The sequence below is a fragment of the Glycine soja genome, chromosome 7, assembly GCF_004193775.1.
Source record: "Glycine soja cultivar W05 chromosome 7, ASM419377v2, whole genome shotgun sequence".
Classification (NCBI taxonomy): Eukaryota; Viridiplantae; Streptophyta; class Magnoliopsida; order Fabales; family Fabaceae; genus Glycine; species Glycine soja.
Window position 1 is genome coordinate 29,860,699 of NC_041008.1, and position 72,089 is coordinate 29,932,787.

At 36.6% G+C, this 72,089-nt stretch overlaps 1 protein-coding gene and 1 long non-coding RNA gene across 6 annotated transcripts; both read left to right on the forward strand.

Annotated features, from left to right (window-relative positions):
* The first annotated feature begins 25,467 nt into the window (after positions 1–25,467).
* LOC114419262 (nudix hydrolase 17, mitochondrial-like) lies at positions 25,468–28,481 on the forward strand. Of its 2 annotated transcripts, XM_028384899.1 has the most exons (6): positions 25,468–25,727; positions 26,318–26,422; positions 26,562–26,667; positions 27,164–27,247; positions 27,373–27,501; positions 28,065–28,481. In XM_028384899.1, exons 1-6 carry the CDS (start codon positions 25,654–25,656, stop codon positions 28,167–28,169), a joined length of 603 nt encoding a protein of 200 aa, XP_028240700.1. In that variant the 5' UTR covers positions 25,468–25,653; the 3' UTR covers positions 28,170–28,481. The 2 variants fall into 2 exon arrangements, with proteins under 2 accessions (XP_028240700.1, XP_028240701.1); XM_028384900.1 differs by lacking the exon at positions 26,318–26,422 and having other exon boundaries at positions 25,478–25,727; positions 28,065–28,366.
* Positions 28,482–31,783: 3,302 nt separating this feature from the next.
* Positions 31,784–38,600, forward strand: LOC114419264. Of its 4 annotated transcripts, XR_003668222.1 has the most exons (5): positions 31,784–31,942; positions 32,055–32,374; positions 33,210–33,424; positions 34,045–34,145; positions 38,241–38,600. It is a non-coding gene; the product is annotated as an uncharacterized LOC114419264 (long non-coding RNA). The 4 variants fall into 4 exon arrangements; XR_003668221.1 differs by lacking the exon at positions 38,241–38,600 and having other exon boundaries at positions 34,045–34,650; XR_003668223.1 differs by lacking the exons at positions 34,045–34,145; positions 38,241–38,600 and adding an exon at positions 33,543–33,630.
* Positions 38,601–72,089: the final 33,489 nt, after the last annotated feature.

The following is a 72,089-nucleotide window of genomic DNA, read 5'->3' on the forward strand; positions in this document are numbered from 1 at the left end:
TTGCATAGAGGGTGTTTTTCCTAAGGACTGAAAGAACTTGTCTGAGATGTCCTAAGTGAAAATCTAGGCTCCTACTATACACTAAAATATCATCAAAATAAACAACTACAAATCTACCTATGAAATCCCTTAAGACATGATGCATAAGCCTCATAAAGGTGCTTGGTGCATTAGTGAGCCCAAAAGGCATCACTAGCCATTCATACAAACCAAACTTGGTCTTGAAAGCAGTTTTCCACTCATCACCCTTTTTCATCCTGATTTGGTGATAACCACTTTTAAGATCAATTTTTGAAAAGATATTGGCACCATGCAACTCATCAAGCAGATCATCAAGTCTAGGAATGGGGTGCCTATACTTTACAGTGATGTTGTTGATGGCCCTGCAATCTGTACACATTCTCCACGTACCATCCTTTTTGGGCACCAACAACACTGGCACAGCACATGGGCTTAGGCTCTCTTGGACCCAGCCCTTCTCCAACAATTCTTTAACCTGAGACTCTATCTCCTTAGTCTCCTGAGGGTTAGTCCTATAGGCTGGCCTATTAGGAAGGCTTGCTCCTGGGACTAAATCTATTTGGTGTTCTATTCCCCTTAAAGGAGGTAGCCCAGGGGGTATCTCTTTGGGAAATATATCACCAAATTCATGTAAGAGTTCTTGGACCTTTGGGGGTAAGGTCTCAAATGTAGGAATTGTGGCAGTGCTAAGGGATGTTTCCCTTGATAGGAGAAGGTAGAAAGATTGTTTAAGAAGGAGTGCTCTTTTAATATCACCTTTTGTTGCAAAATGATTTTCCTTCTTAACAATCTTCTTGGAGGAATCCTTTCCCTCTTTTTCCTTCCCCCTGGCCTTTGAAGACAAGACCTTACTATCCTTCTTTTTCTTTTGTTTTTCTAATTTTTCTTCCTCATCCCTCTTATCTTTCATAGTTAGTTGATCTTTGGCCACCTGTGAAGGTGTTTGAGGATGCAACACAAATTTAGTGCCAAGATGGGTGAGGCTAATCTCATTAGTTAGGCCATTATAAATGATCTTCCTATCAAATTGCCACGGCCTTCCTAAAAGAATATGTCCTGCCTCCATGGGAACTATATCACAATTAACTTCATCCTTATATGTCCCAATGGAGAAAGGTACCTTCACTTGTTGGTTAACTATCATTTCCCCTTGCTCATTGAGCCATTGAAGTTTATAAGGTTTTGGGTGGGGAATGATAGTGAGGTTCAACTTGGAAACTAATCTTGTGCTACAACAATTGCAACAAGATCCACTATCCACAATGAGAGAACAAGTTTTATCTAAAATTTTGCATCTTGTATGAAAGATGTTCTCTCTTTGGGATTGAGATAAATCACAAGATTGACCTCCAAGGAGCCTTCTAACCATTAAGAGGTCACCTTCTTCATGAGGGTAGACTTCCTCACTAGACTCTTCACCCCTTACTTCATCTTCACCTCCACTAGAGGAAGGGCAAGAAGTAGTCTCCTCTTGACTACTATAAATGTCTTGACCCCTCATGATCATGGTTTTCTTTGTGGGGCATTGAGAGGCAATGTGACCTCTCCCAAGACATTTGAAGCATTTAATGTTGCTAGTCCTTTCTTGGGAACTAGTCTTAGGGGTGCATTTCTCTATGGTCTTACCCTTATCTTCCTTGGGTTTTGAAGGTGCAGCCCCTAAAATTCCATGGGCTTGGTCCTTCCTTGGATAAGAGTGAGAGCCATAAGATTTTGAAGAAGGCTTTCTTTTAAGTTGTTGCTCCACTCTTATACAAAGTTGGACTAGCTCATCTAGGTCCCTATATGGAAGGAGTTCAACCTTGTCCCTCACTTCCATATTGAGCCCACTAAGGAACCTAGCTATGCTTGTTCTTTCCTCCTCCCTAAGTCCAGCTCTTAAAAGGAGTAGTTCCATTTGTTGTCTATATTCTTCAACACTCATACTCCCTTGTCTAAGCCTTTGGAGCTTGTCCATAAGCTCCCTTTCATAGTAGGAGGGAATGTGCCTCTTCCTAAGGGCACTCTTAAGATCATTCCAATACTCTACTGGAGGATCCTCATGAATCCTTCGTTCTTTAACAAGGGAAGTCCACCAATAGAGGGCATACCCTTGAAAGCTAAGGGTAGCCAATGGAACTTTTCTCTCTTCGCTAATATGATGGCAAGCAAAGAGTTGTTCAACCTTCATTTCCCAATCTAAGTAGGCCTCAACATTATCTTTTCCGTGGAAATATGGGAGGCTAATGTTAACCTCTTGAGGCCTTCTATCCTTTTCTCTTCTTTGGGAGTGATGTTTAGTATGTGAACTATGACGCCCTCTATAATAGTCGCTAAGTTCTTCACTTAAACTCTTGCAAGAGTCATGACTACTATAGGAGGCATGTTTTTCTCTTTTCATTTCTTTCATTATTTTTCTTCTTTCTTCCTCTCTTATTTTCTCTCTTTCATCTTGACTTATTTCTTCCACTCTTTTTTTACCTTTTTCTTTTCTCTCTTGTTTTTCTTTCCACAACTTAAGGGATCTCAACTCATCTAATATCTTATACAAGGGGTCCTTAGGAGTAGAACCCTCACCATTAACACTAGATGAAGAATGAAGACTCATGTTGGTTCCTAAGTTATGGTTCTTTCTTGTTGGGGGTTTGAAAAAAAGGTAAAAGAAACTATGGTTGAAACTAGCCAAAATAAACACTAAAAAAGGTGTGAAAGATAAGGTAAAAACTAATTGGTAAAAAGGAAAGCTATCTAGGCGGTTTGACAATGGAGGGTAAAGGAAATAAGCTATGAAAGTAAGCAAGAAATTAAAGTGCAAGAAATGCAAACTAGGCGGATCCTAAGAGTGTTTGGATGACCTCATTTAAGGTTCCCAACAAAACACTCACTATCCTAAGGGAAAATTGCCTAAAATTATTACACACAAATGGAAGTAGGGTGACCTAGCGGAGGCTCCCAACTTACTTCCAATGAAAGGCCTTTTTGTTACAAAATTTGAAAGCAAAGCAAATTGCCAATTACAAAATTACAAAGAAAAAAGTCCTCAATTGTGGTGGCTATTCTCTCTTTAGTGTTTCACTCAATTTGGAGTGCTTCTTAGTCCAATAGCTCTTAAGGTGGTTGGCCCCTTGCTTCTTGACTCAAATTCTTCAAGATATGGCACCAATCCTCCTTTCCAATTCCCTATATGGCAACTCACAAGCAAGGAAACAAAGAGACAAGCAATAACCAAAGACAAAAAAAAAAAAAAAATGAAATGAAAGCTAAACCAATAGAGTTTTAACAAGACAAATTTCCAAGGATTATTCAACAATTAAAGCAATGGAAAGCACAAAAAAGCAAGCTAGGACTCAAAGAGAAACCTAGAATGGCTCTAGAGTAGAGTAGAAAAACTAAAAAAAAAAAAAAAAGACTCAAGAAACCTCTAGTTTTGGCACTTGTTTTCACAATAATTTTCAATTGAAATTTCAGAACTAGGATTGGTATAAAATATGCACCAATTATAGAACAAATTTTGAGCCAAAACAACAAGCACACTTTCCTTTCACTTTTCTTTTTTTTTCCTGGACACTGATTTTTCTGCCAACTTGTGAGATTTTTCTTATTTTTTCCTTTAATCCAAATCGCTTGGTTCTTTTTTTATAATTTTGGTCCAGATGTCTAGAAAATTCGGTAAAAGTTTCAGCTCAAAAATCGTAGTGACCAATTCCCAGTAATTTATACACTTTTGTATGTTCAAGCTGCCTGCACCAGCGATTTCAACCTAGAAATCAAGAGTAGTGTTTATGTTGCTTAAGGCTTGGATAGTTACAATTTGTGTTTGCTTATGCTCAATTATCTTGAATAACACAATTCAAGAGAGCTTAAGACTTATTTGATTCACAAATCCAGCCACAACTCAGCACCACATCTCAACTTCATCATAGGCATCATGTAGGAATCTTAGAAAACAAAAAAAAGAGTTCAACAACAAGACTACTTCTAGGAATTGATTTAGAACATGTTATGAACTAAATAACATGCATGAATTAGACTCAAAATTGAAAAGATAGGCTAAGAATGACAAGAATACATGAACAAATGTATCTAGAATTCAAAAAGCAAAATAAAAATTCAACACAAACTTAGAGCATAATGTGACAATTACTATGACTAAACATGACTCTAAGACAACATGGATTAAGTGATTTACACTTAGATTTTTGTGTTTTTTTTTTCTAATCAATATTTTGGAACAAAATTTAGATCTAAAGGTTCAGCACAAGAATATTATGAATGAAAATTGATAGAACCTAAAATCAACACAAAAACAAGATTCAAGAGTAGATCTACAAAATTTGAACCATAGAAATGCAAGAACAAGTGTAGATCTAAGATTTAATCGGTTTATTTTTTTTTGAATCTACTCTAAACAGCACCAAACCACAAGACAATGGAGGATATACATGGAGAATAAGATGAAGAACAAGGAATTAAAGAGAATTCACCGAACAAAAAGATAGAGGAAGCAAAAGAACATCACCTAGATGAAGATGCTCTGATACCACATGATGCAAGCTCCATTGGAGCTTGTAGGCCTAGGATCTTCTTCATCAATGGATTCCTTTGCTTCTTGGAAGATAAATGGCAGCGGAATGGAGAAGGAAGAGAGAGAGGAGACGCCACTTCAAGGAGAAGATGAGTCTAGAAGAAGCTCACCACCATAGGAGGCCATGGATAAGAGCTTGGAGGAAGAAGGAGATGAATGAAGGGAGAGGGAGAGAAGAGCACGAAATTTTGTGCTCAAAAGGAGCTCTGAAATCTGAAGTTAATATTCAAATGATCAAAGTTGAAAAAAATACACACACATGACCTCTATTTATAGCCTAAGTGTCACACAAAATTGGAGGGAAATTCAAATTTCACTTGAATTTGAAATTGAATTTGTGGAGCCAAACTTTGGAGCCAAAATTTCACTAATTATGATTAGTGAATTTTAGTTATGGTTCAGCCCACTAATCCAAGATCAATTACAAGATTCTCCACTAAGTGTGCTTAGGTGTCATGAGGCATGAAAAGCATGAAGGACATGCACAAAGTGTGACTATATGATGTGGCAATGGGGTGTAGTAAGCAAATGCTCACCTCCCCCTCTAAGATTTAATTGGATTGGGCTTCTACCAATTCAATTAAATTTATTTCCAACCACACACATCAAATATCCACTTAGTGCATGTGAAATTACAAAACTACCCCTAATACAAAAACTAGTCTAGGTGCCCAAAAATACAAGGGCTGAAAAATCCTATATTTCTAGGGTACCCTACCTACAATATGGAGCCCTATATACAAGGACCAAATATAATGACATCCTAGTCTAATATGTACAAAGATAATTGGACCCAACCTTGGCCCATGGGCTCAGAAATCTACCCTAAGGTTCATGAGAACCCTAAGGCCTTCTTCAGCAGCTCTAGCCCAATCTTCTTGGAGCCTCTTGCTTATGGTTCTAGTGATTGGTCCCTTCCTAGGGAGGATTGCATCACGTTGGACCTTTGAAAATGGTTTTTTTAGGCGATGACAAAAAGTTTGGTTTATGAATTGATTTTAGCCTTAGTTTCACTTTGGTTATTAGTCGATTCGATTAAGAAAGAGAAATCCCAAAGAAAAACGTCCGATTGATTTTTTTTATTTATTTTAATAAAAGATATTTTTTATTATATTATTATTATTTTACCTCTTTGGTTTCCAACGTAGTTACGGCACGACCGAACGGTCGGGTTTCATTTTAACAAAAACTAACGGATATTACAATTCAAATGATCGGTGGAAATTTATTTTATTTTTTTGATTAGGCAAGAGAATGACTTAAGAAAATGAATAAAGCACGTCAAAAGGGGGTACAGAAAGTAAATGAAATGAAGATAAAAGCACGTGAAAACAAATGAGGACCACTAAGGGAACATAGAGTGAATTGAAAAGTTTGATTTCGGGTACTTACCGGTTAAAGACCGAAGAATGATGAAGAACGAACGAAGAACGTTGAGGAACGGTTGAAAATCTTCGCGAAATCACCCACGGAAACATTACGGAAGCGCCTCGGCTTGGATTTTCTTCACGGAAACAATTTTTTTCACTAATTTCAAGTGATTCTCGAATTACCAGGAGGGCTGAACATTTTTTCCCTTCACCTCTCCCCCTATTTATAGGAAAATGGGGGAGAAGCTTGCCACCCAACTCGCCCAGGCGAGCTAGGTTGCTTCCTCCAGAAGCAACCGCCTTCTGGAGGAATTTTCTGGAAGGCCCAAGTGGGCCTGGTTGCTATTTGCACCCCCATTTTTACTAAATACTCCCCCTTGCTCTTTTTTGGTGATTCTTTTTCCGTAACGTTACGAAACTTAACGAATTTTGTAATGATGCTTGTTTTCTTTCCGTAATGTTACAAAATCTTATGGATTACGTAATCATCCCCTGTTTTGCCTTCCGGAACGTTATGGAACTTCACGGATTGCACACTAACACTTCCTTTTAATTTACGACATGTCACGGAACTTCACGGATTGTGCTACAATGCTTTCCTTTGACTTCCGGTATATCACGAAACTTCACGAATTGCCTAACGATGGGTGTCAAGTACCTCGAAGTGGTCAAACGAGGGTCGCATCCTAACAATGGATGGTCCCCAGACGAAATTAGGGTATGACAGTTGCCCCTCTTTACTTGTCTTTTATTGGAGATAAAAGGGAAGTAAAGATAAGACACTAATTTCGTTCGAGCGAAACACCATTCCGCCAGTGAACCTCCTTGCCAGCGGAACCTGCAAAAATTTGAAAATGATTAGTACCGACACATCATCCTGATACTGTCGATACAAGACGCAGAATGGCCATAATTTGTCTCTACGTTTTGTTGGAAACGATCGAGCCTGGGCGGCAAGATACAGAATGACCATAATTTGTCTCTACATGCCACCGAACACGATCGCCCGTTTTTTGAATAACAAAGGGTGCAGAATTTGTCTCTGCGCGTTCATCACCCGCTTCGCTGCTCCTGAATGATAAAGGGCGCAGAATCTGTCTCTACGCGTTTACCCACTCAGCTTGTCATTCCTGAGTGATAAAGGGCGCAGAATCTGTCTCTATGCGTTTACCCACTCAGCTTGTCATTCCTGAATGATAAAGGGCACAGAATCTGTCTCTGCGCATTTATCCACTCAGCTTGTTGTTCCTGAATGATAAAGGGCGCAAAATCTGTCTCTACGCGTTTACCCACTCAGCTTGTCATTCCTGAATGATAAAGGGCACAGAATTTGTCTCTGTGCGTTTACCCACTCAGCATGTCATTCCTGAATGATAAAGGGCGCAGAATCTGTCTCTACGCATTTATCCACTCAGCTTGTTGTTCCTGAATGATAAAGGGCATAGAATCTGTCTCTGCACGTTTACCCACTCAGCTTGTTGTTCCTGAATGATAAAGGGCACAGAATCGGTCTCTGCGCGTTTACCCACTCAGCTTGCTATCATGCTTTGAGCCTTATAGATAGCAAAGGAAAGTTTTAAAACGGATAATCACTCGAGTATCTCCGCGTGTCAAGTGACTCCAGTGTCAGTATGACAGAATTTGTCTGCGCAGAAGATGACGTAAATCTCTGCGTGTCAACGAGCTTGTTGGCTGCGATTTGACAAAGGGTGTAGAAGACGACGTTAGTCTCTGCGTGCTATCATGCTTTGAGTCTTAGAGATAGCACAAGAAAGTTTAAACGGATAACCACTCGGGTATCTCCGCATGTCAAGTGACTCCAGTGTCAGTATGACAGAAATTATGGGGGCGGCCGATAAAAGCGAGGCTCTTGCTTCTACGTATCCTCAATGAGGAACTCAGACCTATGTAGTTCTGGATAACTTGTGAGACTAAAAATAGTCTCGGTGTTTTCTTCAATAAAAATGCGAACATGCTTTAATAAAGAGAGAAAACTTCCAACTTATCAGAGCAACATATGCTTCTCGGACGAAAAACAATGTGTCTACCGGGGAAGGGGAGTATGCTGATGAAATCTTCTCATAACCACAAATGAGATTTTGGATGTTTAGCATTTCGCTTCTAAATGACCATTTAGAGGAAACACTGGGTTCAACAAAAATAGTAGAAACTCACTCAAAGTGTATCAATCTCACACATGTAAGTGTTTCATCCTAATTCCGAACCATAGATATGCCATGACTTGATTTTGCAAATCATTTCCTATCAAATCAAAGATTACGCGCGTGATCATGGATCAGTAGGACTTTTCCTTGGGAATGGGGTTTTTCTTGGTGGGAAATTTGGCTTTGAGTGTTTTTGGCCTTTTTCTTTTCTGTTTTTGTTTGGCGCGAGGCGAACAAGCCACTGACGCACAGGGTTTTTTGGTTGGCAATGTTTTCTTGGTGACAATTCTGTATTGTTCATATATTTTTTGGTCCAAAGACACTTCTGTATATTTCTTATGTTTTCATGCGATCTTTGATCGGAGATTTCCTTTCTTCTTCCTCTCTTTTTTTTCGCTTTCTCTCCCTTTTTTAATTGGGAATTTTCTTTCCTTTTTTGCTTTCTCCCTTTCTTTCATTGGGGATTTTCCTTCTTTTTGTGTTTTCTCCCGAGAGCAAGGATTGATATTCTCACCCTGGTTCAAGGTTTATGGCAAGTTGGGATTTTGGCTCGAAGCTTGTAGCATGGCTAGATATGATATATGTCAGGGTTTGGTTTAGTTAAAGGATAAAAGGGGATGTCCCACATTATTTCCATGACACAAATGTAACAATGATGATTTGGAACTTTTATGCAAAACTAGTCATGCCTGCACCTATGTGGACACTCAAGTGTCAAACTTTTATGGTCATGTGATGCTAGGGCTCAGGATTCGTTTCCTCTATTTTAGTCAACTCAGTGTTTCCAAAATATGTTCTTTTATCAATTTGTGCATTCATCCGAGCCTATTTTGGGTGTTCGAAAAAACTTTCACAGCATTTACCCTTCAGATGTATACACATTTTTCAAAAACTAGTTATGATCAGTGAATTCTTTCAAAGAAAAGTTGGAAGTCATCTCTTTTCATAAGCATGTTGTTTTTTTAGCCAGACAACCTTTTTTATTTGTATTATTTTCTTTTTTTTTCTTCCTTCTTTTTCTTTTCTACTTGCTCTCTTTTCCTTTTCCTTTTTTCCCTTTTTAAGTTATTTATCATTTGTTCATTTCCTCTCTCTTCTTTCCTCTTTTTTTTCTTTTTCTCTCTGAAAAGGTCGTGCGAACGAGGGTGCATACTACCTACTTATGTCTAACCACAAGGTGAACGAAAAACGCACAAAAAATGGTAAGTCGCAAAAATGGTGACGAAATAACTGAGAGCCATAACGCCAAAAATTTTCTAACAGAAACAAACAATAATGATAGAAACGTTAGTAACCATATGAACAAAAGAGGAAATAGTAATGTCAACAACAATATGGGCAATAACAGAAAACGTTAATAGCAAACTAAACAAAACAAAAACAGATATGTAAAAAAAAAATGTGGTGACCTCGGTCACGTGGCTCCGCTTCCTCCCAAGAAATCGAGCAAATCCGCCATCTCCTCATCCATGCGGGCCTCCTCTCCATCGTCGGGAGCCTCTGCAGGCGCCTCCCCTACCTGGGCCTCAGGCCAATCTCTGGGCCATGCGACCTCTGCCCTGAACTGATCTGGAGTAGGGCACGGAAAAGGAGCATAACCCTGGCTCTGCAGGCTGAGGCTGAGCTGGTAGAGGCACTCATAGGTCTGCACGTGCCCCTTGTGGTTGGCCGCCTACTGGCGAAGCAAATGCCGTAAATACCGCTCCGTGTCAAATGACCCAGCTGGATCAGCCTGATGAGGTGGCAGCGGTGCGTTTGGGGCCTGTGGTGCACCATCCTGCGCCTGTTTAGGCGTGCAATATTTCTCTATGAAGGCTCGGGTGATCGGCGGTCGAATCCCCTTACTAGGTGTGACGGGAACCCTGAACGACTGGCAGAGACCCACGATCAATGCTGGAAAACCCAGGGCCCTGGTAGACTTATCTGGGTCTAAAGGGTTCCTGGTAGGCGGCATACCTGCAAATAAATAAATGGCATCAGCGATCAACTGAGCCACATGGACACTCATCCGTGTCAGGATGGCGTAAACCAGCTGACACTTCGGCAGAGGGAGGTCGGAGTTATGATCGCTGGGCAGGATGTTGCTGAGCAGCAACGTCATCCATGTTTGGGTCAAGGTAGTCATGCTAGTGTGCATGATCCACACCTGTCTCCCGACAGCGGTCCGGGCAAAATCCTGACCCGGTATGCATAACAGCTGAGCGATGGCCTCCTCGTTAAACCCATCGGCCCGGTTCCTTCTCTGACTATACTCGCATTCCTGGCCCTCCTCTAACACTAGTGGGTCTCCCAGGAACTGGCTGAGGGCGTCTGCATCAAAAGGGATCCACTAGCCCCTTACCCGTGACCGCATGTCCCGCACGCCCTCCTCCATGGGCCAAGCATTGGCATAAAACTCTAGGACTACATCTGGGTCAAACTTGGCCATGGGAGTGACTAGCGACGTCCAACGCCGGCGAGCTATCTCCTCCTGGAAATTTGTGTACTCATCGTCCCTGAGCTGGACGCGTCTTTCTCGGTGCAATGACCATCCCTTGATGGCCTCGAAACGCTGTTGGTGCTCAGCTGTCCTGAAACGATGGTTGTCGTACTCGGGAGGGGCACTGGTCCCTTCAGCCGCGGCGTCCTTCCTGGATCTCTTTGCGGAAAGCTTTCTCGGAGCCATTTCCTGCGAAGACAAACATTTGGAAAGTTAGTTTACAAGAAAACGCTTATTTTAAAGCAAAAACGGCATGTTAATCTTTCCGATTTAGAACAAACTCGTGCACACATTTCCTTAATGTAAAACATTTATGAACGTGCATATGCGTAAAATATCCTACTATTTACATCAACATACAAGGATATTTAAAATATCCTAGTTACCACACACATATATTTTTTCGAAAAGAATACATATACACATGCTCAAAATATTGTGTCCAAATTACACACGTTCATATCCCTAGCATTTTGCTACCACAAACTACCTACGCACATTTGAAGTATTAACATACAAATTTTTGTTGTTTCATTCACATTATTTATACATATATGCACATTGGGGAGCCAATCTCACGTCATGCACACACTTGCATTTGAAAAGGAACTTTCATGCCATCTATATACACTTGAGGGGCAATTTCACATCATATATTCATTTGGGAAGCATCCTCGTACCATTTTTGACATGGGTACATTTTTTTAAAAGGCTCCTTATGCTACCTATCCACAAATAAACATATTTTGAAAGGCATTTTTTGCTATTCATTCACACTTTGCAAGGTATTTTTATGCCACATATATTCACATATATACATACTGTTGAAAGGTATTTTCCATGCTACCTAGGTGCAAGATATTCCTCATAGGGCAGCCAAATTTAAATTCTAATAAAAACCTCTCAAACATGTCCTAATATTATGCCTTTTTATATTCAAAACCAAAATTTAGATTCCTAGGCATAAATCATGCTTCCTTGCATTGAAATTAAAAGCTTGGGTTTCTAGGCCTAGAATGGCATTCGGGCACTCATTTTAAATCCTTCATGCTGTGCCTATATATATAAAACAGTCCCACAATCCCAAGCTTACAAAACCATGCTCATATGTCATTGAGGCATTTCACCGAGCACTTGGTGGGCGCATGTTTAGGCATGAATAGCAAGAGAGTGGGGGAAATGTGGCATGCCCCATTGCTTCAGAACGCAACATAAGCCTAGGGCCATCCCATACAAACCTCTAACTCACATCAATCAAGCATGAAAGCAAACCAAAATTGCCCCACAAATTTGAGCACATTTCCACAATTTAGAGCACCAAAAGAAGACCAAAATACACCAATGGAAAGCTAGAAAGCTCAAGGATGAGATACTTACTTGTTGGAGTGAGTAGGAGTACCAAAAATGAAAGCAAAATGCAACCAAAGGTGGCTTGGGGGAGCAAAAACCGTGAGTCCCGTAAGCTTTCTCCTTTTGAATGAGGGGGGGGGGGGAGTTTTTGAGTGCAAAAAACATTCCCCTCCCTCGATTTTTTATATTCTAGTGCAAGGGTTGCTCGCCCAGGCGAGCTAACCTGCCATTTTTTTTAGGGGGACATAAGCATGGCCCTCGGCGTTCGCTTACTCAAACCCACTCAAGGTAGATTAGGCATCCATTATTTATTTTAAACAAACAACAATAATAATTACTGTGAATTTAAAGGATACTAGGCTATCTTGCAGCGGCATTTTTCGCTTGTCCCGAGCTGGGAAGGGATGACGATCAGTCGATCGTGACCCTAGCGGTTTCTAAGTGACAATACAAGTTCCCTAGCGGTTTCTAATTATATGGGCCATTAAATCTATCATATGCTGACAATAGTCGAGAAGTCCGTGGATCTCCTCGGGGGCGGAGTAGGTGTCTGCCATTGCTTTGGCCTTGGCTAGCAATCGGGGAAGTTCTTGACTCCCATTCAAGGTAAGAGCAAATCGGTCCATCCATATGGTTGCCTCTTGGTGTAACGAGTCGATCACCCTTCCTCTAGCCTCCTTTTCCGCGTACACTTGGGCAAACTCGTCCGCCACCCTATGCCCGTGTGTCGTGGCTAGACTTAGTTCATCTTGGTACTTGGTGATGATAGCTAACATGTTGGTCTCTGTCTCACATAAACGCTGAGACAAGTTTCTTTAGGACCTTGAGTAAACGGCTAACTCTTCTTTTAAAACCATGCTATGTGCTCGTGATCGGTCTCTCTCTTCCCTTCGAAGCTTGAGCTCACTATTGCTGCCTCACAATGCTCCACGGAATTTGTCGCGGCCATGCTCTTCCTTGCGAGTCCTCTTGGTTTCTTGTTCAAGGGCTTTTGTGGTAGCTATATTTTCTTCTCGTAACCCGACACACTCTTTCCGGACGTCTGTAGCGACCAACTTGAATTTTTCTTTGGCAAGTCTCGCTTTTCCTAGTTTGGTTTTCAGAGCTCGGACTTCTTCATCTTCTTCCGGAGCTTCGAAGTTCTCTTCGTTGATAATCTTTAACTTGGCGAGCCAATCTAAACCTCGCATACGAACTTTCAGCCATTCATGATAACCACCAATGATGCCATTACGAATGCCCCTAAGCTCTTTATCTTTCCTTAACGGGCTTTCCCACGCCTTATGGACTCTTTGTATAACGGGCTTTCCCATGCCTTAACAAGGAAATGAAACAGGCTTTCTTCTGTCGGTGCTCCCCTCATGGGGTACCCTAACTGTCTTATAGCAAGTACGGGTTTTCCTAGTTCGGTTTCACACTACTCTTTTCGCACCTTCGGTCAAATGTGTCAAATAAGTCCGCCAAGATAGCTACCATCGGGCTCTCTTTGCTATGGTGATATGCAAGGAAAGCATCAATTGCGGCTAGGTCCACCAACCCATCCACGTTTGGAAAGAGGAGAACCCCAAAGATTAGCAATGCTAATACATCCATAAATGGAACTCACTCCTCTTGATTTGCCATATCCCTCGCCTTGCCTTCTAAGTACTTCCGTGGTAGGCCCACTATGCCATTTTGAGTTTGCTTTACGCGGTCCAATTCTCTCGTTGAATCCCTGACCATAATTGCAATTTTGCTCAAGGAGGGAAGAAACCCGAAGAAAAGATACGGTTTCCTTCCCCCAAGAGGACATCCTAGAATCTCCTCAAATTCTTCAACGTTCGGTACTAATTCGAAGTCTCCAAATGTGAAGCATCTCAAGGGCTGGTCGTAGTATTGGGTGAGTGATGCAATGGCTTCTATGGATATCTCTGCTATGGTCAAATCTAAGATCTTTCCGTACGCCTTGCGGAAGGCTTGCATTTGGAGAGGTCCCATCAACCGCCCCAACTCCTTAATGCTGGTGATATCTAGGCCCTTAATCTTGACTTGATAAAACCTTTTGCCAGTTTGATTTGTCCCCATGTTTACTAAAGTGAAACAAAAACCCAGTGCGAATCAAAACTCCGACATCTATCATGGGTGAAATTGATGAATGCATGAAGAAATGCACATGACACAAATGCCATTTATGAATATGGGAACCCGGGAAATTGTCTCCTTCTTAGATACAACGTCTTGGGGTAGCACAGTGCTCAACGTATGTATTTAAGAAGGTGACACGGACCCCTCGTTGGTTTGCAAAAGAGAGGGGACCAAGACAGAACCCGTGCGTGATGCATATGCGAAAGGCGCAACACGGGAGTGTACAGTATGACAATATTCACAAAATATAAGCAAAAGGGTACATGACACTTATGCATGGCAGTGTGAAAAAAATGGCACGCAGCGTGTTTGCTCCGTGCCCCTATTTAAGGGACCTACATGGGAGAGAGCTAAAAAGGTTTTTAGTGATAATCCCCGAGGTGGTCGTATCTCTCTTGATGGTCTCTAGAGGTATCATCCTCTCCGAAGAACATACTGCAGCAGTAGGGGCTACTAGAAACAATATGTTTTCGAAGAGAAAAACTCTAGATGAGGGTTCACTGTAATCAAGCAAGTCGGAGACCTAGCATGATCACAAATTCACCTCCACTCCTTATGTTTCCACGAACCCGGGTATAGGGCCCTTTTTCAACTCACCGTGTGTGCAAATAGTGTTAGTGTTTGTGTGCATCAAATGAATAAATATTTACCTCATGCATTCATATTAAAACACACTGAAAGCATCAAAGAGTTATATACACAAGAACATAAGAAAAATAAAGGGAAACCAACAAAGGAGGATGTCATGATAAAACATTGCACAAGATTAAATGGCCTAACTCTCAAAAAATTGTCCTCAGTGGAGTCGCCAACTGTCGCAACCTACCCTTCGGCGGGAGGGCGACGCGTGACTCGCGGGTGCATCTTCCAAGAAAGGAATACGCGCGGAGTCGCCACCAACATTTATTTGAGGAAAACATCGGAAAAACCGGAAAAAGACGTTATCTACGAACTTTAAGTGAAAGGTTCGGGAGTTGTATTTACGCACGGGGAAGGCATTAGCACCCCACGCGTTCGTCACAAGAGACGGCAGCCTTTAATCAAATGTGCAAACATGACTTCAATTTTATGTTCCTTTTTACGTTTTTATTCCTTTCTATATTTTTTATCTTTTTGCGGTCGACAAGGGTGTTTCCCTTGCTCCTACGTATTCCTTAATTGCGATAAGGAAATCAGACCTACGTAGTTCTTTGTGAACAAAGTGTTTGTTTAAGTTGATTTTATCTTTTTTGCAAGATATGTTTTTATTGAATGAAAGGTCATTTAAGGCGTTGGACCATTAAACAATCTTTCAATTCCTTTGAAAAAAAGAGAAGACATTAAGGCATTGGACCATTAATGATCTCTTTATTTTTGAAAGAGGTGATAAAGTTACATGTTGATTTTAGGTCTTTAGAAAATCTACACTTAACCAATAAAAGCGGAAAAGACCATTTAAAGGCGTTGGACCTTTGAAAATGGCTTTTTTAGGCGATGACAAAAAGTTTGGTTTATGAATTGATTTAGCCTTAGTTTCACTTTGGTTATTAGTCAATTCGATTAAGAAAGAGAAATCCCAAAGAAAAACGTCCGATTGATTTTTTTTATTTATTTTACTAAAAGATATTTTTTATTATTATGTTATTATTTTACCTCTTTATGGTTTCCAACGTAGTTACGGCACGACCGAACGGTCGGATTCCATTTTAACAGAAACTAACGGATATTACAATTCAAATGATCGGTGGAAATTTATTTTATTTTTATGATTAGGCAAGAGAATGACTTAAGAAAATGACTAAAGCACGCCAAAAGGGGTACGACAAGTAAATGAAATGAAGATAAAAGCATGTGAAAACAAATGAGGACCACTAAGGGTACATAGAATGAATTGAAAAGTTCGATTTCGGGTACTTACCGGTTGAAGACCGAAGAATGATGAAGAACGAACGAAGAACGTTGAGGAACGGTTGAAAATCTTCGCGAAATCACCCACGGAAATGTTACGGAAGTGCCTCGGCTTGGATTTTCTTCACGGAAACAATTTTTTTCACTAATTTCAAGTGATTTTCAAATTACCAGGAGGGCTGAACATTTTTTCCCTTCACCTCTCCCCCTATTTATAGGAAAATGGGGGAGAAGCTTGCCACCCAGCTCGCCCAGGCGAGCTAGGTTGCTTCCTCCAGAAGCAACCGCCTTCTGGAGGAATTTTCTGGAAGGCCCAAGTGGGTCTGGTTGCTATTTGCACCCCTATTTTTACTAAATACACCCCCTTGCTCTCTTTTGGTGATTCTTTTTCCGTAACATTATGAAACTTTACGAATTTCGTAACGATGCTTGTTTTCTTTCCGTAATGTTACAAAACCTTATGGATTATGTAATCATCCCCCTTGTTGCCTTCCGAAATGTTACGGAACTTCACGGATTGCGCACTAACACTTCCTTTTAATTTTCGGCATGTCACAGAACTTCACGGATTGTGCTACAATGCTTTCCTTTGACTTCCGGCATATCACGGAACTTCACGAATTGCCTAACGATGGGTGCCAAGTACCTCGAAGTGGTCAAACGAGGGTCACATCCTAACAACGGATGGTCCCCGGATGAAATTAGGGTATGACAAGTGCCTACAATTATATGCCCAAAAACAAGGCATAGCCAAGAATGAGATACATAAAAACTGTTAAACAGTCTCTGCATTGGTAATATATGCCTTTTATTTTTATTTTCTAATTTCTTTTTTGATCTGTAGATCCAATCCCTGAGAACTTGAAGTATGACAGGTTTGACAGTTGAGAAATAAAATGGCTAGGGTGCTCTAGGATATAAAGGTTTTAAGCAATTTCAATGTAATTAGTTACTTTTCAAGCATGACAAAATATTCATTAAATAAACAACCTCATTCTATTTTCTATGTTGCCCAGTATTTGATACAAATAAATGGCAGGATATCTCATTGATGACTCAACTGTGAGAGTTGGAGTCTTATCAACTTATATAGTTTGTAGAAATTGTCCTATGAATTGCATAGAGATTTTCTATCTAACCTACTCCTATACCACTTTTCCTTCATTACTACTTTTATGAATTTGGTACCAAGTTGGATGCAGTTCCTGCAGTAAACCCTACAACTCCAGCCAAGACAAATTTATTTCCTACACTAAACCCAACAACAACTCCTCAAGCACCTGGCTCAACAGGACAAACCACACCCACAACCCCATACATGAACCCTATAAACCCTTACACAAACCCCACAACACCAAAAAGTAGTTTTTTTATATAAACTGGAAATAAGAAGGTGGATTTTTCTGAGCTAGGGAATTGCAGGACTAGTTTTTTAGGCCAACTGAGTGTGTTAGTCTTGGTATGGAATAATGGTTTTCATTTTTCGGATAGAGAGTATCAGGTGAGAAGAGTAAACCTTGACAGCACAATCATATAAGTATAGTTAAGATTGTTTTCATTAGTTTCAATCTGAATCATTCATTCACAAAATTTGGTTAAGATTCGTTTTTCTTAAAATCTCATTTCTCCCTAGATATGCTTTCATACACTAGTGTGACTTCAAAGTAGGTTCAGGGGCATGCAGATACATATCCAAACCCACCCTCACTTCTGCAAATTGGTAAAACCCAAACTCACTCAGTCAAAGCATACTTCATCAAAATTAGGGCATTGGATATGAGTAGCCATGGTTTAAAGATTTAATAGCCATACCTAGAGAAAACACTCTAATTGTAAACTTCTGGTGACTCAGAAAGAGTATCACTGATTCATCTAAGGTAATTAAATGGAAGAGTTCTCTCATGATAAAGACTTCTTAATTTAATCCAGAATAAACCATTGTAAGACATACAATGCATAAAACAGGAACAATATTGATTAATATATATTAACAACGATGTAAAGCATGCATATGCTAGGGAAGGCGGTCTAGCTCAGTTGATTGAGCATGGCATGCGAGTGTTGCCAACTTTTTGGTACCGTGTTCAATTCCTATGGATAAAAATAAAATGCATATGCTTGTGATATTCTTTTTAGAGAAGAATGTATTAGGGCACATTAACATTAGGTATGCAGTTTGCTGCTCATACAATTATTCACAAATCCAAGTCTCATGCACAATAATCTGGAATTCTCAACAGAAAGAAGTGGATTTAAACTCAGTCAGATACATACCTGGCAGCCAGTTCTACCATTTTGTGAAGAAACTAATTTGGACTACTAGGTCCTTACTAGATCTTTGCCTAATCGCACCCGCACGATCAACTATCCAATGCCTTACGGGGTGCACCTCTTATACAAGAACACACTAAAGGCAAGGGATATTATGTTAAATATTAGATACCCTAGGCATGTTTACTTCACTAAGTGTGCGATAGATGAATGCAATCAAATATTTATACAGGATTAGACGAAACATACCTAGGTAAGGTGGCGAAGGAGAAGAGGAAGAGAGTTCTGATGATGCTCGAGCTTAGACGAAACAATGCTCAGATGTGAGAATAGAGAGCTTCAAGGTAGACGGAGAACAGACAGCTTAGATGGAGAAGAAGAGAGCGTGAGAGCTTAAATGGAGAAGAAAAGAGCGCGAGCAAAATAGGACTCACGATATTTTTTAAAATCTAAGTTCCACATCGGTTTTTTTAAAAAAAAACCGATGTTAACAAAATGATGTTAACGTTAACATCGGTTTTCTCAAAACCCGATGTTAACAAACTTATGTTAACATTGGTTTTCTGCAAACCCGATGTTAACAAAGTAATGTTAACATCGGTTCTTGGAAAAATCGATGTTAACTAATTAATGTTAACATCGGTTTTCCAAGAACTGATGTTAACAGATAGACTGTATTTACAATTATGCCACCACATTTACGTTAACATCAGTTTTGTTAAAAATTGATGTTAAGTTGTCGATGTTAAATCTGCTTTTTGTAGTAGTGATTGATTTGGAACATGTTATGAACTAAATAAAATGCATGAATTAGACTCAAAATTCAAAAGATAGGCTAAGAATGACAAGAATACATGAGCAAATGTATATATAATTCAATCAACAAAACAAAAAATCAACACAAACTTAGAACATAATGTGACAATTATTATGACTAAACATGACTCTAAGACAACATGGAATAAGTGATTTACACTTAGAATTTTGTGTTTTTTTCTAATAAATATTTTGGAACAAAATTTAGATTTAAAGGTTCGGCACAAGAAGATTATGATTGAAAAATGATAGAACCTAAAATCAACACAAAAACATGATTCAAGAGTAGATCTATAAAATTTGAACCATAGAAATGCAAGAACAAGTGTAGATTTAAGATTTAATCGGTTTATTTTTTTGAATCTACTCTAAACAGCACCAAACCACAAGACAATGGAGGATATACTTGAAGAATAAGATGAAGAACAAAGAATTAAAGTGAATTGATCGAACAAAAAGATAGAGGAAGCAAAAGAACATAACCTAGATGAAGATGTTCTGATATCACATGATGTAGCTCCTTGTGGAGCTTGTAGGCCTTGGATCTTCTTCATCAATGGAGTCCTTTGCTTCTTGAAGTTCAATGGTAGCGGAATGGAGAAGGAAGAAAGATGATTGTGTAGACAAAAGATCAAGCTGAATGTTTTGATGATGCCAAAGTTTCACATGCGTCTCAAAGCTTTATTCAAGACAAAGAAATTAAAGATATTCAAGATGGATGATCAAGACAAGTCTCTAGTCTTAGAAAGGGTATATTAAATAGGAGGGGAATTCCAATTGAAGTAGCAAAAGGTTTGGCCAAGTAATGCATGTTAAAAAGTGTTCTTCAAGAGATTTACTCTCTGGTAATCGATTACCAGAGGATGTAATCGATTACCAGTGGCCAAAAATGATTTACAACAGCTATTAAAATTTGAATTCAAAATTTGCACTGTGTAATCGATTACACATATATGGTAATCGATTACCAGCAGTTTCTGAACGTTTTAATTCAAATTTTAAAGCTTGTAATCGATTACACACATACTGTAATCGATTACCAGAGGAGTTTTTCAGAAAACATTCTCAACAGTTACATCTTTTTGTGTGGTTCTTGAATGGCTATCATAGGCCTATATATATGTGACTTGAGACACGAATTTGATAAGAGTTTTTCAAAACAAAATGGTCTTATCCTCTTAAAAAGCAAAATCGTTTTATCCTCTTACAAATTCCTTGGCCAAATTACTTGTGATTCAATAAGGAATTATTTGAGTGCTCAAATTGTTCAATCTATCTCTTTCAAGAGAGATTTCTTCTTCTCTTCTTCTTCATTCTGAAAAGGGATTAAGAGACCGAGGGTCTCTTGTTGTGAAAGAATTCTAAACACAAAGGAAGGATTGTCCTTGTGTGTTTAGAACTTGTAAAAGGAATTTACAAGATAGTGGAACTCTCAAGCGGGTTGCTTGGGGACTGAACGTAGGCACAAGGGTGTGGCCGAACCAGTATAAATCTGAGTTTGCACTTTCTCTTCCCTTGAACTCCTTTATTTATTATTGTTTTATATTCATATTCAAATTGTTCTATTTGAATCAACATTTAAGAAATTCATTATTAAGGGAATTTATAACTTGAATAGAAAGTTAAATAGAATTTTTAATTGGGGAAATAATTTGTAATATCTTAATTCAACCCCCCCTTCTTAAGATATCTGAGGCCACTTGTTTAACAGATTGGAGACGCCACTTCAAGGAGAAGATGAGTCAAGAAGAAACTCACCATCATAGGAAGTCATGGATAAGAGCTAGAAGGTAGGAGAAGATGAGTAGAGGAAGAAGGAAAGAAGGAGCACGAAATTTTGTGCCTCAAAAGAGGTCTGAACTTTGAAGTGTAATTCTCAAATGATCAAATTTGAAAAACTGCACACACATGGCCTATATTTATAACCTAAGTGTCACACAAAATTGGAGAAAATTTTGAATTTCTATTCAAATTTCACTTGAATTTGAAATTGAATTTGTGGAGCCATATTTTGGAGACAGAATTTCAATAATTATGATTAGTGAATTTTATATATGGTTCAGCCCACTAATCCAATATCAAGTCCAAGACTCTCCACTAAGTGTGCTTAGGTGTCATGAGGCATGTAAAGCATGAAGGACATGCACAAAGTGTGATTATATGATGTGGCAATGGGGTGTAGCAAGCAAATGCTCACCTCCCCCTCTAAAATTTAATTTGATTGGGCTTCTCCCAATTCAATTAAATTTATTTCCCAACACACACATCAAATATTCACTTAATGCATGTGAAATTATAAAACTACCCCTAATACAAAAACTAGTCTAGGTGTCCTAAAATACGAGGACTGAAAAATCCTACATTTTTAGGGTAGCATACCTACATTATGGAGTCTTAAATATAAGGCCCAAATATAATGAAACCTTAATCTGATATGTATAAAGATAAGTGGACTCATACTTAGTCCATGGGCCCGAAATCTACCTTAAGGCTCATGAAAACCCTAGGACTTTCTCTTACATCTCTGGCCCAATCTTCTTGAAGTCTTCTATCCAATGTCCTTGAGGGGTAGGATTGCATCTGACTTACATCTATGTGTGATATTGTAAGGGGCAGACCCAACATTTGATGTTAGGGGTAGGGGGACAATAACTTGTAACAAATGTATACAAATAATTTTTTTATAAAGCATTCAAAATTTTAATTACATTAGTAATTTTTCAAAAACATTAATTGAAAATATATTTAAAAAGAAGATAATTCAAGATTACAAATGTTGATTATCGATTTCACTTGTCATGAAATTAAGAACTTTCATTAATTTATAATTAATTTTAGTATCTACACCCTTTAATCATAATTTAGGAAAATGTCTCATTATGTTATAAAAATGGATTTGTTACTCACTATACAATAGTAGCCTAGGGTCATCTAAAAAGAATTTACTCTGATACTATATTATGACAAAAACCACAAATTACAGAAAAATCTTAATGAATCTATGGTACAAGGTAAAGATCGTCGTAGGGTCCTTACGTAAGGACCATCGTAGAAGGCGTGCCTTTTAAGACGGTTCTAAAAGAAACACCGTCTTGGAAAAATTGACGTTTCTACGACAGTTTTTGGCACAACCGTCATTGATAGCTTTGACTTTCAATGACATAGATTATAAAGACGGTTCGTAACTGTCGTTGAAAGATTTTATTAACTGTCGTTAATTGCATTTTTTGTAGTAGTGAAAGGAAATTGAGAAAAATAGTTGTTAGTCTATCTCAAATATCAAATTGTTTATAATGTATCCAATAAAAGAAAATCCTTATATAATGTTATAATTTATCTTACCTCATTAGCAAAGATTATTAAATTATATTTAATTCTCAAATCATTTTCAACAAATTAATATAAAAAGAGGGCAAATAATGTTTATAAATTTAATTATTTATAATATTTAAAATAGTAATAATGGATGATAAAAAAATACTATTAAAAAGAAAAATAAATTATACTCAAATATTTTAACAAATAGAGGAAGAATATAATTTTTTCCCGTAATATAAAGACTATAAAAGAGAAATTAATTAAATATCTATAAAATAATAAAGAATGACATTATTTTCATGAGATAAATAAAATGTTTTATAAAAAATAAGAAAGAGATAAGTAATACTTAAATATTATTATCTAATTCTAAAATAGAAATAGTTATTCTAATTAATAATTTTTCTTTTAATAGGTTCATATTAATATATATATATATATATATATATATATATATATATATATATATATATATATATATATATATATATATATATATATATATATATATATATATATAAACTTGAAAAGAAAAAAAAAATTGGGGGGAGGGGGAAGGCCCCAACGCATAAGGTAAGTCTACCTTTGGATGATACAGATAAGTCTTTTAGAACAGTGTGAAAATGCGTTTCAAGGAAATAATTGTTCGTGATCTCGAATACCATTTCTAACATAACTAGAGCCTGTCATTTTTTCTCCTTTAAAGGATAAATCAGAGTTGTTTTTTAATTAAAAAATAGAGCTTAATTCATCAGCAATTTAATTTGCATGATAAATACTTACATAATACACTTAATTATATAGATTTCGTATGTGAAACTCCAATTTTTATCGGAGCACAACACAAAAACACATAAGGAACTATGCAACTTTTGTTCTTATAAAAAATATAGTTTTTCAATGAAAATTTTTAGAATTTTTTCAAAAAGTCCTTTTTAATTTTAAGAACTTTTAAATTATATTTCTCTATTTCTTAATTCATTTTAAACTTCAAGACCCAAGAGTAATTTATTTAAATAAAATAACTAAAACAATTTCTAATTATGAAAAGTTGCAGAACTATCAAACAGTTTTATCTTTAAATTTTAGGGTCTTGCTACAAGTATTGGTCAGTAATTAAATTAATACATTTTTTTTATTAAACATCACATTGACATGGATGAAAATCATATGGAACACAATCAATATACCTTTTTTAGTACTCTTTCTATTTTAAATTGATTGACACATTAAATTTTTTTTTCATACAAGTGAATAAAAAAATAATTGGATATAAGCGATTAATGTATTGAAATTAAGGTTAAATTATTCGATTAGTAGTTGAGTTTAATCATTGGTAAAAATAATTTTTTTTTATCAAATTTTACTTACCTTGGAACTGAACTTTAGATTTGTCATGATGTATTTTCCGTAATAATCAAAGAATTAAAACAAAAGAATTCCACTAAACAATAGTAGTTATTAGGAGGTAATTTTGCTAAAATATTTTTACTCTCTTAATTTTTATTAGAAGAGGGATCAACTTACTTTAAAATAACCCTTTTAATATTACTCCTCATTTCCACCATTATTTAAGAAAATAATATTTATTAAGAACAAAATTGAAATAGATTTAAATTCAAATGAGTAAAAAAAAAAACACTTTTGATAACATTTTCGTAAATTTAAACAATTACTATTTTTAAAGTTGAATATAGTGCATTGGAAAAACAAAATGTGATAAAAATAGGTTTGCAATAAAGTGAAAATTAAAGAAATTTGGTTAATTAAGATAAAAATAGATAAATAAATAAAAATAGATAAGTATCTCCTTCTCCTATTTCTATGATACTAAACGCACTCAATTTTGTCCATCACACCCTTTTTCCACTCCGTTCCCTTGTAAAAGTAATTTTTACATTTCAACAACAAAAAAAAGTTTCCCACTACGTACCTTGAAATTACCACAATGACAAAGGGGGCAATATTTATTTTATGGTATAACATTACATTTTCAGAAATCACATTCTTAGAAATATACCTCATAAATATTATTGTCATGAATTTTGGTTGGTAGTATTTAGTAATTTTTAAAAAATATTTAATCATTTTTTATAAAAAATGCAAGTGAGAAAAATGTAAATAATGAAGTGGAATAAGATGGTTATCCTAGAAAATAACTTTCATTCTTGTGAAAATCTAAGATATTGGCCTTTTATCATGGGAATATGAAGCTCAACAAATATGAAGATGATGTATTTTTGGAAATCAAGAATTTCTGGAAATGTTTTTCTAAAACTTGTATTGAATGTAGAAACATGATATTTCCAACCTCACTTTTATAAAAAATTCTTTAAGAGATAATCTTATTGCTTCCGTTATCAAAAGGAGAAAAAAAAATCAACCCTGACCTAAATAAGAAATATTTCACATATATATTATTTACGTCAAGGTTGATTTTTTTTTTCTCTTTTTTATAACGGAAACATGGATTTTCACAAAAGTAAGGTTGGAAATATCATGTTTCCACATTTAATACAAATTTTAGAAAAATATTTCCAAAAATTCTTGATTCCCGAAAATATAACATATATATATATATATGAGATATTTCTTATTTAGGTCGGGATTGATTCTTTTTTCTCCTTTTGATAACGGAAGCAATAAGGTTATCTCCGGAAAACAAATGTGCACCCTCCCAAAATTATAACATGGAATTAATCAGATCTTCTAGACCGGAACCGGATAAGTATGAAACGCACAAACCAGCAACATGACATGACGCATTCTAAAAAGTCAACTAACCCATTCTGACTCTCTCTCTCTCTCTAATCCTAATAAATTGACTAGGTAGCTAAGAATTCAATCACATTCTTCTTCGGCAAGCTGATTGACTCGGCAAATTAAGCAACAAATCCAACACCGAATAATAAATAGCCAATTGGCGAAACCTCATCGAAGCCTCAACCTTATATAATACTAATATCTCTCTATTATCATTTACTATTTTCTATATTCATATTATATTTTTCTTTTTCTACGTCCACACTGATCCATCGAGCAATATGCGACAACTACGCGCTTTATAAACGATTCCACAAAGCAGCCTTTCCTATATATAAACCCTTTATTCGTCCTATTGCTTCTCCAAGTTCCAACTTAACACATACATATATCATACATATACTTAGTTAAAAAAAGTTCTAGCTATCGTATTACTATATATAATTAATAGGTCCTCTCTTTTGATTTTTGTTTAAGATTTCTGAAAGTGCAAATATTGAAGTTAAGTGTTTGAGAAGGATATATATGGCTTGTTTGATGTCTCGAACGGGAAGGGAGATGCAGAGATACAACAGTAGTGGTGGCCGCCAAGTTGTGGGGTGAGTTCATTTCATGGATATTTGTTTCTTAATTATTTGGGTTTGATTCTGATTGTTTTGTAGTTACACTTCATTTCAAGTTGGCATGTGTGTGGTTGGTAGTTCAATTTTCTGAAGCTCTTCTTTTCCTCCCGAAAAGGAAAAGTGGAGCGAAACATAATTTTATATAAGTTCTTATAAAAGTAAAACTAGTGTTTTTTTCATGAATAAAATCTATAACAAAAAATAGAGCTTTTCTAAAAGTTTAGAGTTCTAATTTTTGGACATATATGCATAATGTAAACATCCCAATGATACTCTTATTTCTTTTTATTGACCTCTTCATTTTATCATATGATATCATACTTATGGTAACAAAAAAACAAATCATATATATATTACTTATCATCACATCTACATCTTTCTCTCTTTTATCTTTTTCTCTATCCGGGTAATTACTATTATGTTGTATATCCATGGAGAAACTTCAATTTTTAATTAGGGAAGAGAAGCTCAAAACAAGTTATATCCAATGCTAGCTAAAGTCTGCCAAATGTTCAGTATATTTTTGTGTGCTTATATGGGCCATTATTGAATTATTTGGTGTCTAGTGACAGTGGCACTCGAGCTTTCTCAATGGCTGCACTTTCGGATAAACTTGCTTTCTGTTTGGTGTCTGCCTGTCTGGTGACAGTTGCACCCAAGCTTTTCCAATGGTTACATTTTTGGATAAATTTACTTTGTTTGTTGGTTTTTTCCTTTTTTATATCCCCAGCTCAGTCCCTCCTTTATTGCGTTATTATAATTGCTTTTGGCCTTCATTTGACTCATTCATTCCAATGTCTGATTGTGCAGGTGCATACCTTACAGATATAAAGAAGATAATGATGGCAATGTGAGCAATGAATTGGAGGTGCTTGTGGTTAGTTCACAAAAGGGTCAAGCATTAATGTTCCCAAAGGTACATTTGTCGTTTCTATAATGAATATCCAACTCCATTTCTGAAGAAAAAATGACTAAATTTAATTAATCTCTGAAGAGAAAAATTAAAATTAAGATTATAAATGTAGCACATTTTAGCTAATATTAGAGAGGGCTATAATGATTTTTTAAAGATTAGATTGACGACACGGATTCATTTTTTTGGACTAAATATGTACCAAAAAATAGAACAAGCAAAAATGATTAAGGTTATGTTTTGATAAAAGTTTGAAATGTTTTTAGGAATTCTACTGTTATTTTTAAAATAAAAGTACTTTCAAGCTCTCTTAATTAACTGATATCTAAACATATAAATGATTGAAGTGTCTTACGAAATGGGTAGGGTGATTTTATTTTTTTTATATGGATCTATAGTATAAATTAAAAAAGTCTCTCTTTGACCTCATCGTGATTCACACACACACACACATATATATATATATATATAACATTAACATCTTATTTGTCTATTTCAGGGAGGGTGGGAACTCGATGAATCTGTAGAAGAAGCAGCTTCCAGGGAGTCCCTCGAAGAAGCAGGAGTTACAGGAATAGTTCAGGTACCTTTTTAATACATTAGGCACTTAATTTTGGCTTAAATTCAATTCTCTCTTGCTAGCTAGTTCTTTCTTCTATGTATTACTGTCAAACAAAACTGAAAATTTGGTTTTATTTCATATGGCAGCATGAATTGGGCCAATGGAGCTTCATTAGTAAAAGACTTGGAACATACTATGAAGGGCACATGTTTCCTTTGCTTGTCAAAGAACAACTTGACTTGTGGCCTGAGAAAGATCTAAGGAGAAGAATATGGGTACGTATATGTCCAAGAGTTATTAATAATAACGTGTGACAATACTTAATTAGTTCATTTCACTTTCAGAGAATACTTGTTAATATACGCATGATTGTTGTACCATTTTCTAAAATGTTAACTAATTTACTTTCCTTGTAACCATGTGTCACTTTCTAAAATGTGTATTAACTTAATGAAATAATAAATAATAAAGAATGTATTTGTATTAGAAAATTTTTGTAATTATCAGCTTTGTTCTTTCAAAAACGCAAGCATGATCGTGATAGGAATAATGGAACATCTAGAACAAAACTTATGACTTTAAAGTTTAAACTGTAGTTGAGAGGTTGCGGTTGTACTACGTAAGTGTTGCACCAAATTACAAAAATTGTGAACAATATATGTGACTGGTTCAAACATAATTAAGAATGAGATGACCTCAACAACATTTATGGTTGTGATTGCAGTTAAAGACTGCAGCTTGTTTTTTATGTGGAAAAATGAAACGCATAATGTTAATAAATATAATTCAATTACAGTTACGAATTTTACTAATTCTCTTTTGTGATCACTTTATGAAGATGAGTATTAATGAAGCCCGGGAAGTTTGTCAGCATTGGTGGATGAAGGAAGCATTAGACATTCTCGTTGAACGGCTCACTTTACAGAAAAATAGGAACATATAGAGCTAATTATTGTTTGCAACTTTTTTTAGATAGAAAATTGCCCATGTTTCTCATATAGTTCAAATACGCACATGTTGAAGTAGTTAATTTTTTTTTCCTTAGGTCATTTTCACACCTGGTAATTGAGAGATTAATATCTCTAAAATATATAAAGTGTTAAAGCGGGATTTTTTTTTCTAGTGAATTTTACACACACATATATGTATCATGAGATCAAACCCAAGACTAAGGAATCCAAAGTGGTTTCACTTAGACAACCATGTTCTTTGTATGTGTGTTTTGGAAACTGAAAATAAACTTCTTATTTATAAATACGTTTTAAGTCTTAGTTATGTGTTATATATATATATATATATATATATATATATATATATCATTATAGACTATGAAGTTTTTCAACGCTAAACTAACTCACCTTTGCCGCCAACCAGCTCATGCAATGATTGATGAAGCACGAAATTGTCAAATTATTCAAACCCTCGTTACTTATTATATATGTCAACGGTTATGTCAATATATTATACTATCCAACACACCAACTATTTGAATAAATTGATATTTTGTCCGTAAAGATTGATTAAATTTATTAAGGTCCACCAAGATGAGCTAATTAATGTGGATCTCTCTCTCTATATAGGGTGGGTATCCGGATCGATGCGGTTTGTTTAAGGTCTGGCCCGTGAAATTCACGTTTTAAGTGAACTAGGTAAATCCGTTTCGCAAATTAAATGGACTTTTCTTAAGGTCTGTATTCGGTCTGCTAAGCCTACGGATAAACGGATCGGACCAATTTGTGAGTTTAATTAATAATTTTTTAATATATATATATATATATTTGGTTGTTTGACACGACCACAAACAAGAGAGAGGCACAACACGGTGGGAGGCGCAACATGCAACAAAGAGGTGGGATACATAGAGAGGGGTGGCGCATGAGTCGAGGAGGAGGAAGTGACCTTCTTGCGGGTGTTTGGCCGAGGTCAAGGAAGCGCAGTGGGGTATAGGTTGGGGTAGGGAGTTCGTGCGTGAACCGAGTAAGAGAAAGTGATGTCGTGGATCTCGCAACGGAGTAAAGGTCGAGGAATTAGAGATGTGCAATGGAGTGAGGGTAAGGGAAGGAGACGCACGGCAGAGTGAGGGTTTGAAAGGGAAGACTTTGAAGTCTAAAGTCTCAACTCTCAACTCAAATATTCAATCTGTTTAATTTTTATTTTAAAATTAATTTTATCTTATACGGGATACGTACCAATGAGTCCAGGGATAAAATCCGTTAAGTCTGCGGACTTAACGGACCAGGCTCAAGTATTATTTATAATTATATGGGTTTGTAAAAAATGTTTGTAATTCGCCCGGTTTACGGGCTTAACGGACCAGCCCGCATAAACTTATTGGACCAGCCCGTGGACCTGAACCTATATACGCCTACCCCTATATATGTATCTATCTGTTTAAAGGAAGTATTTTGTTGTTTAGATGAGCATGTTAAAGCTAATTTGAACCCATATACTAGTAAGTTATCTAGTTGTTTTTCTCTCCATAATTGAAATTGAAGTTTATGACAATATCACTTTCTGAAAGTTAGAGAAATGTAGGTAATAATAGCTATTTTTATATTGATTTACTATTAAAATCAGTCTTTAAACTAAACACATTATCAAATTTCCATTAAAGAAAAGTAGGTTGTTTGTTTTTAGTTACATGAGAGAAAGAAGAAAAAAGGAAAACAACCAAAACAAACTTAAACATGGAAAATTTTGATCCTTTTAAACTAGTAGGAGGCTCGTTGAAAACTACCATCAGATAACTAGATGATGCTCCAAGCTTGGCAAGAACATCAACACTTTGGTTCCCCTTTGATAATGTGCATTAAATTACACTCCCAATCCTTAGCCAATAGATTTCGAATGAATTGAACCTTATTGAAATAATGGTGAGTAGAAAGAAACCCATGCCTCATCAAATAAATAGTTGTAGATGAGTTAGATCGAGTAGCAAAGAGCCTTATTGCTTAAGTCTCAACATAACTGCAATCCATGCAACAAAGCAAGAATCTTTGCATGGAGAATATCCATAATGACATTTTTCTCATAAAATCCAAACAAAACATTATTGTTCCAATCCCGACAGAGCCCACCAAAACCTACTTATCTAGGATTCCCAAGAACACTGCCATCCACGTTTAGGGATCACACCATCAGGGGGGGTGAGACCACAAGGCAAGCCTTTGGAGATAAGTTCTAGAGGTTATCATGGAGTTGAAAGCCTCAACAGTATGTTTGACTAAACTCCAAACCTTCATTGACAACTCCAAAATTGGAGTTTCCTTCATATAAAAAATGAGCCTATTGTGGGTACATCAGACAAACCACAAACCAATAAGAATGACCACCCCATGATTTCCAAATCAACACTTTAATACAAAGAAGCAAGTTATTATCAGAGTTAGGAGCCTGCAGAGAATCAATCTCACAAAAAATCTAGAGGTCCGTTACCAATTTTAAGAATAAAACCTACGAAATAGATTTCAAAACCAAAACCTCCCAACACCATCCTTTTTAAAAAGATGTCCATCCTTCAAGTAGTTAATGCTAATCAAAGAACTCCATATTTGATTAGGCAGATATAAAAAATCCCAAATCAACTTATCCAAAAAGGAAGTATTTTGTTGTCTTGTTGTTCAACTCCCAATTCTCCCCATTTCTTGGGTTTTTTCACCTTCTTCCAACCCACCATGCGAAGCCCATTATCATTCGAGCCTTTCCAAATAAAGGACCGAATAGACACATCAGTATACTCACAAATATATGGGGATGCCACTGAATTTGCATGTCATAAGATGATAAAGAAGCAATGACCAAGTTAGCTAATGTTAATCTACCTGGTTTGTTGAGCAGTTTACTTTCCAAACTTACCATTAACTTTCTTAACTAAAGCAAATTTGAGGTACACTATATCTATATCATGTTTCAACTTTTGAGAAAATCCCTTGGTGGCCATAATTCTAGATTTTGAAGGCTAACTTTCATACTTGATAAAGTTAAAAAATAAGCCAAAACATTAGCTACAACCCTCGCCTGGGAGATATCTATCTTCATAAAAAGGAGGGCATCGTCCGCAAAAAATAGATGACTCAAGACCAGTCTTCTTTTAGTAATTTGAAGTAGTTTCCAACGACCTGTAGCAACCTCTTGATTGATAATTGAGCCTCTCCATATAAAAGATAAACAAGTAAGGGGATAGGGGGCGGTTGCCTTGCCTAAGAACTCTAATGGGATTGAAACTCTCAGTCCTACCACCATTCCAAAAGAAGAGGTATACTCGTAGAGGAGATACCACACATGATAAATGGTGTAATGGCCTTGGAAAATTGAAACAATCTAATAGTCTGTTTCAAAAAATTCCAATCCCACCGTCACTACTAGAAAAACTGCTTTTCACGTCGCAATATCTACATCGGTTATAAAAAAAACTGATGTACTAAATGGCGCGGTGGCATTTTCATAATAAATGCCAACTATATTATGCTGTTAACAACGGTTTTTTATAAACCGCCTTTGATGTTAATTTTTAATTATTTTATTCATTTCTATGCGAACCTTCTCATTCTCAAGGTCTTTTCATTTCTCGCTGACTCTCTTACTACCTTCTTTTTTCCTAGCCTAATCTGTTTTCCCTTTGCAGCTTCGAAAGCAGTTTCCTCTCACTTCGCAGAATGTTCTGGAAGCCGCCTCTCCTCTCAGGCCTTCTGCCACTCTGTCTTCTGATTCCTACAGGTCCTTCCTTCCTTCCTTCTTATTTCTTTTCTTTTTATTTTATTTAGTTTCTTGTTTTTTTATGCTTCCGTTGTTTGATTGTAATAATGACTTGGAAACTGGAATGAAACAGTGAGACGATTGAATTAGCTGAAATGCACACGAGAGCAGATAGTGTCGTAGCTTTTTCACCAATCTCAACCTTGTAAGTTTAGGGTTTTTCACAAATTGAGCTTTCACTCCATTTTCGTTCCCAAATACTATCTCCAAATTTTGATTTTACCATCGATATACGACACAACATCGCAATTTCTCGCGGGTCGTTTTGATAACTGGCGAAACCGCACGATACCGACAGTGTCCTGCAGTAATACGACACATTTGTTGTTTGATCATGTTAGCCAAGAGATTAAGCTCTTTCTTCAAACTCTCCCCAAAACCTCAGATTTCCACGTCAGCTCTCTGTTAGCTTCTTCTATTTCCTTGTTTCCTTTGTCACCTTTTATTTGGATTTACTTGTTGTTGCTTGGTACTCGTAAATTCGTTCGGCGGTTTCAAAATTTGTAACTTCTTTGAGTTCTGTGTTTCTATTAGAGGCCAATTTATAAAGTATATGTATGTGAAAATTGTGGATTTTGAGTGTACTCATTGACTCATTTGTGCCCTCAATTTTTCACGCTTCAAAATTTCAGGCATCATATTCTTTAACCCAAATTAGGAATTTTACATTTTGCATCACGCTAGTTGAGGTCCCTGAATTCAGAATATAGTGAGATGAGTCCTAACACAAAGGAAGTAAAATACTACTTGTGCAAGTTTTGGTTTCAGTTTGGTCTGTTAAATTTAAAAAGTTTTATCTTGGTTCCGTAAAATATCTTGTCAGACCAAAATGGTCCTTTTGTCTATTTTTTGCACTAACAATGTTAATTTTAATTGACATGGCAAATACCCATCTGAAATGACATCCCCCTAGTTTCCCATGTATATGTCATCAAGTTGACCAAATTAGTGAGTTAAATTGATGGAAGAACCACTTAGCTTATCTACTAATTTAAGAAACCAAAGTGAAAATTTTTAAACTTATAAAACTACACGGAAACGAGATTTAGATGAGGGACAGAGTTATATTTTAGCCAAAGTAATACTCTTTTTTTTTCCAGCTGATTTTCTTTTTTTGTAAGTGAAAAACATGAACTACTTGTTATTGTTACTTTGTTCAAATCAAGATCATAGTATGAACTGTAATATGCCAATATGGTGCTTGATTGTGAATTTTAAGCTCTTGCAGTTCCATGAAGAAAGTGGATGAAGAGACTGGCAAATACTATGGTAGAAAGGCCGTGTCATTTGTCTTGAAGAGACAACCTTGGGTTTGGGCTTCAACCCACTGATTATATGTATATCATGAAATGCACACGAGGTGGATCCTTTTCCAAAGGTGAACTGCAGCGTTTTGGGAACATCGAGTTGAACCCCTCCGTTGGAGTTTTAAACTATGGCCAGGTTGAGGCATATTGAGCTCTTAATTTTTCATTGTTCAGTTTGTTGAATTGCTTTTGACCTGAATAGTACAATGCTTGATATTTGAGTTTGTTTAAGGGAGCTGTGTTTAGTACTACAGGGGATTGAGCATATGAATATGATGATGAAGATGCGGAATATTTCTCTCATTTTTTGTTCCAATTTTGGTACAATTTTGGTACAATTTTTTATTCTGCATATATTTATTTCTTTCATTTTCTTATATTTTAACAAAAATAAAAATAAGGGATCAAAATTGTGGATTAAGAATTTTAGGAGAACAAAATTGTAATTTAGTTTAATTAATTTAATATTAAATTTTTAAAGATTAAATGATGCCGTTGGTATTTTCAGAAAAGTAAATTGGATATTTACGCACACATGTAATGCAGTGACTAATTGTCCTGCACCTTCCCTCACTGAGATTTCTATATAAAAATATATCATTCATTTTAGTGTAGATTAAACATAAAACATCGACATTTGTTCTTCTCGGTTACATATCAATGTGGTTACATATTAATGATATTGATTAAAAGAATTTAATACATTTTATTATTTGCTTTATAGGCTTTATTTGTTTTCACTTTTGTACTTTCCAGTGAAGGACTTGGGGAGGCCTATGATGGAAATATTGTATTTGCAAGTGACTTGGAAACTTTTGGTGGTGGGCATAATGACCCAATCAGTGTGGCTTTGGGAGGTATGCTCCCTTTTTACATCAATATTATGATGGTTGATGAAAGGTTTTATGTTCCTCCTGGTAGTTGATTATGTTTCCATTTTTAGCACCCAGATGAGCTGTCAATCATAAAATCAATGACTTTTAATGACATTTTTAATTTTTTATGTGATTGCTTGTGATTATTTTAAGTACTATCTAGACTTGCCAATAGCGACCTATAGCTGCATAGTAGTTTGTAACTTCCCCTGGCCGCTATATGCACTGCCATGGTGTTGCACTTCACTCTAGTGGCATTCTGCGGCACTATAGCATCCTTAATAATTATAATAGCTAGATCTTTAAAGTTAAATTTGATTGAAGAATAGCACTAAGAATACTACTTATTTGCAAATAAGTTTTAAGTCTCTGCAATCATTCATAATAATTCGTCGAATCTTAATGTAATTTCCATCATGTGATATTATGAATCAAGCAATGTAATTAGTCACGTGCAGATAAATACATTTCTAGATATATAAAATTACATTTTAAAAATATTATACTTGAGCTTTTTTATAGTAATTAATGAACAAAAATTAGATATAGTTATTAGATAATTTTTTATATTGTTATTTAATTAAAATTAAAACTTTACTTTGATGATTTATGGAATTTATCCTTATTAAATTTGTTAACCACTTACCATCATAGTGGCAAATACCTTCAAAGATGAATGGCCAGAATTCCTCTAACTACTTATTATTATTAGATTTTTTTCAATTCGGTACTTTCTTAAGGCAGAGGGCTTAAATTAATTGGCAAATTTTCAAATCTAACTCCTAGTTTTTGTTAAATTATCCTCACGTTTCAACTTTCAACTCCAAGTTTATATTCTTTCTGTTATCAACTTTCAACTCCAATAGAAATGGGAGTCAATAAGTCAGTTCTGAACCCACAATAAGCTTTATTAAATAGCCACCACAAGCTATTCACCTTTTCGTTAAGTATTTTAAGTTTAATTTAATTTTATAACAATAATCAATCTTATATTATAAATTAGAATACAAAATTTAGAGAGTAAATATTTAATTTCATACATTAAACAACACGTTAGATTATATTTGCATATTAGCAGGAGTTGAATATAGTGAAAGTAGTTAATCTTTTAACTATAATGTAGCCAATGTAAGTTGAGGGCAGTGCAGTAACATATCATATAAAATTATATATAACATATTAAATAAAACTAAAAATATTTATTTAATAATTAAATAAATAAAATTTTTCATAATTTTTTTAAGAAATTAAAAACAAAATAAAAAAACAAAATATAAGTAAAGGCCTCTCTGTAGGATGCTTGTGTATATATGAGAAAAAAATTAAAAATATCAATAAAGGAAGTTGCTCTGTATCACTACCTTTCTATTTTTATTTTTACGTGAGTACACCACAGGTGGACCTTATTGAAGCAACAATAATGAGGCAATTGCTCTGTATCACTGCCTGTGTGCAAAGCCTGTTTTTATAAAATATTTGGCTTATTAAAAAAAAATGAGGCAGTGTGCAAAGCCTGTTTAAATTTAGTTCTTGAAATGGACCCATCTTGGACTTATAAATGAACTTGGGTGTGTACGTACAGATTCAATGGTCAAGACTTCTTAAGAAAACTTAGAGGGAAGAGTATCTTGTTTGTGGGGGACATCTTGAGTTTGATAAAAATAATTACAAGTGGTATAATTAATTTTATATCTTTCTTTCAAACACTTAATAAAAATATTGTTAAAAATCTTTAGTAACATTTAAAAAATATTTATAATTTATTGACATTTTATTAATATTGTACATGACTTGATGAATTTTTTTTCTTTAACTAATATTGCTTATTATTCTTCTTATTAGTCTTGCCTATTCCCATGAGTTGTTTGTCAGAATCACCAATCTTCTTTCCTCCATTAATTGTTTCAGCTTGTGACTAAGCAATTATTGAAAACTAAACTTTTTGTAGATTCAGCTTCTTGCCTAACCTGTACATTCAGCTATACTCTGTCCTCATTCCTCAATAGGGATGAGATTCAATATCAAAATTTTTATAGATTTCATGTTTGATTGTGGCTATATTACAATGATTTTGTTGTTTAGAAATTTTTGATACTACTCTCCAATTAAAATTAGAACAAAACCAAAAATACCTAAGAAACTAGATGTATATATTATCTTTGTAGTAGTACATGAATGTTTGTTAATTTTTAAAATAACAATTTACATTAATTTAAACGTTAATTTGAGATTGATATAAAATTATTTTTATATTGTTATTAAATAGATATTAAACTTTTAATAAAAATAATTGAATTTCTCCTTTATTTATTATAAAAATAAAAAAGTAAAAATACTGTGAAAGAAAAATATTTAAGACTCTTTTTAAGAGAGAGAAGACTTGATGAAACAAGAGAGAAATATTTATGTTTATAATTTATATAAGTTTAGATGGAAAAGAGAGAGAAAGATGGATTATATAACATAGTAATGTTACTTAATTAGAATATATATTTTCCCCCTTATCCCAGGGTTATTGTACTGCATTCAAACTTCTATTTATTCATTTTAGATAATGACATAGTAATGTTAGTTAATTAGTCACTGATTGCAGCTATTGTTTGTTAACATAGAGTATCATATTCTTCTATTATATCTTGGCATTTCAAGTACTTTGTTGGAATGCATTATTTGTCAGAGTATATTATAATGCTCTTATTTCATACATATTTTACATAAATGAACTTTGTTTATGGATTCTTATATCATTGTAGCCAAATCTGGCATTGATCCTTCCAACTGTGAAGAACATTATTTTTATATATTATTCTTCTATTATGTCTTGGCATTTCAAGTACTTTGTTGGAATGCATTATTTGTCAGAGTATATTATAATGCTCTTATTTCATACATATTTTACATAAATGAACTTTGTTTATGGATTCTTATATCATTGTAGCCAAATCTGGCATTGATCCCTCCAACTGTGAAGAACATTATTTTTATATATTATAATTTTAGCTGCTTAATACTCCCACTTGCTTGGATATGACCTATGTCTCATAAGGAAAAAAAATAATTAAATGAGTACTTAATTTTTATACGGTTAAGAAAAAGAGTAAAAAAATATATAAAACATTTGGTGTTAAGAAGCATCAATTCTAAAATTGCTTTTCAAAGACGGTTATTTACTAATAACCGTCTTTGAATGTCAAAGAAGAAGCAGCATTCAAAGGCGGTTATTAGCTAATAACCGTCTTTGAATGTCAAAGAAGAAGCATCATTCAAAGACGGTTATTAGTTAAAAACCGTCTTTGAATGTCAACGCAGACATAACATTCAAAGGCAGTTATTATCTAATAACCGTCTTTGAATGTCAACGCAGACATAGCATTCAAAGACGGTTATTAGCTAATAACCGTCTTTGAATGATTCTTACTTTCAAAGACGGTTTTTAAAATAACCGTCGTAAAAAACAATTTGGTTTTAACGACGTTATAGACAACGACGGTTTAGAACCGTCGTTAAAAGCACTTATTAACCGTCGTAAAAAGCCCTTTTTCTAGTAGTGCATGTTATAGGCCTTCTCCAAGTCCAGCTCGAGGATCAATTTCCCTTGCTTCTTCTTTGTCTTCTTCATATGGTTCATAACTTCCTAAAACTTATAGCATAACTTCCTAAAAACTTATAGCATAATTTTTTAAAAACTTATAGCCGAGGTTTGTTATAAACTCCATGGCTATCCATATCCACCTAAGTGAAACATGGGTCCCTCTGCTCACCATGCCAAACATACACCTTTATTCAACCACTAGTGTCGGATAATGGACTTAGGAGCAACCCATCACATCACCAATCATCTTGATAACCTCCACCTCACACAAACATATCATGGCAATGATCACCTCTTTGTTGGTGATGGATATGCTCTCCCCATCACTTACAATGGTAAATCAACTCTTAAAACTCACACATAAACTTTCACTCCCAAAAATTTTATATGTACCCATTGTTTCCAAAAATTTATTATTTTTTTCATTATTATGTAAAACTAATCATGTCTCTATTGAATTTTTATCTAATCATTTTTTGGTGAAGGATCTGAAGACAAGGGTTTCAATACTCAAAGGGCCGCAAAGGGATGGCCATTACCACATGCCCCATCCAACCAATGCACCAACAACATACATCACGACCTCACTACCTCATAAATTAATCATGGCATCACATCTTGGGGCATCCATCTTAGTATATTCTAAGACATCTAGCTTTTCATCATCAAAAAAGGTTGAGCACCACCACACCTTGCATCTCGTGTAGTAGTGTAAATAGTCACAAATTGCCATTCTCTTTATCTAGTATTATCTAGTTTTAGTTGATCATATCTGATGCAATCCTACCCCGCAAGGGCATTGGATAGAAAAACTCCAAGTAGATTGGGCCAGAGATGCAAGAGAAGACCCTAGGGTTCTTATGAGCCTTAGGGTAGATTTCAGGCCCATGGGCTAAGTACGAGTCCGCTTATCTTTGTAAATATTAGATTAAGGTTTCATTATTTTTGGGCCTTGTATTTAGGGCTCCATAATGTAGGTAGGGTACCCTAGAAATATAGGATTTTTCAGCCCTTGTATTTTAGGGCACCTAGACTAGTTTTTGTATTAGGGGTAGTTTTGTAATTTCACATGCTCTAAGTGGATATTTGATGTGTGTGGTTGGAAATAAATTTAATTGAATTGGTAGAAGCCCAAATCAATTAAATTTTAGAGGGGGAGGTGAGCATTTGCTTACTACACCCCATTGCCACATCATATAGTCACACTTTGTGCATGTTCTTCACGCTTTTCATGCCTCATGACACCTAAGCACACTTAGTGGAGAATCTTGGAATTGATCTTGGATTAGTGGGCTGAACCATAACTAAAATTCACTAATCATAATTAGTGAAATTTTGGCTCCAAAGTTTGGCTCCACAAATTCAATTTCAAATTCAAGTGAAATTTGAATTTCCCTCCAATTTTTTGTGACACTTAGGCTATAAATAGAGGTCATGTGTGTGCATTTTTTTCAACTTTGATCATTTGAATATTAAAATTCAGATTTCAGAGCTCATTTAGAGCACAAAATTTCGTGCTCTTCTCTTCCTCTCCCTTCATTCATCTCCTTCTTCCTCCAAGCTCTTATCCATGGCCTCCTATGGTGGTGAGCTTCTTCTAGACTCATCTTCTCCTTGAAGTTGCGTCTCCTCTCTCTCTTCCTTTCTTCATTCCGCTGCCATTCATCTTCCAAGAAGCAAAGGAATCCATTGATGAAGAAGATCCTAGGCCTACAAGCTCCAATGGAGCTTGCATCAATATCTCAAAATATATTTAGTTGTATCCAATCAATAATAAATCAAATGTCTTTTCCATTTTTCAAAAATTCAAACCTCTTGATGAAAAGAGGTATCCTTGAGTGTTTTGACATGGCAGATTCCAAACCATCTTCCACACCCTATCCACAACACCAAGTCTCAAGTTACATAATGGAACACCAACCATCGATGCAACCCAATATCATCAAATTATTGAGGCTTTACAATACTTAAATCTCATTTGACCTAATCTCTCCTTTGCCGTTAATAAACTCGCCTAGTTCATGCACAAACCAACCAACCTTCTTCTCCAACACCTTAAAAGGCTTCTCTGATACCTCAAATCAACCATCAACCTTGACATCATCATTAAGAAACCCATCTCACTAAAATTGATTGCCTATACCAATGCAGATGAGCGGGGGGGGGGGGGGGTAATGCAAATGATAGAACCCCAATCTCAGCTTACATTGTTTTCTTTGGAGGTAACACTATCTCTTAGCTTTCCAGGAAACAATGCATCATTGGTCGATCATCAACATAAGTTGAATTTAGAGTTGTTGTGACCGCAATAACAAAGGTCATGTGGCTTCACAACATACTCTTAGAGCTCCAAGTGAGACTTAGTTTGTCTCCCATCATTCTATGTGATAATGTCGGTGCCACCTACTTGATGAGCTAAAATCTAGTGTTGCACTCACGAATAAAGCATGTATCCTTGGACTATCATTTTGTGCATGAACAGGTTCAAGCTGGAAAACTCATAGTCTCACATATCTCCACCAAGGATCAAATTGCTGACATCCTGACCAAATCACTATCAGCTGCAAAATTCAAATACTTAACAACACCAATATGCACATTGTCAAGGGCAACTACATCTTGCAGAGCGTATCAATGCATATAAACAATTTGAATTTATTTGAGTTGGAGATAACAATAGATGAATGAAAGTTCAAATGTATTGTAGATAATTAGAAAACATTCTTATTTATTTATCCTAGATGAAACAAATTGCATATTGTTACTAGAATTCAGTTTCATTCTTATGTATATATATGGTCATTAGCAGCACGAATAATATTGAATTGAAATCCTACTTTCTCTCTAAACACTCATAGACCCCACTTTAGTGTGAGTAACAACTTTAATTCTCATCTCACATTCATTGGGTATCTATATATTTATACTCACACTCATTACCCTGCACTTTATTCAACTGAAGGAGGGCCAAGAAACATATAATTCAGTAAACAAAAAATTTTGCATGCATAAAAATAATAATTTTTTTAATATATATTTAATATTTTTTTAAATAAAAAATATATAACTATATATAGTACAAAAATAATATATGAGAAAATAATAAAATAGATAAAATAATAATTTTGGATCATTATATATAGACACATAAACATCACAAATACTCAATTAAAATTTGATATTACTTTGTATATCTCCATGTCATGTTATGCTACCTATCATATATACATTTATCTCTCTTTCTCTTCCTAGGTTTCAAATAGCATGGTGGTATTTAAGCATTGTTTTTCAAATCTGACTTCTTGTGTTCATATAACTCTTTTGATGCTTTTGTATTTGGTGTGGTTGTTTACTTATTTCATGCATGTTTATAAATATTTGTTTATGCACACATGACACGTACACTTTTGCACACACGGTGGAGGTTGATTTGTGGTCATGCTGAGTCTCCGACTCGCTTGATGACAGTGAAGCCTCATCTGAGTTTTTCTCTTTGATGATACGTTGTCACTGGTAGTCCCTAGCACCACAATGTTTTGACATCAAAGTGGATGATATCTCTAGAAACCTGTGAAAGATATGTGCGACCACTTTTGGGAGTAATCACTAAGTAGCAAACCTTTAGTCCCTCCCATTAGGTTCCTAAAATAGGGGCACGGAACAAACACATTATGTTTTTTTCCTTGATATAGCCATGCATATCTTTATGGTGTCATGATTGTGTGCGTCTTTCCTGTGTTTGTCGTGTTGTTATGTCAGTTCGGTATTAATTTATTGCGTCGTCATGTTTCTCTTCGTGCTCTCACGCATGCATACTGTCATACTCTAATTTCATCCGGGGACGATCATTTGCAAACATTTGGATTCTTGCCAACCGAATTGAGCTTCTTAACACCAATTACCACACAATCTGTATGGTTTTTCGACATTTAGGAAAAGAATATGGAAAATTCCCAAAAGGGAGGGCAAAATGGTCATTTGGTGACTTTTTCAGGCCCCTGGCTCATCCAGGCTAGCCTCTGGCTTGCCTGGGCCACTAGAAAGCTTAAGGCTAAAGTAACTGGCTCGCCTGGGCAAGCTGAGGTCACCTGGGCAAGCAAGGTTACTTCTGGAGAAAGCAACCAACTCGCCTTGGTGAGCTGCTGTGCAACCTCCACCCCTCATATGCTCTAAATAGGTGTGAGGGGGCTGAAGGAAAGAGGTCCCATGGTCCAGAGGTCCAGAATTGAGAAGAAAAAAGAGAAAAGAAGAAGAAAAAATGTCGTTGAATCGCGACTGTAATCAATTTCTACATTGTTCTTCGATCGTTCTTCGTTCGTTCTTCATTCTTCATCCAGTTAGTATTTGTTTTTAAGGATTTGAATTTGATTTATGGACCCTTAGGGATCCCCTTTATTGTTTTGTGCATCTTCATCTCCTTCTTCGATCATCGATAATCGATTTTCTTTTGTAAAGTAAGTTTTAACTGATCATTAGCGTCACAAGTTATCTTTAAAAAAAGGAATTGAAGTTTAATAAACAAAAACAAAAATAAAACCAACTCATAAACTTCTTCATTTCATAAAAAAATCAAGAGATCGTTTAAAGGTCCAATGCCTTAACGATTCTCTCCTCTCATAAAAAATCAAGAGGTCGTTTCAAGGTCCAACACCTTAACGATTCTCTCCGCTTTTCAAAGTTTAAAACATCATTTCAAGGTCCAACGCCTTAAACGACTTTTGTTCGGGGCTAAAATCTATCTTTCAAAAAACATAAAATCAATGTAACACACAAAACTTTCAGACTTAAAGAACTACGTAGGTCTTATTTCCTCATCGCACCTGAGGATACGTAAGAGCAAGGGCAACAACCTTGTCGATCCCAAAAAAATAAAAACATAAAAAAGGGAAAATACATAAAAAAAACATAAAAAGGGAAATACATAATTTTGAAGTCATGCACACTCGATTAAAGGTTGTCGTCCCTCGTTACGGGCGCGCGGGGTGCTAATACTTTCCCGTGTGTAAACAACTCCCGAACCCTCATTTTCAAAATCCGCAAACCTTCATCTTTTTGGTTTTTCTAACGTTTTCCTCGAATAAACGGTGGTGGCGACTCCACTCGTTTTCTCCCTTGGAGACGAACACTTTGGCCCATTATTTTGGCCTTTTCGTGCCCTCCCGCCGAAGGGTAGGTTGCATCAGTTGGCGACTCCACTGGTGACTGTGTTAGAGAGTTAGGCCGTTCAGTCAGTGTGCAATGTTTTTATCATGACTTATTCTTTATTTATGTTCCTTTTTCCCTTTTATCTTATTTTTGTCCATATTTGTATATAACCTTTGTTATGTTGTTGTGTTTGGTGCATGATCGTCTATCACTTACATTCATAGTTAGAAATACTTTTTCTACGCACACATGGCACCTACACCACACACACACATTGAGATATTAGGCCCTATACCCGGGTCTATGTGAGCCATAAGGAGTGGAGGTCGATCTATGGTCATGCTAGGTCTCCGACTCGCTTGATGATAGTGAAGCCTTATCTAGAGTTTTCCTCTTTTAGTGGTGCATGGTCGTTGATAGTCCCTATCGCCACAATGTATTACCTAGGAGGATGATATCTCTAGAAGCCAATAAAGTTACTTGAAACCACCCTTTGGAATTATCACTAGAAGTAGGCTTTTGGATCCTTTCCATTAAGCTCCTCAATTAGGGGGCACATAGCAAACTTACTCTGGCATGTTCCTTGATTGCATCATACATCTCTTCATGGCATCATAATGGACATATCATTCCTGCATTCATCCTTTATCATATATGTGTGTTGCATTTTCATAAATCACTGCATTATCATACCCCTTTTATTTAACATGATTTTGTTCTGCCAATTGCATATATTCCATTTCCATTGTTCGCATGTCATGTTCACTAATGCATGATCCTTACATTTTCCTCCGCAAAAAAACAAGAAAGCAAACAAAAACAAAAAAAACAACAAAACAAAAACAAAAACAAAAGAAATAACAAAAAGAAGGTCACAATGAAGCATGAAGGTTCACACCACATTCTTAGTTACATGTGTTGGGTACCATGATGATGGCCATAAACCAACCATGTTGGGGTTATACACCCATCTCTCCTAAAAAAAATGATTGAAAATCATGTGAACGTGGTACCTAATGCATGGTTAACTAGGAAAATGATGGTTCCTAGGGCATCTCATAATTGCATTTGCCATGCATAGCATAAGTATGCCTAAGTCTTTCATCTCTATGAGATGTGGTTGGAGTATTGGCAATCAAAATTGCTATTCCTCGGACTATGGGGTTGAACCAAGCACATGTTTTTAAGGAAAGGTTCATCAAGTCAAGGTCATGCATCAAAGTAACCAGCTTGCAAAGTTGGGGCAGAAGATGGATCAAGTTACATCGTTTCTTTGTCTACTGCCAACACATAATTATGCCAATTTACAAAAAAAAATTGAAAACTGTTGATGTCCATGTGTTATTTCCAGATTCACTTTGACAAGATGTGATGGACCATGTTGTTTTAATCTAAATTGATTCAACCCTATGTCCTTTGTGAAATTTACAATACTTCAACAATGCATCATTCATATTGTAGAAGCAAGCTTCATGATGATGAATCAAGTATGAATCAAGTAGTTTTGATGATGACAAAAAGCCCAAAAGAATGATGTCAAGATTGAGTCAACAAGTTCAAGATCAAGATTGATTTCAAGATTCAAGAAAAGAAATCAAGAAGATTCAAGATTCAAGAGAAGTTGATTTCAAGATTCAAGAAAAGACATCAAGAAGAATCAAGATTCAAGAGAAGATGAATTCACAAGGGAAGTATTGAAAATGATTTCTCAAAAACCAAACATAACACAGTTTTGTTTTACAAAAAGAGTTTTCTCAAATTTTTCTAAGTTACCAGAGTATTTACTCTCTGGTAATCGATTACCAATTTCCTGTAATCGATTACCAGTGATAGAATTTGATTTCAAAAAGTATTTAACTGAATTTGCAACGTTCCAAATGATTTTTAAATGGTGTAATCAATTACAATATATTGATAATCGATTACCAGTGTATCTAAACGTTGAAATTCAAAATCAATTGTGAATGTTAGACAAATGGCCTCAGTTATCATAAGAAGGGGGGGTTGAATTAAGATAACAAGAACTATTCCCCAATTAAAGTTTCACTCTCTCTTTTTAGATTAACAATGCACCCTTAACATGAATTACTCAAAAGACAATTCAAAATAAACTTCTTTCAAGCCAAAGATAAATAGCAATAAATAAAAGAAGTTTAAGGGAAGAAAGAAATGCAAACTTGATTTGTACTGGTTCGGCCACTTCCCGTGCCTACGTCCAGTCCTCAAGCAACCCACTTGAGATTTTTCACTCTCTTTGTAAAACTCCTTTTACAAAGTCTGAACCACACAGGGACAACCCTTCCCTTGTGTTCAGGAATCCTTTACAACAAGAGACCCTCGGTCTCTTAATCCCTTTTTAGAAGTAAGAAGAAGAGAAGAAGAAATCTCTCATGAAAGAGATAGATTGTACAATGAAGATCAATCACAATTCCTTATTGAATATGCATGTGTTTGACCAAAGAATCTTTGAGAGGATAAGGCATTTCTATTCAGAAAAACTCTCTTAATCTTTTGAGAGGATAAAACTTTTTGGGCAATGAAAACTCTCTCTTAATTCGTGTTTCCAAGTCACATATAAATAGACCTTTGATGGCCATTCATAAACCTTTTGAATAGATGTGACTCTTGGAAGTTATTTTATGAAAATCTCCTCTGGTAATCGGTTATAGGATTTATGTAATCGATTACAAGTTTTAAAATTTGAATTAAAACATTTATTAACTGCTAGTAATCGATTACCAATATTCTGTAATTGATTACACAGTCTAAAATTTGAATTCAAATATTTAGTAGCTGTTGTAAACCATTTTTGGCCACTGGTAATCGATTACATCCTCTGGTAATCGATTACCAGAGAGTAAATCTCTTGAAAAACACTTTTTAACTTAAATTACTTGGCCAAACCTTTTGCTATATCAATTAGGAATTCCCTTCCTAAAATACTAGTGATCATCTTGATGTTGTGTCTTGTATTCTTGAATCATTGTCTTGAATTTAAACTTGAAAAGCGCATTTCATCATTTGCATCAAATCATCATGATCATCATCAAAACATCAAAGTCATTTGCTTCTACAATCTCCCCCTTTTTGATGATGACATTTTAAGTCTTGAAATCAAGATACAAGCAAGCAATGTATATGCATAATATATTACGCGTTTACTCCCCCTATGTTTTGGAATTGATGATCACTTGATTTTGAAGCTTTTTCTAAGCTTCTCTACCACCCCATTTTTCTCCCCCTTTGACAACATCAAAAAGCCAAAGTTTGTGGGAATCAATACAGATAAAATAATGAAGTGGACAAAGATCAATTATAGGTTATAACCAACCAAAATTATAAATAAGTCATAACCAAAATATAATCCAAACAGTCATAATTCAAAACCACATAGAATCTAAACATAAAAGACTCAAGTCCAAATACTAAAAGATAAATAAAGTGCAGAAAATGATAACTTAACTACCATAGCCAAAATACAAGGCTTAAAAGAAAATTAGAAACTAAACTCTAAAAAGGTGGAGGTGGTGGTGGAAGGTCGAAGCACTGACGAATATAACCCACATCTTCTTCAAGCTGTGTGAGACAGATATCCATGCCGGCAAAGCGAGTATCCAGAGAATCAAAACATTCGCCAACATAAGTACGAAGACCCCATAATTCGGAAAGAACTTCAGTCATGAGGGCTGAATCATCTCGCTGAGGAGGAGGAGAAAGAGAACGCTCATCTTGAGGAGGAAGTGCATCTTTCTTCAGCCATTGACCATTCCGATCCTTATGGTATCCAAAAGAAGTCACTGCACCAACACCAATAGCAAAGGCACGCTTGACTTGAACAAATGGTTCATCATCAAGCGGAATTTGAAAATGACGGAGAAATAGAGTGACTAATTGAGGGTAAGGGAGAGGTGCATTGGCTCGTAATGCCTTATGCATTCGGTACCGAACCAAGTGAGCCCAGTCGATCTGATGACCGGTAAGGAAAGCCCACATCAAAATCAAATCCTCCTCAGAGGCTTGAGCCAAATTTGAATACCGGGGAAGCAAAATTCTAACAATAATGTAGTGCATGATGCGATTATCAAAAGTTAATGATCCGGCCAGCAATCTACCGGTCATTTCAGCTTGGTCATTGCAAACCATACGGCGAGCATCATGACTAGAATAATCAAATTTCCAGTCATCAACAATGGTGTCCTCAAAAGGTGCACCTTGACTGGGTAATTTAGTCAAAGAAAAGAACAATGATTGATTAATGATCATGGGAATACCATGCACCTCAGAAGAAATAATGCCATCCTGAATTTTTAAATTGCAGTAAAAGACTTTGACAAGTTCAGGATAATAAGGCAATTTTAAAGACATGAAATCAACCAAGCCAGAATTTTGAAATACTTGATAACAATCAAATGTCTCATCATTGAACAAATCTATGTCTAGGTACTTAGGGTCTAAAATGATCCTAGAAGAAAATTGAGAAAGGTACCGTAGACGCTGATCATCGGAAGAAAACAAAGTGGATGATCTTGGAGATGACAAGGAAGGATGAATAGGTGTTGTGGGTGCTTCGGATGGTCCGTGGCGGCGATGGGCAGCAGCAGCGATGATGGAGGATGATCCTTTTCTCTTCTTTGACGATTCTGCCATTTGATGAAGTTTTGGTGAATTTCAATTAGTGGAATCGAAAGAGGAGTGAAAAAGAGGAAGATTGGGCTTTACGGGACGTGTTTTGGTGAAGAATTGAGGAAGATATGAGAATTTGAAGATTAGGGATGAAGGAGGCTCGAGAACGAGGGTAAGGCTATGCAGCGTGACTGGTTTTGTGGGTATTTATAGAGGAGGACGAGTTGTAATCGATTACAAGGTGTGGTAATCGATTACATGAGTAGTAAGCCTGCAGGTAATCAATTAAAAGATGTTGTAATCGATTACAGGCTGCCTGTTCTTGTGTAATCGATTACACTGAATGGTAATCAATTACCAGAGCATAAACTAGGCTAGTTCCTCTAAAAATTACCTATGTCTATGCTAAATACATCTAATACTATCAATCATCACTACTAATGTATTTAATTCAATCAAACAAGTATTAATCAAACAATTAACACACACCAATCAAATATAATCAAATACTTACAATTAAACACAATCAAACAAAAGCAATCATCAAAACATAATAAAAAACAATTATCAAAGACAATCAACATAACTATCAATCAAATATTTAAGCAGTAAACAAGCATCAAAACTCAATCAAAAGTTAACAATCATAGACAAAAATCATCAAAGTAATCAATCAAAGACAAGTGACTTGCTGGTATCATTTGATATTACTTGTTGGGCTTGTTGATCAAGTGGCCTTTGTTTGTTGTCTCCATAAATCACATATCCATTTATCTTCGGGAGAAATATGAATAAACTTTGATGCATGCCATGTGTTTGGAGAAATTGCTATCAATGTATCACCTTTGCTCTTCTCCGTTTTCATAGTCTTTCATCAGGATACCCAGATTTATGTTTTTATTTTTCTGAATCACTTGAAGAATTTTTGTGATTTTCTTCCCAAGGGATTTATGCTTTCTTTTCTTTCTTTTCTTTGAGATTCCTCTTGTCGGATTTTTCAATTCTTCTTTCAAAGACAAGATAATCGAATCTCATGTGCCCAGGTTGATTGCTTTCATAGCATGTTGAGGCTAAGGAGGAGTCTTCTTCTTTCCTCTTTATATTGATGTTTAATTCCCTTTTATTTCTTTTGTTTCTCAAAAATTTATTGAACCTTTTCACAAAAAATCTGAAATCATCATCATCATCTTCTATTTCAGTCAAGTCCTCTTTGTCACTTTCTTCTTGAATAAAATATGATGAGGCTCTGAGTGCTATTCCTTTTCTCTTTATATCATTCTCTTCATGTTGATGGAGTCTCATAAGTTCCATTTCATGTTCTTGAAGTTTTCCAAAGAGATTGGCAAGAGACATATTAGTGAGATCTCTTGATTCTGCAATTGCTGTTACTTTTGGTTGCCATTGCCTGCTTAAACATCTCAACACTTTGTTAATAACATCTTCATTAGGAAATATTTTTCCCAATGATGCAAGATGATTAACTATACGAGTAAATGTCTTCTGCATATCTTCTATGGTCTCATATTGAAACACTCTGAACAGTTCATATTCATGTGTGAGAGTGTTTATTCTAGATCTCTTGACATCAGTTGTGCCTTCATAGGTTACTTGCAAAGTATCCCACATTTCTTTCACATATAAATAGACCTTTGATGGCCATTCATAAACCTTTTGAATAGATGTGACTCTTGGAAGTTATTTTATGAAAATCTCCTCTGGTAATCGATTACAGGATTTGTGTAATCGATTACAGGTTTTAAAATTTGAATTAAAACGTTTATTAACTGCTGGTAATCGATTACCAATATTCTGTAATTGATTACACAGTCTAAAATTTGAATTCAAATATTTAGTAGCTGTTGTAAACCATTTTTGGCCACTGGTAATCGATTACATCCTCTAGTAATCGATTACCAGAGAGTAAATCTCTTGAAAAACACTTTCTAACTTAAATTACTTGGCCAAACCTTTTGCTATATCAATTAGGAATTCCCTTCCTAAAATACTAGTGATCATCTTGATGTTGTGTCTTGTATTCTTGAATCATTGTCTTGAATTTAAACTTGAAAAGCGCATTTCATCATTTGCATCAAATCATCATGATCATCATCAAAACATCAAAGTCATTCACTTCTACAATGAAGAGTCACATCTTTTCATAAAATGCATTGTGTAATCGATTACATGGTTATGGTAATCGATTACCAGTTGTAGACAAAGGATCAAACTGAATGTTTTGATGATGCCAAAGGATTACATGAATCATATGCTTCTCAAAGATTTACTCAAGACAAAGCAATTAGAGATATTCAAGATGGATGATCAAGACAGTCTATAGAGTCTTAGAAAGGGTATATTAAATAGGAAGGGAATTCCAATTGAAGTAGCAAAAGGTTTGGCCAAGAATTTTAAGTTAAAAAGTCTTTTTCAACAAATTTACTCTCTGGTAATCGATTACTAGAGGATGTAATCGATTACCAGTGGCCAAAACTGATTTACAACAGCTATTAAAATTTGAATTCAAAATTTGCACTGTGTAATCGATTACACATATATGGTAATTGATTACCAACAGTTTCTGAATGTTTTAATTCAAATTTTAAAGCGTGTAATCGATTACACACATATTGTAATCGATTACCAGAGGAGTTTTTCAGAAAACATTCTCAACAGTCACATCCTTTTGTGTGGTTCTTGAATGGCTATCATAGGCCTATATATATGTGACTTGAGGCACGATTTTAAAAAGAGTTTTTTTAGAACAAAAAGGTCTGATCCTCTTAAAAAGCAAAATCGTTTTATCCTCTTACAAATTCCTTGGCCAAATTACTTGTGATTCAATAAGGAATTATTTAAGTGCTCAAATTGTTAAATCTATCTCTTTCAAGAGAGATTTCTTCTTCTCTTCTTCTTCATTCTGAAAAGGGATTAAGAGACCGAGGGTCTCTTGTTGTGAAAGAATTCTAAACACAAAGGAAGGGTTGTCCTTGTGTGTTTAGAACTTGTAAAAGGAATTTACAAGATAGTGGAACTCTCAAGCGGGTTGCTTGGGGACTGGACGTAGGCACAAGGGTGTGGCCGAACCAGTATAAATCTGAGTTTGCATTTTCTCTTCCCTTAAACTCCTTTATTTATTATTGTTTTATATTTATATTCAAATTGTTCTATTTGAATCAATATTTAAGAAATTCATTATTAAGGGAATTTATAACTGGAATAGAAAGATAACTAGAATTTTTAATTGGGGAAATAAGTTGTGATATCTTAATTCAACCCCCCCTTCTTAAGATATCTGAGGCCACTTGTCCAACACCAGTGACAAGTTTTGAATAAAAGGTCAAGAGATGTAACTCTTCCAATGGTTTTCTCAAGATTTTCTCAAGGTTATAACTCTTCCAATGGTTTTCTTGACCAGACATGAAGAGTCTATAAAAGCAAGACCTTGACTTGCATTCAAAGAACTTCTTGAACAACTTTTGAGAAATCTTGAAACCTTTGCTACTCATCTTTCTTTTTCTTCTTTTGTCAAAAAGCTTTCTAAGTTTTCTGTTTTCCAAACCTTGTTCTTCTGCAAGTGAAAATTCTGAAGAAAACAAAAAGTGTGCTATATCTTTTCATCTTCTTCTCTCTTTGCCAAAAAGAATTCAACAAGGACTAATCGCCTGAATTCTTTTTGTGTCTCTCTTCTCTCTTTTCCAAAAGAACAAGGGACTAACCGCCTGAATTCTTTTGTGTCTCCCTTCTCCCTTTCCTAGGGAATTCAAAGGACTAACCGCCTGAGATATCTTTTGTTTTCCCTTACAAAGATTCAAAGGACTAACCGCCTGAGAATCCTTTGTCTTAACACATTGGAGGGTACATCCTTTGTGGTACAAGTAAAGGGTACATCTACTTGGGTTGTTGTAACTGAGAACAAGAGGGGGTACATCTCTTGTGGATTAGTTCAAGTGGAGGGTACATCCACTTGGTTGTTCAAAGAGAACAAGGAAGGGTACATCCCTTGTGGATCTTTGCTTGTAAAGGTTTTTACAAGGTTGAAAGAAATCTCAAGAACAGCAGGTTGCTTGGGGAATGGATGTAGGCACTGTTGCCGAACCAGTATAAAATTCTTGTGTTTGTCTTCTTCTTCCCTATACTCTTTAATTTCTGCTGTGCACTTTTAATTATCGCTTTACTTTTGTTTAAGTTACATAACTTAGTAGTAAAGCCTAATTGAATCTAGTAACATTAAGAAGGATAAGTTTTAATTAGTTAAGGTACATTAATAATTAATTCAACACCCCCTTCTTAATTATTCCGAGGCCACTTGATCCAACACATATACATCTATGTTTTTCATTGGTTGCATTGCTCATTGCATTCTTTCCTTGAAATCAGAACTGTAATCATTGTTATCAAAAGGAAAGAACACATTTTACAGTGCCCTTACCAAACGCGTGCTAGAGCTAGAGTAATGAGTGAAGTAGAGGAGGTGTAAGAACGGATGAAGGATAACATGGAGGCCATGAAAGAGCAAATGGCCACAATGATGGAGGCCATTATGAGCATGAATAAGATAATGAAAGTCAATGCGACAGCAGTTGCTGCTATTAGTGTCGTTGCTGAGATGGACCAAACACCCCCATCTGGCCTCAATCAAATAAATCATCCAACCTCAAATATGGTAGGTCAAGGAGGCAAAGAGTTGGGAAGTACCGGCGGCCCCATTTTGTGCAAGTTCAAAACAAGCATGCCTTCCCGCCATATGGCTTGCCTCCCAACTATACACCACCCAATGTTGCGCACACTCCCGATGAGAATGTCAATAACTCCACTCCCATACTCATTGAGAGCCAACAACCTCAATCTGATCATGCACATGTCTCTCAACCCATGGGGGAGACACATGAAATACCCCACCATAATCTAGTCAACTTTGAGCCTTGCCTTGGATACGCCACTAAGGAGCAAGCAGTTGGTGGTGTACCCTTGCCAAACACTTTGGAGGGCCCTCAGTTTCGCCCACAACCACAACCACAACCCTTGTATTTTGCGATAGGAAGAATCCCTCCTACTATGGCAAAAAGGGGAAAATTGGATCATATAGAGGAAAGGCTCAGGGAAATTGAAGGAGGCGGAGATCATGCTCTTGCTGACATGGCAAAGTTATACCTAGTGCCTGACGTCGTCATCCCTCCAAAGTTCAAGGTGCCGGATTTCGATAAGTACAAGGGGACTACTTTCCCCAAGAATCATTTGAAAATGTATTGTCAAAAGATGAGGGTGTACGTGAAAGATGAAAAACTGTTGATGCATTTCTTTCAATAAAGCCTTACTGGGGCAGCCCTCACCTGGTATACTAACTTGGAACCTTCCCGAGTCCATTCTTGGAAGAACCTAATGGTTGCCTTTGTTAGGCAATATCAGTACAATTCTGATATGGCTCCAGATAAAACGCAACTACAGAACATGTGTAAAAAAGAGCATGAACCTTTCAAAGAATACGACCAAAGGTGGAGGGATCTGGCAGCTCAAGTAGCAACCCCGATGATGGAAAGGGAGATGATAACAATAATAGTAGACACATTACCAATGTTCTACTATGAAAAGATGGTGGGTTACACGCCTTCAAGCTTTGTTGATTTAGTTTTCACCGGCGAAAGGATCGAAGTGGGTCTGAAAAGAGACAAATTTGATCATCCTGCTTCGATGAATAGGAAGCCTGGGGCAAATGGAGAGAATGAGAAGGAGGGAGGAACCCATGTTGTGATTGCCATTCCTACATGGCCAAATTTCCCACCAGCTCAACAATGTCAATACTCAGCCAATATCAGCCCTTCTCATTACCCACCACCCTATCAGCCAAGAACACTCAATCATCCACAAAGGCCACCCCTAAATCATCCAATACCAAACACCACCCTTAACACAAACCAAAACACCAACCAGGGAAGGAATTTTGCAACAAAAAGCCTGTAGGATTCAACCCAAATTCCAGTGTCACATTGATCGAGGCCGTACCCGAATCAAATAAACATGAAAATGCAGTAACTAGGAAGTGATCCTAGGTCGTTTCCCAACGAGCAGTGACAAGCCAAATGTTCATAATATACTTGCAGTAACAGTAACAGTAACGATGGGGGGGGGTTGTTTGCTTTTGTAAATTAAACAACAAATATATGTGATTTAGAAAATATCAGAATTAAAACACGTTGCTTCCCCTTGATTCACAAGCAAGTCTCTTATCCTAGGTTACGAGAGTTTATCCTTTATCAGTTTAACCACTTAATCCAACCCTAAATTAAATTACTAAGCGAAATTCAACATAAGGCATTCATTATGTGATTAAGCATCACATACACCAATTACTCATAAACGATCATTAAGCATGAACGTAAATTAAGCGCAGAGACAATTAATCAAGCACTAAGCATGCATGAATTAAAAGCAACAAATTCAAAGTAATTAGTGAAGAGGAAAAACTAAACAGAATTTAACAGTAATAATAGAACCTCAAAGAGAACTGTGCTTGATCCTCAAGGGAAAACAACGCTGCGGACTTAGCCTTCCATTAATCAAATAGAGAATGAAATTTTATTGATAAAACTAAAAGTCTGAACTGGAATTGAAAAAAAAAACGAAAATAAAAGAGAAAGAGAAGAGAGACTAAAACTAAAAACGAAAAATAGAAGAGAGAGAGGAGAGAGAGAGAGAGTCTCCCGCGAGGGAGAGAGGGGGGGTCCTAAACTAGAACCTTGGTGCTGTTATATAGTTTTTTTCAGCCCCAAAGCTTACAAATATGTTTTAAATCCAAGCCCATAAGTAAAATCAAATCAAATCTAGATAAGATAAGATAAGATAAGATCTAGATGAAATAATATCTAGATGAGATCAAATCTAAATAATATCTAGATAAGATAAGATCTAATTTTATAGAATAAATTAGTCTGCCCTCTTCAAGTCCAAGCCCAATTCTAGATTCAAGCTCAATGCTTCATTAATTCCTGAAATTAGATTAAAAACATCAAATTAGCTGAATGGGCCCAAATAATAAAACTGCCTAATTAATTGACAATTAAGACCAATCAATAATTAAAATGGTGCAAAAAGGGTTTAGAAAATAGAAGAAAATGATGGCACATCAAAACCCCCCATACTTAGCCTTTTGCACTCCTGGGCAAAATGAAACAAAGAACAAAATCCAAGGATATCAGAGGGAGACAAACAAAAACATTCACATATTTCTCAATGAACATCAAGGAATAAAAGGAATGGGTAACATCTAACATAAGGAGATCCAAAAAGTCAAGACATTCATGAAAATCATCCAAGCAACCCAATCATGGCAAAATAGTTAATCAGCTCAAGAATGAAAAGTGATAAAGCCTCACAAGATATACACTCTATCTCTCAAGTGTCTAGGCTACTATTTACCCTCAAAGCACCCATGAAAGCAAACACCACATAAACTTGGCAAGATTCTAAAATTGACAATCAACCATAAACACAAGCACATGAGGATCAAAAGGTCTTTTAAGGTTGTAATGGGGCCAAGGACAAGGTATGGAGAAATATGGAATAAGTGGCTAAATCCCAAAGGAATAGAGGAGCAAAGGGGAATAAGTGCATATTAAAAAAAAAATAAGAAAATAAAAAGAAGTAAAGATAAAAATTAAACATGAAGAGTAGAACCAAGAGTTTCATCATTCTTGTGCCATTAAGATCTTATTCACTCAACTTTATTGCTTTTCTCTTTTCTTTTTTTTTTTTTCGAATTTTTTTTTTTTTCGAAATATTTTTTTTTTTTTTTTTTTTTTTTTTAGCCTTTGAGAAACAACATTTCATTCAGCATGTCCAACATTTAACCAATATACAATGTACATCAAGTATGGCCCAAAATACATCATGAAGCATAGCCAACAAAACAAGTTGTCCAATGAAACAAAAACCCCCCACACTTATTCCCAAAACAATTCCAAAGCTCCAAAATTCCTTAAGGATATGGTAATATCATGGTTTTTCACTTAAGGCTTGTAGTGAGCTTCAAAACAAGGAAAGGGAAACAAGGCTCAAAAGGGCTATCAAAGGAATTAATTCAAGGTAAGTCCATTTGGCTAGAAGCTTATAAGAACAAAATTGCCTTAATCATTTCCAAATATGCATGTGAATTAGGACGCATCAACAAGAATCAAGCCAAGGCTATTGTGAAAGCAATCAATGGGGCAAAACACACCAAATGATTATAATGATGGATGGCTCAAATTCTCACAAAGGTAAAATCATCACTTTCAAATTGAGCTTTCAAAACTATCATGACATGTAGAGAAGAATCAAGGATTTCAAGTCACAAAATGTCAAGAACTTTTATTTTCAAAACAATTACCCATTTCTTGAACATATCCTATAATTCAAAGAAAAACATGCAAAGTCGTACGTGCACACAAAATTGACCCAAAATATTAAACTGAAAATCCGACGAAACTAACAACATTAACAAATTAACACAACTAACAAATTAACAAAACCAACAAAACTAGCAAAACCAAAGAACACTCCCCCCCCCCCCCCCCCATACTTAAACAACACATTGTCCTCAATGTAGCACAATTAAAAGATTAAAAACAATTAAATCATCAAAGAGAATCGGACAAGTGTAATAAAAGCAAAGAAGGAGATAGGAAAAGAAAAACTCCCTAAGTCATGGTGGAGGAAGAGTAGGGTGGAGTAAGGAAGTCTCCTCCACCACTACGTCCACTAAAGAAGGGTTCGTGAGGAATGGCTTAAGTCGATGTCCGTTGACCTTGAAGCTCTTGTTTGTGGAGTCGCTTTTGATCTCAACTGTACCATAAGGAAAAACATTAGTAACAACAAAAGGACCAATCCACTTAGACCTCAACTTACCACTCATGAGTCCAAGCCTAGAATTATACAATAACACTTTTTGCCCAACCACAAAGTCTTTTTTAACTATCATGCTATCATGGAACTTCTTGGTCTTTTCTTTGTAGAACTTGGCATTCTCGTAGGCGTCTAGGCGGATTTCATCTAACTCACTCAGTTGCAACTTCCTTTCCTCGCCAGCTTGATCCATAGAGAAGTTGCAAGTCTTCACTGCCCAGTATGCTTTGTGCTCAATTTCCACTGGAAGATGACATGCCTTTCCAAAGACAACCCGATAAGGAGACATTCCTATGGGTGCTTTGTAGGCAGTCCGATGTGCCCAGAGAGCATCATCAAGCCTGGTACTCCAATCTTTCCTACTTGGCTGCACAATCTTCACAGCAAAACACCCAAGACTGAAACAGGGACTTTGTTTGTATTTAGATTAATGCAACCCAATTTAAAAGCAAGAGATAAGAATTTAAAATAGAAGATAGAAGATAAGGTAAAGAAAAGATAAGATATTTAAAGATAAAATTAGAAGATAAAAGAAAAGATAAGATATTTAAAGATAAAATTCGAAGATAAAAGATTGAAAGATCAAAATAGAAGATAAAGATAATAGATAAGATAAGATAAAAAATTTAAAGATAAGATATGATAAAATATTTAAATTGCGATAAAGATAACTACTTCTAAGAAATTCAAATAAATAAGATCTAAATCTACTAAATCTAAATACTTACTCCTAAAACCTAACAGTAAAAAATAAGGAATAACTACTTCTAAGGAAGACCGACAATGAAAATAAGGACTAAAATCTATATATTAAAATCGCTAAAACCTGACAAGTCTAATTAGCCTAGATATATGGATTCTGGATTTGTCTGTTATCAATACCAGTGAACTAATCAACACTAACACACATACTAACACAATACTAACAATTAAACATAAAACACGAAAGGATTAAACACACAACAATAGCTAGCTATTATGAACCTTTGGACACTGCTCCCCGGCAACGACGCCAAATTTGATCGAGGCCGTACCCGAATCAAATAAACATGAAAATGCAGTAACTAGGAAGTGATCCTAGGTCGTTTCCCAACGAGCAGTGACAAGCCAAATGTTCATAATATACTTGCAGTAACAGTAACAGTAACGATGGGGGGGGGGTTGTTTGCTTTTGTAAATTAAACAGCGAATATATGTGAATTAGAAAATATCAGAATTAAAACACGTTGCTTCCCCTTGATTCACAAGCAAGTCTCTTATCCTAGGTTACGAGAGTTTATCCTTTATCAGTTTAACCACTTAATCCAACCCTAAATTAAATTACTAAGCGAAATTCAACATAAGGCATTCATTATGTGATTAAGCATCACATACACCAATTACTCATAAACGATCATTAAGCATGAACGTAAATTAAGCGCAGAGACAATTAATCAAGCACTAAGCATGCATGAATTAAAAGCAACAAATTCAAAGTAATTAGTGAAGAGGAAAAACTAAACAGAATTTAACAGTAATAATAGAACCTCAAAGAGAACTGTGCTTGATCCTCAAGGGAAAACAACGCTGCGGACTTAGCCTTCCATTAATCAAATAGAGAATGAAATTTTATTGATAAAACTAAAAGTCTGAACTGGAATTGAAAAAAAAACGAAAATAAAAGAGAAAGAGAAGAGAGACTAAAACTAAAAACGAAAAATAGAAGAGAGAGAGGAGAGAGAGAGAGAGTCTCCCGCGAGGGAGAGAGGGGGGGTCCTAAACTAGAACCTTGGTGCTGTTATATAGTTTTTTTCAGCCCCAAAGCTTACAAATATGTTTTAAATCCAAGCCCATAAGTAAAATCAAATCAAATCTAGATAAGATAAGATAAGATAAGATCTAGATGAAATAATATCTAGATGAGATCAAATCTAAATAATATCTAGATAAGATAAGATCTAATTTTATAGAATAAATTAGTCTGCCCTCTTCAAGTCCAAGCCCAATTCTAGATTCAAGCCCAATGCTTCATTAATTCCTGAAATTAGATTAAAAACATCAAATTAGCTGAATGGGCCCAAATAATAAAACTGCCTAATTAATTGACAATTAAGACCAATCAATAATTAAAATGGTGCAAAAAGGGTTTAGAAAATAGATGAAAATGATGGCACATCACACATGCTGACTTGCTCCCATATCTACTTGATAATGCAATGGTAGCCATAACCCCTACCAGGGTTCCTCAACCTCCATTTTTCCGAGGATACGACTCAAATGCAACATGTGCGTATCATGGAGGAGTTTCGGGACATTTCATTGAGCACTGTATGACCTTGAAGCGTAAGGTGCAAAGTCTAATTAATGCAGACTGGTTGAAATTTGAGGGGAATCGCTTGTGAATCCTAAACATTGACAAGCGACACCACACATGGAGCAATTTTGAAAGCTGTTGTTAGATGTCTCTAATGACTCATCAGGATTTTCAAGTTTATGCCATTATTGTAAACCACAATTACAATGCTAAATAAAATTGATAAATTTGACATCTTTGTCCCTCATCCTCTCACAATTACATCATTTCTTCCACTGGAATGTGGGTGCAAGAAATTGGTTTGTTTGCTCAAGCGACCTGCGCTCCTGAGTTTGGACTTCCAAAACTGTTCAATTAGAAATTACTCGTGCTACACATTTGGTGAGAATGCCATAAACTTAATCCGTCAACTGAAAAAATCCTTCAACTATTTCTTGTCCTTGAAAAATTCTTTTTGCAAGAATCAACCACCTCTTTCATTCTTCCTTGCTACATGGTTGTGAAAACAAAACAACGATGGATACCTCAGAGCCTTACACTGGGGCAATGAAAGGCATCATGCATAAACCTCAAGTGAACCTAGGCACAGATTAGAAGTTCTCACCTAATAGGTTCCCTGCTACAAGGTCATGATGAAAGATAACGATTGGTACCTCAAAGCCTTACACTGGGGCAACGAGGGGCACCGTGCATGAGCCTCAAGCGAACCTAGGAGCAGATCAAAAGTTCTCACCCATCGATGTTTTTTAAACAAAAAAAGGGGGGGACAAACCCGGGGATTTCAATGGATTGATTAAACTTCAAACAGCTCCATTGTCATCACTCCAAAATGGTCAAGTGACTAAATCAAACAGAACATACACTCTGAGGGAGTTCCCAGAGAGATTTGCAAAAGATAGGATAAGGTTGCATGAACTATCACCTCTTTCAAAAGGACAGTCAATCTGTGTTTTCAAAAAAAATCAAATCAAAATCAAAATCACAAAATAGGAAAAGAATGTCATCAACATTGTACAACTTTCCATTACATTGCATTGTTGCATACGAAGTCCGCATTTACCGCATTTCATGACAAAGGTTGCATGCATCTGCATCTCTAAAAATCATGTTAACTACATAGATTTCCTACATCTAATGTCCAATCTTTTGACTTTGGGATGACCGACCCTCTCAATGAGTCAATCTCTTGCTTGCTCATAAGGGTGGACCCTTGGGTACTAGTACCCTCGCCTTCAGAGGGCTGCACGCCCTCACCTTCAAAGGGCTACACACCCTCGCCTTAAGAGGGCTGCACACCCTCGCCTTCATAGGGCTACACGCCCTCACCTTCAGAGGACTACACGTCCTCCCCTTAAAAGGGCTACACACCCTCGCCTTCAGAGGGTTACACGTCCTCGCCTTCATAGGGCTACACGTCCTCGCCTTCAGAGGCTGCACGCCCTCACCTTCATAGGGCTATGTGCCCTCACCTTCAGAAGACTACACGTCCTTGCCTTCAGAGGGCTACACGTCCTCACCTTTAGAGGACTACACGCCTTCGCCTTCAGAGGACTACACGTCCTCGCCTTCAGAGGACTACACGTCCCGGATATGTTAGCATCTTTCGGTCGAGACCGTGAAAAAGTCTTATTTCTACCGTCAGACTCAAGGGTCCGATAATACGCAGAGACTAACGTCGTCATCTGCATCTTTCCTTGAGATGTCAGCGTCTTCCGGCCGAGACCTCAAAAAAGTCTCGTTTCTACCGTCAGACTCAAGGGTCCAGTAGCACGCAGAGACCAACATGGTCATCTACACCTTTCCCAAAGATGTCAGCGTCTTCCGACCGAGACCGCGAAAAAGTCTCGTTTCTACCGTCAAACTCCAGGGTCTGGTAGCATATGGAGATACCTTGTGGTTATCCACACCTTCGTCAGCCAAAGGCGAAAAAGTCCGATAATATTGGGATGATGATGGTCATCCAATTCTTATTATTTTAAAGATCTTTGCAGGTTTTACCTTTGTCATCCAGAGACATTCAAGTCCGACGACGCGCAAGACTCTTCTCTGCTAGACAGAGACGATCAAGTTCGATAGCATGTGGAAACGTCATGGCTATCCAGTTTTATCACTTTCAAGGAACTGAAGTTTTTACTAACGCTCCTGATGCCTTTTCTGTTCTTTCTAATTGACAGGTTTCGCTGGTTGGGCTATTGATCGGCTGAGTGATGTTCCACTCGAACGAAATTAGTGTCTTATCTTTACTTCCCTTTTATCTCCAATAAAAGATAAGTAAAGGGGCAACTGTCATACCCTAATTTCGTCTGGGGGTACTTACGGTCAGTTTTCGAACCTTCTTTGCTCCCTTCGGAACCCTCAAAACAAGTACTGTTGCATAATCCGTAGAGTTTCGTGACGTTTCGGAAGGAAAATAGGTATCGTTGCACAATCCGTAAAGTTTCGCAATGTTTCAGAAAGAAATCGATAAAAAAAAAAACAAAACACAAAGGGGGAGTGTATTTAATAAAAAGGGGTGTAAATAGTAGTTTTCAAATCTGGGCCCATCTAGAGCATTCAGGACCTTTTCTTTCTTCCTGGCTAAACAACCCCACGTTTTGTTATAAAATGGCTTCTGGGACTTCCGTAATGCTTCCGTAAAATTTCCAAAAACCTTGGGTAAACATATTTCACTTAATATTGGCGAAAGGGAAGAGATAAAATAGTAAACTCAAGTCCTATATGCTTCCGTAACTTTTCCGTAAATTACGAAAAAGGGGGGTGAATTTATCATGATCGGTGTGCAAATAGCAATTTTCAAATTTTTGAATCTAGGCCCTTCCAGGATATTTTGGAAGTTGGGTTGCCTAAGGAGGAAGCAACCTCGCCCACTGGGCGAGCTAGGCAACAACCTCCTCCCCATTTTTCTATAAATAGGTCAAGGGGGGCTGTTCAAAAGGGTCCCTGACCCCTATGTTATGCATTTCAGTTGTTTTGGGTGAAAAAACGTGTTTTCGTGAAGAAAATCCAAGTCGAGGTGCTTCCGAGACGTTTCCGTGAGCGATTTCATGAAGATTTTCCACCGCTCTTCATCGTTCTTCATGCGTTCTTCGTTCTTCAACCGATAAGTTTTCAAATCCGAGACTTCCAATTCATTATTTGTTTTGTTGACTTTCATCTTCATTTTGTTCACTTTTGATTTTCTTTTCTTCCGTTTTCAACGAGCTTTAACCGATCGTTTAAGCCGTTATCTCGCTTAATAAATGATAAAATGAATTTCAACTAATTATTTGTGTTGTAATATCGTTTAATCACCATTAAAGCAAAATCTAACCGATCGTTTACACTGTAACCTCGGTTAAATCAAAAAAAGAAAAATAATAATAAAATAATCAAAATATCTTGGAAAAAAATAATAATGAAATAATCAAAAAAATCAAGCGGACGTTTTTCCTTTGAAAGTTTCCTTGAATGAATTGACTAATAACTAAAGTGAAATTAAGGCTAAAATCAACTCACAAATCAAGCTTTGTTCGAGAAAATCACTAAAAACCGTTTTAAGGTCCAACTCCTTAAACGATCTTCTTTGCTTTCATCAGTTAACATGGACCATTCAAAGGCATAAAATCAACACATAACTTTACCGCTTTTACAAGAACTACGTAGATCTGAGTTCCTCATCGCAATTAAGGATACGTAGGAGCAAAAACCCCGTTTTTGTTGACCACCCCAAGAGATCGTTAATGGTCCAACGCCTTAACATTTCTCTCCTTTCAAAAACAAGAGATCGTTAATGGTCCAATGCCTTAACGTTTCTCTCCTTTCAAAATCAAAAGATCATTTAATGGTCCAACGCCTAAAATGACCTTTGTTCAATTAAAATATATCTTGCGAAAAAAAAGATAAAAATAACTTAACCAATGTTTAGTTCTAAAAGAACTACGTAGGTCTGATTTCCTCATCACAATTGAGGATATATAAGAACGAGAGAAAAACCCTTATCGACCACAAAAAATAAAAAAAATTACAAAAAGACCCATAAAAAGCAAAAAAACATAAAAAAGGGAAAAATACATAATTTTGAAGTCATATTTGCACACTTGATTGAAGGCTGCCGTCCCTTGTGACGGACTCGTAGGGTGCTAATACCTTCTCCGTGTGTAAAAACAACTCCCAAACCTTTCACGATTAAAGTTCGTAGACTACACCTTTCCGGTTTTTCCGACGTTTTCCTCAAATAAACGTTGGTGGCGACTCCGCGTGCCTTCCTCCCTTGGAAGATGCACCCATGAGCCCCGCGTTACCCTCTCGCCGAAGTGTAGGTTACGACACCCAACATTCAAAACCACCAAAAGCTTATGGGAGCTCTCGTTTCTAGCAGCCCCAAGCCTCCATTTGTGCTCTTTTGCTTGCATTTTTGCATTTTCGTTCATCTCCTACAAGTAAGTACCATCTCCCTTCAAATTTTGGCTTTTCATTGTGGTATTTTGGTGGTCTAGTGTCATGTTCTTTGCAAATTTCATGAGATAATTTGTTTATGAATCCATGCTTTGATTGTTTGATTGGTGCTGTAAGGGATGACCCTATGCCTACCTTTGATCGTACTATGGATGTGCATGTCATATTATTCTCCATCCCTCATTTTTTACATGTTTAAACATGCGCCCACCAACTGTTCGGTGAAATGCATCAATGACCATTACATGTGTTATTGTGAAATGAGTTTGTGCATGTATAACCATGATTTGGAAGGTGTGAACAACTTAGGGTGTTAGATTGAAATGCCAAGAGCATCAGTTACACATAGAAATCTAAACTTTGTCTTGGATGTAAAATGTATGTGTAACACCCTGATATATATATCTATATATTATTAGTAATTATGTTTGATGTTTGATTACTTGTTGCGTTATTTTCATCCGTAATTATTTTTAAGGAGGTTAATTTAGTTAAAAGAGGGATGTGGATAAATAAGGATCTAACTTCTCAAAGAAGCCTCTTGAGAAAGCTTCTCAAAGAAGCCACGAGGAAGCTTCTGGAGGAAACCTCTTAATGAAGCTTCTAGAAAAAGCTACATGAAGCTGCCTCGGTAAAAACACATCCCAGCCTTTGTTAACCGTTGGATCTTCTTGAAATTTGGTCTGCAACTTCACAAGACACTTGCCCATAATTTGACCGTTGGGATCTTTAAGAACATGTCTGGAATGTGCTAGAAGCCTCTTAATGAAGCTTCTGGAGGAAGCCTCTTAATGAAGCTTCTAGAGAAAGCTACATGAAGCTGCCTAGGTAAAAAAGCTGCCCCGCCTTCGTTAACCGTTGGATCCATTCGAAATTTGATCTGCAACTTCAAAAGACACTTGTCAATGATTTGACCGTTGGGATCTATAAGAAGATGTCTGGAGTGTGCTAGAAGCCTCTTAATAAAGCTTCTGGAGGAAGCCTCTTAATGAAGCTTCTAGAGAAAGCTACATGAAGCTGCCTGGGTAAAAACGCTGCCCAGCCTTCGCTAACCGTTGGATCATTTCGAAATTTGGTCTGCAACTTCACAAGACACATTTCCATGATCTGACCGTTGGGATTTTTGAGAAGATGTCTGGAGTGTGCTAGAAGCCTCTTCATGAAGCTTCTGGAGGAAGCCTCTTAATGAAGCTTCTAGAGAAAGCTACATGAAGCTGCCTGGGTAAAACCGCTGCCCAGCCTTCGTTAACCGTTGGATCTTCTCAAAATTTGGTCTGAAACTTCACAAAAAACTTGTCCATGATCTGACCATTGGGATCTTTGAGAAGATGTATGGAGTGTACTATAAGCTTCTTAATGAAGCTTCTAGAGAAAACTACATGAAGCTGCCTGGGTAAAAACGCTGTCCAGCTTTCGTTAACCGTTGGATCTTCTCGACATTTGCTCTGCAACTTCACAAAACACTTGTCCATGATCTGACCGTTGGGATCTTTGAGAAGATATTTGGAGTGTGCTAGAAGCCTCTTAATGAAGCTTCTAGAGAAAGCTACATGAAGCTGCCTGGGTAAAAACGCTGCCCAGCCTTCGCTAACCGTTGGATCTTTTCAAAATTTGGTCTGCAACTTCACAAGACAAATTTCCATGATCTGACCGTTGCGATCTTTGAGAAGATGTCTGGAGTGTGTTAGAAATCTCTTAATGAAGCTTTTGGAGGAAACCTCTTAATGAAGCTTCTAGAGAAAGCTACATGAAGCTGCCTGGGTAAAAAAGCTGCCTAGCCTTTGTTAACCGTTGGATATTCTCGAAATTTGGTCTGCAACTTCACAGGACACTTTTCCATTATCTGACCGTTGGGATATTTAATAAGATGTGTGGATTGTGATAGAAGCCTCTTAATGAAGCTTCTAGAGAAAGCTACATGCAGCTGCCTCGATAAAAACGCTGTCCAGCCATCGTTAACCGTTGGATCTTCTCAAAATTTGGTCTGCAACTTCACAAGACACGTGTCCATGATCTGACCGTTGGGATCTTTGAGAGGATTTATGGAGTGTGCTAGACGTCTCTTAATGAAACTTTTGGAGGAAGCCTCTTAATGAAGCTTCTAGAGAAAGCTACATGAAGCTTCCTCGGTAAAAACGCTTCCCAGCCTTCGTTAACCGTTGGATATTTTCGAAATTTGGTCTGCAACTTCACAAAACACTTGTTCATGATCTGACCGTTGGGATCTGTGAGAGGATATCTGGAGTGTGTTAGAAGCTTCCATTCCCAAGAGCATCTCTTATTTAAGCATTTCAGCCTTTGCTTTCGTGTAGCTTAGGAAAAACGTCATTTCTTCTTCTTTCTTTCTTCCAAAGCCATTTCAAAAGTTCCAAGCACTTTTTCCATCACCCACAGCCACCATTAGCCACCACAAACCATCGTTGTTCTCCACACCAAGAGGAACCCTTCAACCGAAGCGGAATCTTCCAACTTGGCTTGCGGTTTCGGTAGAGAACGAAACCCTAATCTAACCTTTCGTTTTCTTTCGAAGTAACCATGGTTCTACGCTTGTTTCTTGTTAGTTTTATCTTGTCTTTGCATCTTTTCTGACATTGGAACCGCCATTGTATGTCTTATGCTTCCTTTGAAAAACCTTAGAGAAAGAGACTTTGTAAACGTTATCCTTTCATGAAATGCATGTTATTTTCGTAACCTATACTGAACCCCGGTCACATTGGCGTGGTTGGAATTTCCAAATGATGTTCCTTTGTAAAACCTGAAATTCATACTAGCTTTGTTTTCTGAAATTCATACTAAGTCTCCTTCGTTTTGGCATAGTAGAGGCTTGCGTGGAATCGACGAGCAAGGACAAAAAGGAATCTTCAAGTGACGCGACAAGGAATCCGCGGGGTAGCTCACTATAGGTAAGGGGAGTTTATTATAAAATTTACCATTTTAACACCATAGTTAGGGTCAGGGAACCTAGCTATGAGGATATCTGCCTGATCCTGTTGCATGCTGATTTTTCTTCAAAGAAAATTGCGTTTTAACTAATGGGATGCGATATATATATATATATATATATATATATATATATATATATATATATATATATATATATATACATATATATATATATGTATATGTATGTATTGTGATGAATGATATTGTTGTGGTTGTTTGATTTGTGTTGTTTGAAGACCTGTGAGTGTGAATCTCAGACATGAAAGATATATATGTATATATGTGCGAAATGCAATTTGTTGTTGATGTTGCTATTGAGGATTTTAATTGATAAGTGATGATAATGATGATTATGATGATATTGATTTGAGATGACGTTGTTAATAAAGACCATGTCAACATGAATTGTTATATGTGAATATAAAATGAGGTTGTTGTTGTTGTTGATAACGTCATTGAGACGAGATGATATTTATGTTGAGAATGACATGGAAATGAAATGTTGATTGATGTTGGAAATGCATTAGCATGTGCATGTTGTGTATGTTCGTGGGGGGCATTGTGCACTGACCCTCCAGGGTCTTTGGCACTAGTTTTGGCCGCGTTCATACGTTGGATGTTGTGTATATTTGTGGGAGGCACTGTGCACTGACCTTCCAGGGTCTTTGGCACTAGCTTTTGGCCGCGAACATACGTCGTATGGAGTGTATGTCATGGGGGGTAGAGTGCACTGACCTTGTCGGATGGCCCAGATGTGGGTAACTAGCGTGGTTAGAGAATCTAAGCATTTCTGAGGGGATGCTTAGACGCTTTAATTGGTCCATGGTCTTTGGCACTTACTTTTGGTCGTGATCATAGCTCATACGACACAGGAAATAGAGTAACTGTGGCCAAGTGTACTTTGTACTAGGGGGCTGTCACCTGGTAGGGAACACCTTTGGGCTCCCAGGCTGATCACCTATGGGAGGGGGGCTGTTACGTGCACAACCGGGTGGTCTTGACAAACTCAGCACAGTTCCCTAAGTGAGTGTCGTGTGGACACGCTTAGGCTATTTCCTGAGGTTTGGTTGTTGTTGGTACGTACCACATTGCATCTGAGTGTTGAGTCAGGTGCATGCATCATTCTGTGCAGTCTTGATTGGGTCCATGGATGGATGATGAGTAATTGTTGGATGTGAATGATGAATATTTGTTGGATATGAGTGTTGAATAATGATTGTTGTGTATTTTGGGAGAGAGTTGTGTTTTGTAATCAACTCCTCCGTAGTTAGTTTTTAAGTTTTATTTTGTTGAGTTAAAGATGTAAAACTGGAATTTTATATATATATATATATATATATATATATATATATATATATATATATATATATATATATATATATATATATATATATATATATATATGAACATATTTAATTTTCGTTATGTGTATGACATGTACCGAATTATTGTTTCTATGTAATTATGCATATTCACTTAAGTAATGGCGTGTTGTTGGATTAATTTATGTTGTGACAAAATCACTTCTATTTTCATAATCAAAAATTAAGGGAGTTCTTTTTATAAAAATTGAAATTATCGAATATTAGAGTGTGGATACCGTAGCGACGAGGCGGGTCGTTACAGTATGAATTACATAAATGTGTGAGAGTGGTTGTTTGGATTTAGACTAATGTTTGAACTTACTACACAATGATAGGCACCTTGCATCTAGGTAGCCAAAATGTTTTTGAAAAAAAGTATATATATGATATATGCACCAATGTATGATTGTTTTCTAATTGCACGATGACACTTGCATTTGGTAAAAAAAAATACGCACCATTCAAAATTGTTTGGTCTTTGCTTGTTTAAGATAAATAGTTTGTGCAGTTCGTGCAAACTAACTTTTATGGACGTGTCTTTGCAAGCAATGGCTCCAAAGAAGCTTCTCTCTAAGAGGGCAACGAAGGATGCTGCGGGAGAAGGATCCAGTGCGGCTCCACAAACAGACATAGATTTTGACTGACACCGATTCCGAAGTGAGGAACACCAACGCTGTATTGAAGCGATCAAGAGTTGGTCTTTTCTCAAGGAGAGACAGGTCCAGTTGAGAGATGGAGAATACATTAAGTTCCAAGAGGAAGTTGCCAGGATGCAATGGACTCAACTCACAGGGCCCATGGCTAAATATGACCCGAAAATAGTCATGGAATTCTATGTCAATGCATGGCCCCCAGAGGAAAGGGTCAGGGATAAGCGCTTATGGGTGCAAGGCCAATGGATCCCCATAGATGAAGATGCCATTAATCAGTTCTTCGGGCATCCGTTGGTCCTGAAAGAGAGGCTACGTTGCGAATTCAGTTAGAGGAGGAGCTAGGCCTTGGGGTTTGTTGAGGAGGCCATCAGTCAACAATTGTGTGTTTCAGGACAGGACTTCACCTGAAGCGTGACAGGGAGATGAGTGCAGATCATGCGCACTAGCATGAACACCCTAACACATATCTGGATGACATTGCTGCTCAGCAACATCCTCCCTGACGATCATAATTCCAACCTTCCCCTGTCGAAGTGCCAGCTGGTCCATGTCATCTTGACCCAGGTGAGTGTTCATATGGCCCAGTTGATCTCAGATGTCATCTATCAATTTGCGGGATCACGCCTCCCATACACCTTGTGGATCTAGAGAAGTCCAACAGAGCACTAAGGTTTTTGGCCTTGATCACGGGCCTTTGTCAGTTCTATGGGGTGTCGGTTACTCTCACAAAGCTTATCCGACCTCCCATTAACAGGGCCTTCATAGAAAAATATTACATGCCAAGGCAGGTACAGCAGCAGGGTCAGGCACAACAACAGCAGGAGGAGGACCAGCAGCAGCCAGCTGCAGATGCACCGCCACCACCTCTACGGCAGTCACCATCTCTATAGTCCATCTTTGCCCACCTGCGGAGGATGGAGCTCCAGATGCACACATATATATAGCATGTGACCGACCAACAGACAACTAATCATAGGGGTCAGGTGCAACTGAATGAGGGCTTCTATTGGTACACCCTACATCTACAAAGCCAAGACCCCAACCCTTTCCCATGGCCTACCCCCGAGCAGTTTGGGACCACAATTGCATGGCCTGGAGATAGGCCCAATTTTCAGGCAGGGGTGGGACCCGCAGGGACCCCTATAGATGAGGATGGAGCTCAGAAAGATGATGACATGGCTGATGTGATGGACTTCTTCCTTTAAGGAGGTAGAGTCGCTTGGCCGGGATCGCCTAAAAACTGTGAACTCATCTTTATTTTGTTTTTATTGCTTTTGGTATTTGTTTGTTATCTCATTGTGATAGAATTGGACTTAGTTTATCGCTTTCAGTTTTTGTTTGTTATCTCATTGTGATGAAACTTTATCGCTTCCAACGTGTTGTTGTACTATTGCGTTGTGATGGTTTGTCTAAAGCAAGAAAACTAAGCTAAAAAGAAAACAGGGTCTTGTGTATGGTTTCTTTTCATTCACACGCCCTTTGTTCCTTTGATAAGTATAATATCGGGTAACAAATTTGCTTAGGTTACAAACTTTCTCCAAAAAAAAAACTAAAACTAACATGCTTTTGAAAAAAAAAAAAAGAGAAATGATCGCCAATTTTCCTTGGAAAATTCACGGATCGAAACACAAAAGTTTTTTTGAAAAAAAAAAGAAATGTGCACCTAGAGGGTGAACGCAACAAAAGACGTTTCCGAATGCCAAAATGGGCTCAGATGTTTGTATGAATTGATAAAAAGAGCAATCATGGAAACACTGGTTTGGTTTGAACGTGGAGATGAACCCTAAGCCTTAGTGTTTGCATGGCCACAAAGCCTTATGTTTGAGTGTCCACATGGATGTGTGCTATGATTAATTTTGCATGAATTTCTAATTATCATAATATGCATTTCATGGAAATGATTTGGGCATTCCCTTATTTCTGAGTCATTTGCTAAACAGATATCCCGACATAGATCATGTCCCTCCATTTGTAGGCCTTTTGAGCCAAGCATCAACTTTTTGGCCATAACCTTGACCTAGGATGGAAATTTCCAACCTTACCTTGGGAAGAGAGAACAAGAGGATCTTCCAAGAGAAGCTTCTCTTACCTTGGGTTAGAGATGTTCGTCAAAAAAAAAAGAAAAAGAAAGAGAAAGAATCAATCAATCAAATATTGAAGAAAAACGAAGGAAATAAAAAAAAGGGTTCTTTGGACCAGACGATATCTGAACAATGTGCTCTCTTGTTCCGCACTGAACCAAAGAGAAAAGGAAAGAGAAAAGGGAAAGGCCCGAACAACCAAAGCCAAATTTTCTACCAAAATCCAACTTTATAAAGTTCTATTGATCCATGATGATTGCGCATATTATCTTTGATTTGATGGGAAATGACTTGCAAAGTCAATCTATGACATATTTGGGTTTGGAATTAAGATGAAACACTTGTCTGTGTGAGATTTTATACACCTTGAGCGGTTTTCCTCTATTCGGTTAGACCGAGTGTTTTTCTAATGTCCTTTTAGAAATGAAATGCTAATGTCTTAAAACTCAATTTGGGTTATGAGAAATTCTATCTGCATGCTTTCATTTCCCTTTAATCACATTGTTTTTCTTCAAAGAAATATATGTTGTTCTGATCGGTTTGGGGGTTTGTTTCTTTGCTAAGCATGTGCATGTTTTAGTGAAGGATTTCAAAGACTATCAGAGTCTTTTGTCTTGCAAAGACTATCAATGTCATTTGCCTTTTACTTTTCAAAGACTATCAGAGTCTTTTGTCTTGCAGAGATTATCAATGTCATCTGCCCTTTACTTTTCAAAGACTATCAGATTCTTTTGTCTTGTAGAGATTATCAATGTCATATGCCCTTTATTTTTCAAGACTATCACAGTCTTGTTTACATTTCAAAGACTTCAATGTCTTTTGTCAAGACTATCACAGTCTTCTTTACATTTTAAAGACTTCAATGTCTTTTTTCAAAACTATCATAGTCTTCTTTACATTTACAAGACTATTAGAGTCCTTTGTCACGACTATCACAGTCTTCTTTACTTTTCCAAGACTATCAAAGTCTGTTATCTTATGGAGACTATCGATGTCTTCTGCTCTTTACATTTTCAAAAACTATCAGAGTCTTTTGTTTCAAAGACTATCAGAGTCTTTTGTCAAGACTTCGGCGTCTCCTTTACTTTTCAAAACTTCAAGGTCTTTTGTTTGATGTACTTGATACCTCTTACATTCTTTCTTTCAATAGGTTTCACTGCTTGGGTTTTAGCTAGTGCCCGGTCAGATGGCAAGATCGCTAGGATGAAATTAGTGTCCTTATCTTTACTTACCTTTTCATTTTCAATAAAAAGATAAGTAAACAGGGGCAACTATCAGACCCTAATTTCGTCCGGGGATGATCAGTTGCTAACGTTTTGATTCTTGTTAGCCGATTGAGCTGCTTGACACCAGTTGCCACACAATCCAAAAGGTTTTTCGATGTTTCAGAAAAGAATATAGAAAATACCCAAAAATGAAGGCAAAAGGGTCATTCGAGAGTTTTTTCTGACGCCTGGCTCGCCCAGGCTAGCCTCTGGCTCGCTTGGACCCCCAAATAACTTAGGGGTGAAGTAACCAGCTTGCCTCGGCGAGCTGCTGATCAACCGAGTCCCCTTATTTCCTATAAGTAGGCGTGAGGGGGCTGAAGGAAAGGGTTCAGCCTTCATATATTGAAAGCATTTAGTGAAATTAAGGAGAAGAAGGAGAAAGAAGAAGGAAAAAAAACGAGGCTGAGGCGCTTCCGAATCGCAATCGTGATTGATTCTTACATCTGTTGGATCGAGTGGCCTCAGAATAATTAAGAAGGGGGGGTTGAATTAATTATTCCTAAACCTTTACCAATTAAAAAATTACTCTTTTAAGGCTTTTACTAAATTGTTAAGAGAATGGGGAGTAGAAGAGAAACTTAACAGAAAGTAAAAGCAAAAATTAAATGCACAGCGGAAAGTAAAAGAGTATGGAAGAAGGAAACAAACACACA

Bases quoted from the DNA above. Each gene is read 5' to 3' on its own strand.
- LOC114419262 (XM_028384899.1), top strand. From the start codon at position 25,654: ATGGCTTGTTTGATGTCTCGAACGGGAAGGGAGATGCAGAGATACAAC. The intron at 26,668-27,163 runs GTACATTTGTCG...TGTCTATTTCAG, and splicing joins AAGCATTAATGTTCCCAAAG to GGAGGGTGGGAACTCGATGA. The intron at 27,502-28,064 runs GTACGTATATGT...CACTTTATGAAG, and splicing joins ATCTAAGGAGAAGAATATGG to ATGAGTATTAATGAAGCCCG.